This window comes from Pinus tabuliformis, chromosome 8 (assembly GCF_031772625.1).
Source record: "Pinus tabuliformis cultivar Carrire ecotype Pingquan chromosome 8, CPIR1, whole genome shotgun sequence".
In the NCBI taxonomy this organism is placed as follows: Eukaryota; Viridiplantae; Streptophyta; class Pinopsida; order Pinales; family Pinaceae; genus Pinus; species Pinus tabuliformis.
In genome coordinates, this window is record NC_142294.1 from 1,232,515,879 (window position 1) to 1,232,587,967 (window position 72,089).

Below are 72,089 nucleotides of genomic sequence, written 5' to 3' on the forward strand. Positions count from 1 at the left end.
TGTGAGGGTCTGCTTGTCAATGAAGGCCTCTCTATCAAGGTCTATGAATTTGTACAAAGGACAGGGATTCTTAGTTTGTTCAAGGCATCCACCACTATCAGTTTAATGAGGCCATGGTGGCCTAGTTGTTGGTGTTTTCCCTCTCTCACTTTTTGACTCGTGTTCATTATGGAATGTAGGAGGAAGTATGGTACACTGAGTCTTTCAGCCAAGGGAAATTCTGCATGAAACCTGAGTTCATGAAGTAATCTAAAATGGTAGCATAGACCACACTCGGCCTTCCTTCATAGGAGATGTATTTTAGGATATGGTAGGTCACTTCATTCCAAGGATAGGGTAGGATTTCCCTCCTACCTCTATTCTTTTCGTTGTTGGGTGTGTGTTATATTCTTTCCATGACTAGCCCCACACACGGGGTGATAGCTCCTCCTGTTCATTGTGTCAGGCACAACAGGGGGGTCACAGGGGGAGCAAAAGTGCCCCCTATCAGGGGGTTTGAGGGGAGAAATAGCCCCCCTCTATGGGGTCAGGGGTAGCGCCCTGAGGATTTTCTTTTGGACCCTATATTAGATGGGCGGAACTACCTATGGTTTTGTGCCTGTTTTTCGCACATGGTTTTGGGCATGATGGTTTTTTTCCCATGGTATTTTGTAGATCCGGTCGAGAGAACTATGGTTATGTTCTAATCTAGGGTTAATGGATTGGGGTTTATCAATGATTTTTCATGTATATATATGTATTGTAACATTGAAAGGAATATAATAAAAAATCAATCTGGTAGTCCTAGTTTTGGGATCTAGGGGAAAATCTCTATGTATATATATTTTATGTTTTATGATCTCGCCATTGTTTATTTTCTATTTTTAGAATTCATATGTAGGTAATTTCTGTACGGGGTTAAAATCTACATTTGGTATCAGAGATTTTTTGGCTTCAAGGGGACACCTTTCTTACTGAGGGGTTTTTCTCGGGCTTGTGGTAGACCCTGTTCAGTGGGAGATCTACAGGATCGATTCTTGTGGTGAAAGAAGATGGTGAGTACTGGAAAGATAGAGATTAAGAAATTTAATAGTTAGACTTTTGAGTTTTGGATAAAGATGAGTGGATCATGGTAGATCCGAGTACTAAACCAACGGAAACTAAAGACTGGACGAAGTTGGATTGGAAGAAAAATAGCACAATACTGTTGTGTATCTTAGATTTAGTATTGTTGAATGTATCAGGGGAAGCTTTGGTGAAGGATTTGTGGTACAAGTTAGGGACTTTGTACCAATCTAAGTCTCTAGTGAATAAATTGTTCCTATAGAAAAAGTTGTATAACCTGAGGATGAAGGATGGAGACTCGGTGACAGAGCATCTGAATGCCTTTAATACTATGGTAAGCCAGTTTTTATATGTTGATATAAAAATTTTAGATGAAGATAAGTGCATCAATTTTTTGTGTTCTCTACTAGATTCATGGGATAGTCTGGTTGTTGCAATAGGTAGCAATGCAACTACCTTGCATTTTGATGAAATAGTCTCATCCTTGTTGTCGGAGGAGATGAGACGAAAAAATATGAAGGGCCAAAATGGTGATGCCTTGTCTATATCAGGACGGTCCCAAAACAAAAACAAAAATAAATCCTCTAGTGGGAAATCTAAATCTAGAGGGAGATCTAAATCTCTAGGAAATCTTATAAAGGTGTGATGGAAATGAAGAAAGGAAGGGAACTTCAAAAAGGACTGTACATTTAAATCTCCTGAGAAAGGAAAGGGATCTGATGACGCTCCTTCTGCAGAGGCAAAAACCACCTTAAATGAAGGTGGGGATGTGTACTTGGCTTATTCTTCAAGTACACATGTAGATCATGAGGCATGGTTGATTAACTTAGGTGCATCCTTTCACTTCCTTCCCCACAAGAAGTGGTTCTACGAGTATGATAAATATGATGGTGGTGATGTCTTCTTAGGGGATGACAGGAAGTCTAGAATCATCGATCGTGGAAAATTCAAGTTGAAGTTGCAAGGTGGAAGGATTAGAACACTTCTAGGTGTTCTGCATATTCCTGCATTGGCCAGAAATCTGATTTCTGTAAGCAAGCTGGATGATGCAGGTGTAAAAATAGTGTTCGAGAAAGATACCTGCAAAATGGTTTAGGGAGCACTAGCATTGATGCAGGGAGTTTAGATTGGAACTCTGTACAAGCTTCAAGGTGGCACTATTATTGATGGGTGCAACAGTTCTATGGTTCCTGAAAGTGGAGCAGAAAATCTAGTGGTCTCTAGAGAAAAGACCATGCTATGGCATCAAAGGCTTGGAAATATTGGAGGAAGGGCCTTTGAATACTTCATGGTAATGGTGTGATAGAAGGTATGCCTAATTTCTCTCTGGATTTTGATTTCTATGAAAATTGTGTATATGGGAAGAAAAATCGGGTGAGTTTCCCCTCTGGTGCTAAGAGGGTGAAACATATATTATAGCTTGTGCATAGTGATGTGTTTGGACCTATGTTGATTCCATCACTGGGTAAGTCTGTGTACTATGTATCATTTATAGATGACTTCTCAAGGAATACATGGATATATTTCCTCGGGAAGAAATATGAAGTCTTTGACAGGTTTAAAGAATTTAAGGCTCTAGTGGAAAACCAGACATAGAAGAAGATAAAGGTATTGAGGAGAGATAATGGTGGAGAGTTTTGCAAGAAGGAGTTTGAAGACAATGAACATGAAGTTGATGGAAAAGGCAAGAAGCATGCTAAGTGGTGCCGGGTTAGGACTAAAATTCTTGGCAGAGGCGGTGGAGACTACATGTTACGTGGTCAACAAATCACCTTCATTGGTGTTGGAGGATAAGACTCCACAAGAGGTATGGAATGGTAAGAAACCCTCTCTTTAATATATGAGGGTATTTGGATGTGATGCATATGTACATGTACCAAAGGAGAAAAAACCATGTTGGATAGTAAATCTGAAAGGTGCATATTTATTTGGTATAAGGATGGTTTAAAAGTTTATAATATTTGGAACCCAAAAACAAGGAAGGTAGTGTACAACCACAATGTGGTGTTTAAAGAGGTAAAATATGTTATTAAACATGAAGTCTTACCAAACAAACTTGAGAAGATAGAGTTTGAGCTATAGGAGGAGAAATCAGACTCTACAGTAGAAGAGGAATCAGAAGATGAAGAGCCACAAAATCCAGCTATTAGAAGATCAGTTCAAGAAAGAAGGCAACAAGAAAGGTATATTCCAACTGCTTTCTATTCAAATTTTGCTTTATCTATTACTGATGATGATTCCAGAACTGTCAGGGAAGCAGTAGATTCAGAGGATGGAAAACTCTAGAAAGAGGCCATGGTTGATGAAATGACATCTTTACACAAAAATGAGGCTTGGGATCTCGTGGAGTTTCCAACTAGAAGGAAACTCATTGGCAACAAATGGGTGTTTAAGAACATATGAATGCAGAAGGCAAGGTGGAGAAATACAAAGCTTGGTTGGTAGCAAAAGGTTATTCCCAGGTGTTGGGAATTCATTTTGGTGATATTTTTCTCCTGTTGCAAAGGTAGCTTCTATTAGATTACTTTTATCTGTTGTTGCTGATTTTTATTTTGAGGTAGAACAGATGGATTTAAAGACAACATTTCTTCATGGGGATATGGAAGAAGAGATCTACATGAAGAAACTTGAAGGCTTTGCGGTGAAGGGTAAGAAAGCATTGGTATGCATGTTAAAAAAGTCTTTGTATGGGTTAAAACAGTCACCAAGGATGTGGTATTAGAAATTTGATACATATATGTAGGGACTTGGCTTCACCAGAAGCAAATTGGATCACTATTTGTATTTTAAATTAATTGGTGATCGTGTTATTTAGTTGGTCTTGTATGTGGTTGATATGTTGTTGATTGGAAATAACAAAGAAATTATCTAGGAATTGAAGACCCAATTGTCCTCCAAATTTGACATGAAATATCTTGGTGTTGCAAACTATATTTTGGGCATGGAAATTAAATGTGATTGGGCAAAATGGAAGCTCTAGTTAAACCAGAGGAAGTATGTTGAGACAATATTGTAGAGGTTTAATATGTAGGATAGTAAACCGATCAAGGTTCCTATTCTTGTAGGTGTAAATTTATCTATTGAACAATGTCCCAATACACAAGAAGAGGAATAGGACATGTCCCATGTTCCATACACAAGTGCATTCGGTAGCCTGATATATGCAATGGTTTGTATTAGACCATACATTGCACATGTAGTGGGAGTATTAAGCAAGTTTATGTCAAAACCAAGGAAAGAGCATTAGACAACAATGAAGTGGGTTTTCAGGTATTTGTGTGGCACTAGTGATTATGGTCTGTGCTTGATCGAAATCTGGATTAGGGGCAAAAATTTGCTCCAAAATCAAAGTACTTAGAATCACTCAAAACCTAAATGACAGTGTCTGTCTCGGTGATACGATCCCAATGCAACTCGTTTCACTCAAAACGGAGTTCGTATGAGGAAGTTAGAGCCTGCTGTCCGTTTTGTCAAATAGGCAAAATTTTGTGACTAGGATGCTGACTAGGCATTTGTACAGTGCAGTCAGCAAAAATAATATTCCAGGGAATATTTCTTGGAATATTCCCACAAGTGGCTCAACTAGGTTGCGACAAGTGTCAGCATGTGAATGGTCAACAACATTGGGTGGACCAATGAGAGGGTGACACGTGGCAAGCCCAGAGGCCACCACAGTGCCCTGTCAAAGGTCATTTAAAATTATAGTTTGCTGGTCGGGGAGTCGAACCTATGACCTCACCCACACAAGTGCAAAGATTTACTGTGATACCACAACACTGTTACTTAACAAATAAAGTTTTGAAGTTGTATTTAAATGTTAACGCGCCGGAGTTTGGATGTAACCACTAGCATGTGACCAACATCTCCTTAACCACTAGCATTAAGTGCTAACCATGCAGATTAATGCGCTAAGTGGGATTAACCCTTAATTAACCATATTTATCCTTAATTAAATTTCAGATTTAGTTGGCGGATCTTTTGGCAGGTCTGATAAATTCAACGCTAACTCCAAATTTGGCGGAGTTAACTGGAGTTTCTCCAGATTTAGTGGAGCTTTCCTAGGGAAAACTGAAGAGGCCATAACTTTGGCATATTTCAACCAATTTTGGCTTATAAAGAGTCATTCCTAGATGATTTGGATGCTCTGAATACAATGGAACATGTTGCAGAGGTAGAAAGACACTTCTGTACGTGATTTTTCTACGTTGAAATTTAAGGAAGCCTAGGGCCACTAGGAGAGGAGGTCAAGCCTAAATCAATTGAAGTCTAATTTGTGGTGAAGTAAAATTATAAGTGCGGACACGAACAAATTCATTTAGCTTGATAATGGGTCTAGCCACAACAAATACATTCTATGGAAGATTTCCTTAGGTTAGAACCAAATAAGAGGGCCTACCTCTTAGTCCGCTTATCCTGTTTGATGATGTCCTTGCTTTCTCACTCCAGCTATCCCTCGCTTCCTTCTTCAAGCACCTAAAACAAGTAAACAACGACAAACAACAAATGTGATAATAGACAAATTGTAATTAAACCTACTTAACAAGTCAAGAAATATTAAGCCATGAATGTATAATATGACAAAACATGTAGGAAATCTATCGATAGTTGCATATATTAATATCAAAGAGAGATTACAATCGTTTGTCTTGACGTTGCAATCCTCCTCTGACAAGACCAGGTTCCCACACACTTCCGCTAGCATTCCATGATGGCCTCAAGCAAAAATAGTTTTAAGGCTCTTCCCTTTAGGCTTCATGACAAACCAAATCACACTTCTCCCTCACACAACTAGATAGCTACAACTAGTAATAGCTTGCTATCTACTCCAAACCAAAATAGCATAAGCACACCAACCTAAACACTCTAACACTAACACTAGCTTGTGCTTGGGAAGAAGGGAGGTTTATATGGGAAATATGAATGAGAGATGTATCCTCTTCTCATGGGATAAGGACTTATCCCTTGAAGTAGTTCCATCATTATAGGGGAAAGGAGCCCAAATTGTCATCCTCAACCCCATACGGCCAAACCATGTACCAAACTTCCATTACAAAGCTTCTAGAGATGGAAGCTTCGGTTCCAAATTTAAAATTTTTTCCAAAATAGGACTAGTGCAACTGGAACAAAGGTCAGTCGTACCAGTTGGCGTGAGGGACAGTGCTAATCTGTACACATCGGCGCGGGGAAGACAAAGGTCATTAACGCCGGTCTTGTAAATTGGACAAAACAGAAGTTGAAGGGGAAATGGTGCAAAAGGGAATTGATCTGCTCATGAAGAGGGATACAATGGGAGTTTCTTCATGAAGGTAAAACATGCGGGGTTCACTGTAGATGTCCTCCAAGATCAAGGAATGGGGAGTACAGGGACTGTGACAAAACGTTGTGTAACAGATGCCCCCTAAAGCGTGAAGGTCGAGCTGGTGTGAGGGATGAAATGCTTTATGAATTAGTGCGGGAACCATAGTCTGCCGTTGAAAAATCTGTAAGCAAGTACATATACATATACATAACTGAGAATTCTGTCAAATGATACATGAATCGTGGCATGGACACAACCATCTAGGAAATGTATCCAGGTATGGGCGCAACCATCCATCGAAGAGGATCATAATGAAACCAAGGTATGGTCGCAACCATCCAATAATGAGAAGGATCACATATGATAACTGATGGTCTGATCGCAAATAGCCATCTGATAGAGACATGCATATCATCATAACCATGTCACACCACTTCGTAACCTGGACTTTTGTGATCTGAGTCAAGGGTCTTGCACTCCAACATGACCCGACCAAAGTACAAATTTTAACATGTCAATAGAGGTGTTGACATCGAACATGGTAGAAAGTCGCTTGATTACCAGTCAATGATGTAAATTGTTAACAAGTGCGAGAGAAACCACCAATAACGACAATGGTCCACAAGATACTATCAGCACAATCCACAAGATGTGAATAGAGGAACTGAAGTCGAACACCCATGAAATCACTCCATCAAAAGACAATGATGTGAACTTGTCGTCAAGTGCGAAGAACTTGCCATAAGGGCATGCAAGCTCTAAGGTATTGGAAAAGAGACTCTTAGTCAACTTCCCAAATGATGAGCTGAAGTCGATGGAAAGCGACCGTGTCGAAGGAGGGCCATAATGAATCCCACATCATCGACGCGAGACGAGAGGATGAAAAATTATTTGGGATGATACAGAGAATCAGAAGTAAGTGTAACTATAGAAGGACAACTCTTGAACATATCAGCGACACAACTAGAAGTTTGGCAGCTTTTGGATCCATAGGATCGGTGGTCATGATGATGTGGCAGAGATCAAATGGAAGGAAAAGTCAACGGCCCAAACCTAGGAAGGTCAACGATACAAAGGAGGATGTCCCATCCTGACATGAAGCAAAGAGTGTCATGTTTAAGAGTGAGCTGCCGACACAACTAATAGATTTCCAAATTTCCCCCCACCATTTCTGGTAGGTACCCCAATTATTTTTTAATCGCAAGCTTGAAGGGGATAGCATATGCTTGCACTATAAGTTCATCCTTCGGACGAATCTGACCTAGTAAGTTTAACGAGCCCTAGGAAGGAGAAGCTCATGTTCATCATGGTGACGAATCCGATGTCGTTTAATAGTTTAACGAGTCCGACAAAGGTGTAACTCGATATCTTTTTCATGTTTAGAGAGTTTGAAAAAGACACGTAAAAGAAAACTCCACATGGTCCCTTTTCGTACGTTTGTGTCTCTCGAGCCTGAAAAGGTAGAAAACAATACTTGAGAGAACTGCTTGACCATTTCAGTCAACGAGTACCTTTTTCATAAATAGTTCCTCCCAGCCTGAAAAAGGGTTAAACTTATATTGGACACACGACGTTTCACATCCGTTAGCAAGTTTTAAATGACAAGGGCTCATGCCATCTTTTCGCTTTTAAAGGGCCAGAAAAGAGCTGAAAGCAGACCCCCCATTTTTATTCTCTTTAACGAGTCAAAAAGGGAAAAATACTCAGCAATCTTTTCATATGAGTTTAATGAATCGAGAAAAGAGTTGAAACATGACTCATCATCATCACCGATCATCCATCACTTGTTGCTGCACAAGTAAGGTAAAGTGTATTATCGGGTCCTGTTGTGCTCTACAACAACCCCCCCATTTCATATCATCTTTACGTATAAATATTAATGTATGAAATGGGTCCCTTTAGAATTTAATGTGGTATCAATGCTATTATAATCCAAAAAATTCCAAAAAATGAATAAATGCACTTTATAAAACTTTCTGGGTAAACCCTTAAAATAAATCATGAATTGATTTGTCATTGCGATAAAGCGATCGCAAGATCGCATATCGCAATGACACATGAATTATAATTAAGCACCCAAAGCTTTCCGCCGATGCGCATTCGGCGCATTCGGCGATCGGCGATATTCCATGTACATGTTATAATGCCCCATGCCAAAGCTTTTCGCCGACGCGATATACATTCGGCGAATTCGGCGATCGGCGACACGCTACAACATTTGTGATGTATCCAAAGACTTGTCCCGATGTGATGCGCAATCGGGAATCAGGTATCGCGGCAATCTCATCTAAGTCTTATTGCGCTCAAAGCTTTTCGCCGATGCGATATCGCATTCGGCAATCGGTGATATCCAATACGCACCATTAAAGCACACTAATTACATCCCCGATTGCGATCCTATAAAGCGCGGTTTTCAACGAAGAGCCGTTAAGTGATGGGATGGCGCAATTCATTTGTAATAAAGGCTTGATCTTTCACGCAATCCTTCATCTACGCTCAACCGCCAAAACGTCCATTGCATGCTTAAGTGAATCGTTCACCCGAGTAACGATATAATGGGCATTTAAGGAATGACGGAGTGAAAACGGCTAATTAATAAAATCATGTCCTAAAATCTTTTCACGGATTGTATATGCGCCCATTTTAAAAGCTAAATCCTTCAGTTACGCATCTATTTCATATGTGCTGTATCACTTAAGAGTTTTTATCGCTATCTCTGTGTATTACGCCCAATTGCCTCTTTGTGCAGAATTCATTCACAGAAGCTAGGCCTGAGAAGATGGGGAAGAAGTCCAAGAAGACTGCAGGTTCTTCCGCAACACCATCTGCGGGACAAGCGGCCGCAAACAAGAAGAAGGGACTAATATCCAATACCACATGCACGGGGCTCACCAGAGTGACTTGGCAGGGCACTTATAACCTAATTGAAGCTAAGCAACCACAAAGGGTAGTGACAGAAGCTAGTGTGGACTTACTCAAGAAGTCTGATGCGACTCTCAAAGATTTGGCCGACTCTTTCCTTCACAGGATAGCAGCCAGAGATCAAATTCTCCCTTATACAGACGTTGTGCGATGGGCGATTGAAGAAATCCCCATATTAGACAGGACTTTTAATACAAGAGATGGGAGGATTTTCGGATCATTCAAGCCAGAAGACCTAAGGCAAATGTATCATTTGCCTGAACCAGAGAAAATATATAACAAAGACTTTTTGGAGAAGTTCGCAAGCGAGAATGAGATCCAGTCTGAACCTATCAAGGATTGGAGGCAAAATCCCAACAAACACAAGCACGAATCCTCCGGTAGGTACTCGGTCGATTCTTTGGCTTCTCCTTATTATTATGCGAGGATTATGATGTGTAGGCTGTGGGGATTGCATGATTCTGCCAATTTTACCATTGAAATGGTTCCTTTAATGGAGGCAGCAGTAAATAGTTGGATTATGGATTGGGCTACTATCCTTTCGGATAAATTAGCAGTAGTTGTTCGTGATTTTAGGTCTCAGTCTGTTGTTTCAGAAAGGAAAATGCCCCCGTTCTACTACAGTGCATATATCTTAGACACTCTTTTTTTCAATTCCGAATTTCCTGTTCTCGGGTGGAGGTGGACTGCACAGGACCCTTCGCCCATTCATATATATCATCAAAAATTGTGGAAGTCTTCTTATAAAGACCACCTGTATCAAATCTGTAATGGTTTCATGGTCCCCATTTACTATTCCACTTTTGATAAACCCATTTCAAAAATTTCCTATCAAGCTTCCTTTGATTTACCAGCAGTAGCAAGTTGGTTTGGAGAAGAAAATTTCACCTATATCAGAGTTTTCGGCAGCAAGGCCGACCCACATGTTCTTCCTCTTTATGTTCCAGATAAGCTGCTAGCAAGGGAGATTGCATATCAGATCATGGCTGAGAGTACTACACAGACTCTCAAAATAGAAAAGAAGAGAGGATGGCCATCTTTTCCCTTCAGATGTGGCGTTTATACTCTGCATGATCTTAAACATGCAGAAAAGGAAGCCACAAAGCTCCAATCTTTAACGCTAGCCACGATTCCAAACAGACCATACGACCCAAAAAAGACTGCTTACAATGCATTAGAGCAGGCCAAATTAACAAGGTTTGAAAATCAGAAGGATATGTTTGATGACCTGTTCATTGCCGCAGAGACAATAGGTCATGTTAAAGAACTCGCTAGGATGCGATATAACGATGAGGGATTGACTGAGTTCAATAAACTCAGAGAACAGAGGTTGCAAACTCTGCCTCTGCATTTACTGGCAACATCCCCAGCAACATCATCGAGTCGACCTGTTCAAAAACAGGAGGAGCAGCAGAAGAAGCAACAGGAGGAGCAGCAGAGAAAAGAACATGCAGAAAGTCTAGAGAAAGAACTGGCAGATAGGCAGAAAAGGGAGCAAGAAGAACAACGAAAGAAGGAACAGGAAGAAAAACAGAGGAAAGAAAAAGAGGAGCAGCAGAGGAAAAAGCAGGAGAAAGAGCAGCAGAAGCAAACCACCAATGTAGACACTACTATAGACCCCAATTTATTACAAGAATGGCAGCAATTTGACTCCATCATCAGTGGATTGGAATGTTAAAAAAATGGGGATAATTCTAAGACAAACGATACACAGGATGTTACCTCTCCTCAGGTTCTAAGTGGAACCAGCGGCCCACCAAGTTCAAAAGAAATTGAAGTTATTCCAAAAGACCCCTCTGACCAGGTTACTCTACAGATAGAATATATTTCGCCATTGGATGTTTTCTACAGCCCAAAACACAGGGCAGTTGTAAAGCGGTCAAGGAAGAGACGAAGGATTGATCAACCTTCTATCTTCCCCGAACAAACGGTCATGGGTAATGTAGTATGGAAGGAGGAATTGGATCCCTCCGATGACTTAACAAAGCTATCACAGTATGCAGACGCTTACTCAGCGGCAACAATTGACAAAGCATCAGAGGTGAGCCTTCTATTGAAGAATAAGGACCAAGAAATCCTTGCGTTACAGGCAGAATTGGTTGAAACGAGGCAAAAAGCAGCACAAGCCGAAGAATAGTTGCTGGCGCAACAACAAGAAAACAATCAGTTGACTCAGCGATTGCAAACAGAAAGACAAAGGATCGATCAGGATGCGATCCAGAAACAAAAGGAATTGTCGGAGGCATTGGAAAATTTGAGAGTGGCGAATGAGCAAATGATAAAGACCAAAGATGAGCAGATTGCTCAAATGTCATCGCAGCTGGAAAAGATGAAGGGCGCATCGCAGGTAAAAGAGTTTAAAACAGAGGCATTATTGATAAACAATGCGTTGATAGCTCAGGTCAGACTCTTATGTCAACAGATCGATCAAGCTGAGTCCCTATGTGAGCTAACTACAACGATAAATCAACAGGTAGAAAAAGCCAGGACTGAACTAGATCAAGCGGACGAGGCCATTACTGGACATCTTGACTGGCAAGATACTGATTTGGGAAAAGCAGCAAAATTGCCCAGGATTAATGAAACACAGAAAGATATTCTTTTCACAGAATGGCACACTCAAGTGATGAAAGCAGAAAGGGCGGCTTCAAGATGTAAAACAACCGCCAGCAATCTAGTGGATCTAGTCAATAACACTCTTTACCTGGCCAATATGATTTCTCAATGTACACCGGGAAAAATGACAACTACCAATACATTAGAGCAAACATGCTACCCTGAATTAGAAGAAAAAGGGAGGTTAATCGCTGGAGTTAAAAGCTTATCCTTAGATGCATATTGGCTCTTTTTAATCAAGCCACATACACAGAGATCTGCCCTAAAGTGCCTTACAGACGCAATCGGGTGTATAATTCCCGATATCCAAGATGCCACCTATGCTGCACAGCTCAGTTCGCGCCTCAACAAACCTCCGGAAGTTGAACCAATGCTTGCAATTAATCAACTCCGATTCAAAGGAAAGCAGCCGACTTAATGAGTCATTCTCCCGCTTGCCAGATCGCCAGCCAAAACAGGATCAAGAGTTATTGATACCAGCTTAGTAGGATTTCTGTTTAAATAGATATTTAAATTAGATTAGTATTTATAGACCCTTTCATTGTTTTGGAAAGGGTCGTAAAATTTTGTAACAGACTTAATAGGCTGAAGTTTGCACTACTGTGCTTCAGTCGCTATTCTTTTATGAAATTGGACCAGTTGTTCTGAATTCGACATCAATTTTTTTTATGCAATTGCGCACTATTGCCTTTGTTGAGGACAATTTCTGTGTTGAAGGAAGAACTGCTAATAGCGATTGATATTTGGGAATGCGCTGCAGCTTATATGGTACTTTTATCTATGTCTAAAGTCATTTCTTTTATATGAATTGTTATGCTATATATTCTTGCTATTATTGAATACATGCATACACTATAACAACAAATATTTATCTCAACCCACTATTGGATGTTTTGTGATTTGCATTTCTTTTAAACATGTATGTAAACAATGATATAAATGATAGTGTAGTAATTTCGCTGTTATCGCTTTGTGTAACTATTTATGCACAACAATCTTGAACAATTTAATATCTATGTTTGGAGACAGAGTCATCTATATGCCTGTCTAAAAGCCCAGATCATCAAACGCTACACTTTAGAGATCGATAAACCCCGGGGTAGATTATAGTTATTATATTCATGCCGATAGTTTTAGTTGTTTTCTTATCATCAGCATAATCTATAAGTCATTCATCCATCCCATTTTATCTATTTTGGGAAACTGGTCCCATTATCCCCAGTCGGAGCCACTATTCCAAACGGAAAAGGAGCTGTACTAAGGTCCGGACCGGGTGGTTTCCCCTATGTTGTTGCAGCGATTTTCGAGGCCTCAACATAATTGGCGCTAGAAGGAGGGCCTCAACTGTGAATGGCACATAAGTCCAAACCTATAAGCCATTCCAAGAGTAATTCTCCCTCCGAATCCCCTCGACCTTCCCATTTGCACACTGGTTCGCCGGTATCCAAACAAGGAGAAGGGGAATCAACTACCACTGCCCAAACCCATCATACCCCAGAACAGCTAAGTCTTGAATCACCTGAAGTCCAGTCTCTAATCCATAAACTTCAGAGCTTCTCGATTTCACCACAGAGATCTGAGGTATCAGAAAGCAGTGCGACTTCGCAGTTCAATCTCACTCATCCTCTCACCAGACTTCAAAGCGAAAAACTCGGTATTGAACCCACTGAGTTTCCTTTACCCAAAAGGAAAAAGGCGAAGAAAATTACTGAAGGATCTGATAGTGAAGAGCTCTCATCCACGTCCTCCATTGCATTTTCTCCTCTGCGAGGTCAACCATCCACTTCCCCATTACAAATTGTCGTTCACCAGGGATTAGAAGCCTCAACATCCCAACCTGTTCACTCCTCATCTTTGATCCCTTCCCATACATCTGGAATTCCAACAGTAGTGTCAACCACTGCAGCTTTCACAATGGCAGATCCATGGACTAGGCCAGGTGCAGTCAACATGCCTGCACCATTGCACGATCTTCCAGATGCTCCTGAAAAATGGCTGCCTAAATTTAATCCAGATGACGGGACTCAGGCTGAAGAACACATAAACAATTTTATGTTAGCAGTTAACTTAAAGGGAGTGACAGAACAAGATGTTGTTGTAAGACTCTTCCCCTACACCTTACAAGGATCAGCAGGATCCTGGTATTTTTCCTTACCTTCTGGTTCAATTACCAGTTGGAACACATGCCAAGAGCAGTTCCTTACCAAATATGGAGATGATAGGTCCTTAGCCACTTTAATAAACGACCTCTCCAATCTGAGAATAGAGCACAGGGAACCAATAAAGGAGTTTAATTCCAGATTTAATAAACTCCTGAATAAAATCCCTACCGCTTCTAAACCAAGTGAACAAATCCGAAGCGAATGGTATATTACCGCCCTACCTGCCAACATAGCTATTTTTGTAGACAGGGCTGGGAAACCTACCTTAGCTGAAAACATGAGAGAAGCACTTGCTGTTGAGAAGCGCATCAACGCTCTAGAGAAGAAAGCTGCTTTGGAAGATAGAAAAGCTAAAAAAGTCTCATTCAAAGAAGATTCCAAGAAGAAAACCCCAAAGGACCCGTACGACATGGAAGGTTTACAAAAGGTCCTTAAAACGTTGTCTAACGAAATGGTCGAAATAAAGAAGCAGGTGGCCGAAACCTCAACCAAAAGACCATTTAGAAATTTTAAGAAAACTGAAACAAAGCCGCCCAATGTTATATCAAACGCAGATTCAGAGCAAGAAGAAGAGGAAGAGGAAACAACCTCACAAACCGATGATGAAGAAGAAGTAGCTGAATGCCACAGAATGTGGGATTTTATACTCCCAAACTCTGATACCAAGAATGAAGAAGAAGCCTTTCCAGTTACTACAAGAAGTAGAAGTACTTCAGAACCTGCTCAGGCAACTTCAAAGAAGAGGAGCGCAGGTGCTGCCACAGCAAAGGAAAAAGTCCCCCAAAGAAGTCACCTGTAGTTATTCCGCAAAACCAGCCTTCAACTTCTAATTCTCCTTCAACATCCAAGACATTAGTAGTATCCGATTCAATGGAATATAACATTGTTGATGACATGAAGAAAACTAAGGCAAACATAACTATGTTTGAGCTTAGTAAATTAAAGCATCAGCAAAAATTACTTCTTAAAGAATTGAATGCTGTTCCCTCTACTCCCCTTCCCAGCGCAAGAGCTGCCAACGATTCAGGCCAGCCTCCTGCAGGTATGGTTGAAGCTACCGATTCAGTTCTAATTGGAGATAGATCGAATTCTCACACTCCACCCTTCCTGCTGACCTATGAGATTTATAACAGAAACCTGCACAACTGTTTAATTGATTCAGGGGCATCATCTAACATAATGCCAGCTTCAGTTTGCTCTAAACTGAACATTGAACCCCAAAAGTCAGCCATTCATATTGTACAGTTGGACAGGACCAAAGTGCAGGTTGTGGGAGAAATTAATTCCGTAACCATCAGGTTGTCTGCCGATCCAAGGATTGTACAACGGATTGACATCTTAATTGCCGACATACCTGAATTCTATGGTTTAATTTTGAGTAGAGATTGGTCCGAAAAACTGCATGGGTATATTTCCACAGATTGGTCACATATGTGGCTTCCCTACAAGGGGAAGCCAAATCAAATAAAGATCGATCGAGAGAAGCATATGACCCACACAGTTACCGAATTTGAGCAAGAAAACCAACCTGTGGCGTTCAACAACAACATCTTGGGGAACTATTCGTCAGAATCATTCTTTGGCAACTTTGTTGCCCAACCATCTCCTTTTTCAGTCAATCATTTTACATCTCAGATTGAAAATTTTTCACAAACTGATAAGTCCAGATGTTTTAATGGTGCTGAGGAAAATGTAAATATTTTTGTTAATACTCCTTTATTTTGGTCTTTATATTTTGATGGCTCTAAGTCCAGCGAAGGCTCAGGAGCAGGTTGCATTTTGGTTAGTCCGCAAGGAGAAAAGACAATGCTGTCTTGTAGGTTAGAATTTGAGTGCACTAATAACACTGCCGAATATGAAGCTTTAGTCCAAGGATTATATAAAGCAATCGGCCTCGAAGTGCAATATCTAAAAGTATTCGGCGATTCGGAAATCATTGTCAAATAGGTGAGGAATGCAATTCATTGTCTTTCAAGTCACCTCAAGCATTATCAATCGCTGGTACAGGATCTTACCTCACACTTTTCAGCATTTAACATTTCTTCCATTCCTAGGTCACAAAATTCGGCAGCCGACCTACTAGCCAATGTAGCTTCTAAGCTTCTACCTTCTGAAGACTACAGCCTTGATAGATTTTCTGTAGAATTACTTTTTAGGCCTTCAATTCCTGACAATGTCACTAATTGGAGAGTATTTAACCATGACGAAGATATCTTGCAGTTTCTAACTTCGGAAAAATCCTATGACAATCAAGTTATTGAGGAAGATGATCATGATCTACAGATGAAAGAAACGCCTCAAGAAAATTCGATTCCTAAACCAGTGGTGAAGCTTGAAGACCTTTATGATATCAAAGACAGGTTTAAACCTGTAATTAATGCAAAGCTTCAAAGTTCTACCCTTAAGTTTGAATTGATAAATCTAGGCACTGACGATGCTCCTCAAAACATCAACTTAGGATTAGGACTTTCCCAGGAAGAAAAGGAAGCATTTATTAAATTGTTAAGAAAAAACAAACAGGTCTTTGCTTGGAAGTATGATGATTTAAAGACGTATGATACATCTATTATCCAGCATATCATTCCCATGCTTCCTGATCAGAAACCGATTCAGCAAAAGTTAAGAAAAATACATCCAAATTTGGAGAGCCAGATAAAGTCGGAACTTAACAAGCTCTTGAAAGCCAAAATTATTTTTCCGGTCCGACATTCAAATTGGGTCTCTAATATGGTGCCAGTCAGAAAGAAAAATGGCGACATTCGAATCTGTATTGATTTCAGGAACCTGAACAAAGCGAGCTTGAAAGATAACTTCCCATTACCTACTATGGAGCAAATCCTCCAATCAGTAGCGGGCTCTGAATTGATGTCCTTTCTTGATGGATTCTCAGGTTATAACCAAGTTCTGGTTCATCCTGATGACCAACTTAAAACCACATTCAGAACAAAATGGGGAACATATGCATATCAGAAAATGCCTTTTGGACTCATAAATGCAGGAGCGACATTCCAGAGAGCCATGGATATAGCCTTTAAAGGGTTGATTAATCGATCAGTAGTCGTCTATCTAGACGATATTACTGTATATTCTAAGAAGAGATATAATCATTTGCATGACTTAAATCAAATCTTTCAGCGATGCAAAAGATATGGTATTTCTCTGAACCCAAAGCAGTCTTTCTTTGCTCTTGATCAAGGAAAACTCTTAGGTTTTATAGTATCTAAAGATGGGATTTATATTGATCCTGATCGGATCAAGGAAATTTCTGAAATCCCTTTCCCACACAATAAAAAGTCGATGCAGTCATTTTTGGGCCAGATTAATTTTGTTAAACGATTTGTTCCAGATTTTTCTCAAATTGTGTTACCACTTCAGACAATGATCAAGAAGAATTCAGTCTTCAAGTGGGGATCAGAAGAAAAGCAAGCTTTTGATGTTATCAAGCAATCAATAATCAATGCCCCAGCCTTGAATACTCCAAATTTTTCTAATCATTTTACATTATATACCATTGCGTCCGATGTATCTTATGCTGCAGTTCTCACGCAGCCAAATGCTCACAATTTAGAAGCACCCATATCATTCTTCAGTTCAAATCTTCAGGGTGCCGAATTAAATTATTCCGATGTAGAAAAACAAGCCTTTGCTGTATTTAAAGCGGTCAAACATTATCGACCCTTTCTTTTGAAAACCCATACAAAAATAATAGTTCCTTTCCCAGCAGTTAGGCAACTATTAATCCAGAAAGAGCTGGGTGAAAAAAGGGCAAATTGGGTCACAGCACTTCAAGAATATGACCTAGAAATTAAGCCAGCAAAGATTGTTAGGGGCCAAGGTTTTTGCAGGATATTGGCAGGAGCATCCAACATTCCAGAATCAAGCGACACAGATCAAGCTCAAGAAATTAATCAGATAAGTGTTACCGATTCTGGATCTCAATATGCAGATTTGATTTTTTATCTAAAGAATGGTTATGCACCTCCGAATTTGTCTTACAAAAACAAAAGGGCCATTAGATTAAAAGCAAAGAATTTTACCATTATTGATGACGTGCTTTTTAGACAGAATTACGATTCTATCTTGTTAAGATGTCTCGAAAAACCTGAAGCCCAAAAGGTTTTGCAGGAGCTACATGACGGACCAGCAGGAGGACATTTCGGAGCTGACACAACAGCTCACAAAATTATTCATGCTGGTTACTATTGGCCTACTTTGTTTAAAGATGCTCACGAATACGTAAGGAAATGCCTAAATTGTCAAACTGCTAGCGGAAGACAACGTAAATCAGCTTTCCCCCTGCAACCAATCAACATTGAACAGCCATTTGAGCAATGGGGATTGGATATCATTGGGGATATTACTCCAGCATCTTCCAAACAGCATAAGTATATCCTTACTGCTACTGATTACTTTACAAAGTGGGTTGAGGCAATCCCTTTAAAGACAGCAAACTCTGAAGCAATCATTGAATTCATAGACCAATTCATCATTACCAGGTTTGGTGTCCCAAATGCTCTTGTTTTTGATAATGCATCTTACTTTTCAGGCAATGCTATGTTTGATTTTGCTATTAAAAGAGGATTTAAGTTAAAATATTCTGCTAATTATTATCCCCAAGGAAATGGTTTAGCATAATCTACTAATAAGAATCTGATTAAAATCATTAAGCGAACTATCGAACAAAATCAGAGGAATTGGCACAAATCCTTAGTGTTCGCATTATGGGCTGATAGGATAACACAGAAAGCTTCTATTGGAACTTCTCCATTTAATCTTGTCTATGGAAGAGAAGCAATCTTACCCACAAATCTTATTCTTCCTTCTTTAGCCCTAGTGCAGTTTATTGAGGAAACTCCTTCCTCTTCTATTCAATTTAGACATGACCAGATCCTAAAATTAGAAGAGGAAAGAGAAAAAGCCAAGGTTACTCATGCCAAACACCAGCAAGTCATCAAAGCAGCTTTTGATTCAGCCTCATCCGGTTCAAAGCAGTTCCAAGTCGGGGATTTAGTTCTGAAATGGGACAAAGCCCATGAGGACAAGGGTAAGCACTCTAAGTTCCAGAAGTTGTGGCTTGGACCATTTCAGATCTGTGAGAAGATAGGCCATTCAACCTTTATATTGCAAGATTTATCAGGTTTGAGAGATTCTCTCCCTGTTAATGGCCTTGTCTTAAAGAAATTCTTTCACTGAGGAGGTAATCCCTTCTCTTTTCATTTCAGTAGGATTTTAATAGTTTGTAGGATTTTAGGAAATAAGGTTGTGAGATGTTTCCAATTGACCTTTTGCTGTATTTAAAAAGTTGTCACATAGAATGAATATGAACATCTGCTTTTAAAATGATAGAACTTTTAACCAAAAAGGATAAATTCTAGGAAATTAGATGTCTTTGTATTCTGAAATCACAATTCAAATTTTTGTCAGCTCCTCTCAAATCATATAAATATTGTAAACCATTTTCTGTTTTTCAAATTGGTCTCTAAAAGGTTATCTATACTAAGATAGGAATCAATCCAAGCTCAGCATCTTCAACTCTTACTCTGTCATCCATTACTCTTAAGAAGAAGATTGTTCACCCCATTCACTAAAGTTTATGATTTTTCAGAGTGTAATTCTAAAATATAAGATATTTAAGATAAGAGGTCTTATTACAAGCCTGCTTACCATGTTCATAGAGAAATAGTTTATCTGACATTACCAATACTGCAAACCAAAACAGGGTAATGGCTTGAAATTTCAAGACAAGGGGTCTCATCACGAGCCAGCTTGTTCAGTTAAACTACTATCAGTGAGTGGCATTGTCAAACAGCTGGCCACCAAACCAGGACAATGGCTTTTTATCTTATCAATGACAAAGAAGAAAGGAAATGAAATACAAAATATTAAAAAATATTTTGAATTCATTCTGTTAATCACACTCTTAATTGGATGGGACAATGGACAATCACATGGTTAAAAGGTATCCCTATCGAAACTATAGATGTTTGCTGGCAGCAGAGGCTCTACCTATGACAGATGAGTTTACTATAAAAGGCTGATTTGGAAAGGTATTCTATTTTATCATTACAAACCAATAAAGACCTATTTCAAAGCTTAGAATGTTTTTATTTTCATAGAAAAGAGGGAGTTAATGAAATAGTTTCATTTTTCTCAGAATATATTGAAATCTAGTTATATTAGAAATTTCCCGATTGATTGAAACTCTATTTTTTGAAAAGGCTTAAATGTTCTATTTCTTGAAAGAGATAACTGGTTCTTCCAGCGAATCGCCAATTGTTGTGCTCTACAACAACCCCCCATTTCATATCATCTTTACGTATAAATATTAATGTATGAAATGGGTCCCTTTAGAATTTAATGTGGTATCAATGCTATTATAATCCAAAAAAGTCCAAAAAATGAATAAATGCACTTTATAAAACTTTCTGGGTAAACCCTTAAAAGAAATCATGAATTGATTTGTCATTGCGATAAAGCGATCGCAAGATCGCATATCGCAATGACACATGAATTATAATTAAGCACCCAAAGCTTTCCGCCGATGCGCATTCGGCGATCGGCGATATTCCATGTACATGTTATAATGCCCCATGCCAAAGCTTTTCGCCGACGCGATATACATTCGGCGAATTCGGCGATCGGCGACACGCTACAACATTTGTGATGTATCCAAAGACTTGTCCCGATGCGATGCGCAATCGGGAATCAGGTATCGCGGCAATCTCATCTAAGTCTTATTGCGCTCAAAGCTTTTTGCCGATGCGATATCGCATTCGGCGATCGGTGATATCCAATACGCACCATTAAAGCACACTAATTACATCCTCGATTGCGATCCGATAAAGCGTGGTTTTCAACGAAGAGCCGTTAAGTGATGGGATGGCGCAATTCATTTGTAATAAAGGTTTGATCTTTCACGCAATCCTTCATCTACGCTCAACCGCCAAAACGTCCATTGCATGCTTAAGTGAATCGTTGACCCGAGTAACAATATAATGGGCATTTAAGGAATGACGGAGTGAAAACGGCTAATTAATAAAATCATGTCCTAAAATCTTTTCACGGATTGTATACGCGCCCATTTTAAAAGCTAAATCCTTCAGTTACGCATCTATTTCATATGTGTTGTATCACTTAAGAGTTTTTATCGCTATCTCTGTGTATTACGCCCAATTGCCTCTTTGTGCAGAATTCATTCACAGAAGCTAGGCCTGAGAAGATGGGGAAGAAGTCCAAGAAGACTGCAGGTGCTTCCGCAACACCATCTGCGGGACAAGCGGCCGCAAACAAGAAGAAGGGACTAATATCCGATACCACATGCACGGGGCTCACCAGAGTGACTTGGCAGGGCACTTATAACCTAATTGAAGCTGAGCAACCACAAAGGGTAGTGACAGAAGCTAGTGTGGACTTACTCAAGAAGTCTGATGCGACTCTCAAAGATTTGGCCGACTCTTTCCTTCACAGGATAGCAGCCAGAGATCAAATTCTCCCTTATACAGACATTGTGCGATGGGCGATTGAAGAAATCCCCATATTGGACAGGACTTTTAATACAAGAGATGGGAGGATTTTCGGATCATTCAAGCTAGAAGACCTAAGGCAAATGTATCATTTGCTTGAACCATAGAAAATATATAACAAAGACTTTTTGGAGAAGTTCGCAAGCGAGAATGAGATCCAGTCTGAACCTATCAAGGATTGGAGGCAAAATCCCAACAAACACAAGCACGAATCCTCCGGTAGGTACTCGGTCGATTCTTTGGCTTCTCCTTATTGTTATGCGGGGATTATGATGTGTAGGCTGTGGGGATTGCATGATTCTGCCAATTTTACTATTGAAATGGTTCCTTTAATGGAGGCAGCAGTAAATAGTTGGATTATGGATTGGGCTACTATCCTTTCGGATAAATTAGCAGTAGCTGTTCGTGATTTTAGGTCTCAGTCTGTTGTTTCAGAAAGGAAAATGCCCCCGTTCTACTACAGTGCATATATCTTAGACACTCTTTGTTTCAATTCTGAATTTCCTGTTCTCGGGTGGAGGTGGACTGCACAGGACCCTTCGCCCATTCATATATATCATCAAAAATTGTGGAAGTCTTCTTATAAAGACCACCTGTATCAAATCTGTAATGGTTTCATGGTCCCCATTTACTATTCCATTTTTGATAAACCCATTTCAAAAATTTCCTATCAAGCTTCCTTTGATTTACCAGCAGTAGCAAGTTGGTTTGGAGAAGAAAATTTCACCTATATCAGAGTTTTCGGCAGCAAGGCCGACCCACATGTTCTTCCTCTTTATGTTCCAGATAAGTTGCTAGCAAGGGAGATTGCATATCCGATCATGGCTGAGAGTACTACACAAACTCTCAAAATAGAAAAGAAGAGAGGATGGCCATCTTTTCCCTTCAGATGTGGCGTTTATACTCTGCATGATCTTAAACATGCAGAAAAGGAAGCCACAAAGCTCCAGTCTTTAACGCTGGCCACGATTCCAAACAGACCATACGACCCAAAAAAGACTGCTTACAATGCATTAGAGCAGGCCAAATTAACAAGGTTTGAACATCAGAAGGATATGTTTGATGACCTGTTCATTGCCGCAGAGACAATAGGTCATGTTAAAGAACTCGCTAGGATGCGATATAACGATGAGGCATTGACTGAGTTCAATAAACTCAGAGAACAGAGGTTGAAAACTATGCCTCTGCATTTACTGGCAACATCCCCAGCAACATCATCGAGCCGACCTGTTCAAAAACAGGAGGAGCAGCAGAGAAAAGAACAGGCAGAAAGGCTAGAGAAAGAACTGGCAGATAGGCAGAAAAGGGAGCAAGAAGAACAGCGAAAGAAGGAACAGGAAGAAAAACAGAGGAAAGAAAAAGAGGAGCAGCAGAGGAAAAAGCAGGAGAAAGAGCAGCAGAAGCAAACCACCAATGTAGACACTACTATAGACCCCAATTTATTACAAGAATGGCAGCAATTTGACTCCATCATCAGTGGATTGGAATGTTCAAAAAATGGGGATAATTCTAAGACAAACGATACACAGGATGTTACCTCTCCTCAGGTTCTAAGTGGAACCAGCGGCCCACCAAGTTCAAAAGAAATTGAAGTTATTCCAAAAGACCCCTCTGACCAGGTTACTCTACAAATAGAAGATATTCCGCCATTGGATGTTTTCTACAGCCCAAAACACAGGGCAGTTGTAAAGCGGTCAAGGAAGAGACGAAGAATTGATCAACCTTCTATCTTCCCCGAACAAACGGTCACGGGTAATGTAGTATGGAAGGAGGAATTGGATCCCTCCGATGACTTAACAAAGCTATCACAGTATGCAGGCGCTTACTCAGCAGCAACAATTGACAAAGTATCGGAGGTGAGCCTTCTATTGAAGAATAAGGACCAAGAAATCCTTGTGTTACAGGCAGAATTGGTTGAAACGAGGCAAAAAGCAGCACAAGCCGAAGAATAGTTGCTGGCGCAACAGCAAGAAAACAATCAGTTGACTCAGCGATTGCAAACAGAAAGACAAAGGATCGATCAGGATGCGATCTAGAAACAAAAGGAATTGTCGGAGGCATTGGAAAATTTGAGAGTGGCGAATGAGCAAATGATCAAGACCAAAGATGAGCAGACTGCTCAAATGTCATCGCAGCTGGAAAAGATGAAGGGCGCATCGCAGGTAAAAGAGTTTAAAACAGAGGCATTATTGATAAACAATGCGTTGATAGCTCATGTCAGACTCTTATGTCAACAGATCGATCAAGCTGAGTCCCTATGTGAGCTAACTACAGCGATAAATCAACAGGTAGAAAAAGCCAGGACTGAACTAGATCAAGTGGACGAGGCCATTACTGGACATCTTGACTGGCAAGATACTGATTTGGGAAAAGCAGCAAAATTGCCCAGGATTAATGAAACACAGAAAGATATTCTTTTCACAGAATGGCACACTCAAGTGATGAAAGCAGAAAGGGCGGCTTCAAGATGTAAAACAACCGCCAGCAATCTAGTGGATCTAGTCAATAACACTCTTTACCTGGCCAATATGATTTCTCAATGTACACCGGGAAAAATGACAACTACCAATACATTAGAGCAAACATGCTACCCTGAATTAGAAGAAAAAGGGAGGTTAATCGCTGGAGTTAAAAGCTTATCCTTAGATGCATATTGGCTCTTTTTAATCAAGCCACATACAAAGAGATCTGCCCTAAAGTGCCTTACAGACGCAATCGGGTGTATAATTCTCGATATCCAAGATGCCACCTGTGCTGCACAGCTCAGTTCGCGCCTCAAAAAACCTCCGGAAGTTGAGCCAATGCTTGCAATTATTCAACTCAGATTCAAAGGAAAGCAGCCGACTTAATGAGTCATTCTCCCGCTTGCCAGATCGCCAGCCAAAACAGGATCAAGAGTTATTGATACCAGCTTAGTAGGATTTCTGTTTAAATAGATATTTAAATTAGATTAGTATTTATAGACCCTTTCATTGTTTTGGAAAGGGTCGTAAAATTTTGTAACAGACTTAATAGGCTGAAGTTTGCACTACTGTGCTTCAGTCGCTATTCTTTTATGAAATTGGACCAGTTGTTCTGAATTCGACATCAAATTTGTTTATGCAATTGCGCACTATTGCCTTTATTGAGGACAATTTCAGTGTTGAAGGAAGAACTGCTAATAGCGATTGATATTTGGGAATGCGCTGCAGCTCATATGGTACTTTTATCTATGTCTAAAGTCATTTCTTTTATATGAATTGTTATGCTATATATTCTTGCTATTATTGAATACATGCATACGCTATAACAGCAAATCTTTATCTCAGCCCACTATTGGATGTTTTGTGATTTGCATTTCTTTTAAACATGTATGTAAACAATGATATAAATGATAGTGTAGTAATTTCGCTGTTATCGCTTTGTGTAACTATTTATGCACAACAATCTTGAACAATTTAATATCTATGTTTGGAGACAGAGTCATCTATATGCCTGTCTAAAAGCCCAGATCATCAAACGCTACACTTTAGAGATCGATAAACCCCGGGGTAGTTTATAGTTATTATATTGATGCCGATAGTTTTAGTTGTTTGCTTATCATCAGCATAATCTATAAGTCATTCATCCATCCCATTTTATCTATTTTGGAAACTGGTCCCATTATCCCCAGTCGGAGCCACTATTCCAAACGGAAAAGGAGCTGTACTAAGGTCCGGACCGGGTGGTTTCCCCTATGTTGTTGCAGCGATTTTCGAGGCCTCAACAGGTCCTTGAGGAAAAATAGGTCAAAATATTTACAAAACCTGATATTTTCATGAAAAAATGAATAAAAGGGGAAAAGTAAATATATTTTTACCATTTACCATTTTACATTTAGTGTGAAGACTTTTTTCTCATTTTTGCCCTAATTGTTCCGGAGAAGATTATGGGAGATCCGGGAGGTCAATCGACGAGTCTCCAGTTCTAGGTAACAGCCGAAGCCTTGAGCTCCATTTTTATGCTCTCTATTTCTGCTTTTAGTCATTTTTTAGATTTTTTGAGGAGGTTTTTAAAAATACTTTTTTCCCTTGGTCGGCGCGATTTCCGGGCATGGAATCGTGCTGGCCGAGAGTGATTAACAAAACCATCCGCACTGATCGACACAACTATTTTAAAATAGTTGCACCAACACCGTGGATAGGGGAAAACCCTATTTTCTAAAAAACTGACTGTTTAAACTTGATTTTTATGTGCCAAGGATGATTATTGACTCAAATTAATGGCTTTTGTAGGAGAGAATCGCTGAAAATGGTGGACTGGAAAGAATGGGAACATGAAGATGTTGACACCCAGGAAATGAATGACCCAAATTGCCTACAGGCTTTGAGGGGTTGTGGGCTCCTTAAATTCTTTCTTAGCTAGGGATGCGGGCCTAGCCCGAATTACTTCAGTACTTGATTAGTCTTTGGGACATTAATCGAGAGATCATTTTCATCGAGGACCAGAAGCTGGAGTTGGAAACATCGGATATATACATCATCACTGGTATGTGCCATAGAGGGGAACCAGTGAACTTGTATGGTTCACGTCCGATTGGGGCGAGCATATATTCCTTTCTTGCCGAACACTGCCTTGAGGCCCTGAAATCTAGAAGCGGAAAGATAGAGATCTCCAGTGTGCTCGATCTGACACTGAGGGTGCTTCTGTTGACCATCAATAAAGTGGTGGGGTCCTAGGCAGAACATGAGACTAACAAGTTGATGTTCCTTTATGTCATTGACTTCACAACTCCTATGATCTTGAATCAACTGGGTAGAGGCCATGAAGATGAACATCAAGCGCCACCTGTCCAAAGCTAAGGCGGGGAATCTGAAGAAATTTTGCTTCAGATCAGTACTTGTAACCTTTTTCCTGGAATGAGTACCACTGTTCCAGTATCATCTGAATGAGGTGGATCCTCCTATGCCACACGATCTGCAGATGGCCCACTGGAGCCATTTGATACCCAGGATCACTTGGGGTCATCACATGTCATACCGACCTGCATTCTTTTCATGGCTACAACGACAAAAGATCGTCATGGAGGACTGGCCATACAGCAACATTGATTTCTGAGGAGATCCAAACATTCCCTTACCAGATGGAGAGGAATTTGATGATGAAGGTAAAAACCAAAATTTTTAGTTTTGAGGTTTTTAATTGTTTTCAGTATATATGTGCTTATAACATTTCTATTGTTAATGCAGATGTTGGACCAGAGCACCCTATTGGGATGTCCCCAATTGCCAGGCGCGTCCCCTGCCCTATTGATGCAGTTACCCCTTATCAGGAAGGGAGTGACAATGAGGAGGAGATCGCGAGGAACCTTGAGAGTTTGACTCGTGATATCTCAGAGTATGCTCGGGTAGGAGACATTCCTTGTTAGTACCAGAGACACATAATGGGAGTCTTAGATCGGATCCACCGATTGCTGACTCATGTTGCATGAGCCGTATCATGCTACCATGATCACCATGCTGATTAGTTCCCAGGTCTAGCACTTACATTTTTTTTAGACCTGTGTGTCACAGATATATGAGGCCTGCAAGCTGCTGATGTTATTTTAAACACACATATTATTTTTTGGGGTTCTGATGTATCAAACATTATCACCATATATATATATATGTTGTATTTTACTGTCTACTATGGCACAAATGGTTTTTTTTATCTTTCGCATGTTTCGTAAATGTCTGTCCAACACATGCTTAGCTAATGCATTTGCTAATGTATTCATGCGTCTAGAAATATGATGATATGTAATATAATCAAAATGCCTTTCCAATAGATGAATACAGAGATACATTCTCAATCTTTTAGGGTTTCTGACGGAATATTTCCCGTTGAGTTGAAGGACGACAAGCTGTGAATCCAGGTTGACAACTATTTATCTGATTTCCAGAGTGATGGCTTCTGACAACAGTTCGATGACCGCACTGTATTCAACAATGTTGTTGGTTGTGGACCTAGACAAATACCTTGAAGGTCAATCAACTCACCATTGGGGTCATAGATAGCCCATGCCGTGGATGATAGGTTCTGGGGACTACGGCAAGCACCATCAGTGAAACCAACGTGGGGAGTCGCAGACATCTGCAAAGCAATAAAATCATAGTAAACAGGAAAGTTGTTTGAAAACTATCACACAAAACCACACTGTACAAAAATGAATCACACACTAATGTACACAAGTACCCATGAAAGATGACCTAAGCATAGTACTTTTTGAAGTAAATCCCGTTTCAGGGCTTATCGAGAGGATTTCCTTGATAATCAATAAGCTCATATGCTCCTTTATACAAAATGTGTTTGATAATGTAGGACCCATGCCACATAGGTTCGAACTTGCCTGCCCCCAGCTTATCGTTAGCTTGGTCATATAGAAAGACCAAATAACCCTTAGATAACACGCGATGAGAGACCGACTAATTGAAATGGGATTTGACCCATTTATTCTATGTTTCGATGACCAAGGCAGCGAGACGATGAGTCTTATCCAATCGTTCTAGATATAAGACTCGTTCCTCTTGAGGTGATGTTTCAGAGAGGAGTTGAACAACTAACTTGAGTGAAGGAATCTCGCATTTGATCAGCAATGTTGCTTCTAGACCATAGACCAGCTGGAATGGTGTAAAACCAGTTTCGTCTTTGGCTAAGGTTCAGTAGGCCCACAAAGCTGAAAAGAGCGTGAGATGCCAATTTGACTTGTGCATCCCAATAGTACACTGAAGCATTGTCACTAAGACCTTGTTCACGGCTTCAACTTGGCCATTAGCCTGAGGGTAATATGGGGTTGAGCCATTGTGGCACAAGCCTAATGCAGATGTTAGCTCGACCATCATGTAATATCTAAAATGGGAGCCATGGTCTGTGACAATGGTTTGGGGTACGTCGAATTTGGGGAATTGAGCCATCGTCTTACCATCTGCATAATATGTAGGCATTGCTTCAGTCCATTTGGTGAAATAATCCACAAAGACGATAATATAGCCAAGCCCCCTGGCCAAACGAGGGTTACATGTCTTATAATCGATGCCCCATTTGGCAAAGGGACCAATGGTAATGACGGGGTGTAGGTGAACGGGTGGGGCGTGCATCTTGCATTGGTAAATTTGGCATTCATGGCACTTGCGAACATCAAGAATGCAGTCCTTGAAGATAGACGACCAGAAATAACCAGCGCAAAGGATTTTTTGAGCTGTAGCATAACCAGACATACGACCACCACCTACCCCCGAGTGGCATTCATTGAGAACTCTTTTAGCTTCCTCGATTGTAAGACATTAGTGAAGAATTGAATCGACGCTAGCATGGTATAAAGTATCGCCAATAATACTGTAGGGTTGAGAGTGATGCAGATCCTTTGGCGATCATCCTTAGTCAATGAGAACTATAACATGGACATATATAGATACACGATGATATCACCATACCATGGATCAAGGGTGCTAATCAGGAATTGGGTCTCATCTAGAAGCTGTTCATCTGCACCAGCAGGAAGAGCCTTGGAGGGAAGGGAACAAATCAATTCGGTGAAAACAAGTGACTTCTTAGATTTGGTTGTAGTGAAGATGAAAACAAATTCTTGCAGGACTATGATCCATTTAGAATGCTTTCCACCTATCAATTGACGAGTCAGGATATAGGTCATAGGGTTGCATTCATAAATCATTGTAGTCGTGTGTAATAGGATATAGTGCCGAAAGCATTGAACAGCCTGAACGGTAGTCAAAGCCAACTTCTCGACATGTGCATAACGTGTTTTAGTGTCGAGGAGATTCCAACTAAGGTAGTAGCTTACATTTCCATTGCCTTCGTCATCATCTTGAACCAAAACCATAGCAATGGTGTTGTGGGCTGCGACTAGGTAAAGGAAGTAATCTCGATAATAGTCTGGTGGATGTAACAAAGGAGCATTTGTGAGGATGACTTTGAGATCATCAAAATATTTTTGGGCCACCTCGTCCCATACAAAGGGCATTCTGTGTTTGAGCAACCGAGTAAATCATGTGGCTAGCCCGGCATAGTTGGGTATAAAACGACGGAGAAGGTGGGCCTTTCCTTGTAGGCTCTGGAGTTGGTGCAGTGAGGATGGAGGGGGTAAATTTACAATGGCCTCGACTTTTAGGGGATTAGGTGAATACCATCCTTGGAAACGATGAATCCAAGGACTCATCTTGATTCTATGCAGAAAACACATTTGTGCAGGTTTAACTGAATGTTATAGTTCCTGTAGCATAGAAAAATCTGCCGAAGATGGTCTGGGTGCTCTCGGTGCTTACGAGAATGAGCGGGAAGGTCATCCAAGTAAGGTTGGACAATGTTGCAAATGGCATGAAACGCATAGTACATTTCCCATTAAAACATAGCTCCAACATTTTTGAGACCGAAAGGGAGCTTCTTATACACGAACATACCCCATGGATAGATAAAGGTTGTCTTTTCTTGATTGGCTGACGCAATGTTGATTTGGTTATAACCAAAAAAACTGCCCATAAAGGAGAATATCTCGCTCTCGGCACATTAGTAAATGATTTGATCAATGAAGGGAGTAGGATAGTTGTCTTTAGGACAGGAACGATTGAGATCTCGATAATCCACGCAAATGGGGATCGTGCCTTGTTTTTTAGTCACCAGGACAATATTGGACACCTAGTCTATGAGGTGGTTGGGATAGATGAACCCAGCCTTGAGAAGCTTTTCAACTTCACCCTTAATAGCAACGACCTTCTTAGGGTGCACCGAGTGAAGCCGTTAGCGAACAAGCTTTGCCTTCGGATACGTTGGTATTTCATGCACCACAATGCTAGGATCAATGCCATGCATTTCGTCGTAGGACCACGCAAACACATCACATAATTCCCAAAATAGACGAGTATATGTCTTGATCTCATCCGGAGAACAAGATACCCCAATATGAACGTGTTCAATGATATTGGGTTTGATAGAGATGTCAATCGACATCTTTTGGGTAATATTACCCAGATTTCCTTCCGACCATACTTCATGAGTAACAATCGGTGGCGGAAATGGAGTAGAGGACCTTTCAAAAGCGGTAGACATGATTGTTGGGTGAGGTAGGAACGAGGAGTGATGATGAGTATCGATCCATGGGGGTTCCTTGAGAAACATGATTTCCATGATACCTTCATCAGCAAGGAAGGTCTCAGCTAAGGGATCTGGTGATTCCAATGTGCCAAGCCACAGGGATTGAGAGTACTTATCGAAAGAGGTCTTCAACATATGAGAATCAAGAGGATGTAGAGTTCGAAGCCGAAATAATTTCCACGTAATTGACTTTGGCGGGACTAAGCGACATAACCTCGCCCCAAGTATCAACAAGATCTAGTGCAGGTATGACCCAGGGATTAGATTTGATCGAGATCATGTTGACAAAGGCAAAATGAGGAGGCGGGAGTGGAAAAATTCCCATTAAGGAAAAATATTTGAAGAGACCTACCCCCACACTCTCATAGGGATCACCAAAGTGCTTGACGTATGGAACATTGCCATCTGAGGAGGAAGAGGCAGAGAAAGACAACTGATCGACAGTGACAATCTTTCCTTGATGGGGAAAATGAATCACGTGAAATAAAGAGGAGGCCACGACATGCATGGCATGAGTCTAACTTCAGCTAAGTAGAAGATTATAATTGAGATTGGCATCAACAATCTCTAGTTCAACTTGCACTGTCTTGCCTTTCAGGGTGATGGCAAGGTTAGGTAAGACACTGAAGGATCACAAATCGTGCCCATCAAATGCTTCCAAAGTGTTTGGAGATTGGTTCAGTGCAGGAGAACCAATAGCCTTCCAACATGTGGTTGACATGATGTAAGTGGAAGCACCTTCATCGATGACACTTTGGTGGATGGTATTCTCGTTGATGATTACCTGAATAACAAAGGCAATCTGATGAGGGAGCCACAAAACATGGTTCTCTAGATCGAAACATATCAAATTGGAATCGGTGGGATCGATGCCCCTGATAGCTGATAGCAAAGACTTCTGCTGTGATGGGCAGCTTTGGAGTACCTCGAGAACCGACATGGCTAACGGTGCCTGAGCCAAATCCACAACAATATTTTAGTAATCAGTAGTTCAGGCGTTGGGATTATACGAGGATTTCCATAGTACACTTAAAGAGGGTGGCCGCATAGCGGAATCAGGGTTAGGGTGCTCAATACGCAGAGGGCTAGAAATTGGGGTAGAAGAAGAAGGTGCAACTTCTTTATCTTTCCCAGTTGCCAGGGTAGGAGTTTGATAGTATTTTGACCTAGTAGCCACATTAATACGAGTACTCATCATGAACACTTGAGAACCGGATGAAGTAGATTGGGGTTGGTCTACCATTTGGTTCTGCTGAGATGGAAATGGCTCTTTGAGGACAGTAGGGGTCCCTTTGAGCAGGTGACTAACTTCGGATCATTGGGGACAATCCTTAGTGTAGTAATCTTCCTCGCAAATGAGGCAGGGATACTTATGTTTCCATTGCAAATATTCGTAAGCAGACAATTTGGGAGGACCCTGTTTAAGGGCATCAGCTTTAGCTTTTCCTTTTCCTTTCTTTTTTCCTTTTGAGGATTTTTTTACGTAGACTGGACAACGTGTACCTATCAGGTTTTACCAAGGCCAAGTGGATTTTGAGATGAGCTATTATGGACATCATTCAAGACCGACTTCTGTTTAAAAGATTTTTTAGGAAGGGCCTGGGATATTGAACCAATAACTCCATCGACAGGAGGAACAACTAGTGACTTTGATGCTGCAGGATTGGATGATGGCCACAGAGCATTGGGTAATAACTCATATAAAGTGTTAGATTGAGAGTAAACGAGATCCAAGTATTGGGCACAAGAAATGGCCTGCTCTTCAGTGACGCATCCACCTATAGCTATATCACGAGAAATTGGGGCTACGAATGATTTGGTAAACCATTTAATGAGAAACTAATCCGAAATATCGAATTTGATCAGGCGATTCCTATGCCTCCATTCATGGAAGTGATCAGAGATGTGTCCCAGTATCTTGCTTAAGCAATGTGAGAAAATAGGTGCCAGTTTCATAGCAAACCGACAGCTAAAAATGCATGAGGAAATCCATGGTTAAAGAGTTAAAGTCATGGTAAGTACTTCAAGGTAGCTCGATGTACCACGTTGCTGTATCACCCATGAGGGTTCACTGGAAAAGACGGAGACAAATAGAATTGTCTACGTACGAGTTCGATGAGCACCAAAGGTGATATGTCATCACATGGGCCTGAGGATCTTCTTTAGCTTTCCTATCAAACTTTGGGCAATCACTTAGTATCTTATATGACACTGGAGGCAGGTACGGTGAATGAAGGATTAGATCATTCGTAAGGCGATTTACATCTGGTAACTCGAGCGTACCCAAGAAAGGCAATTGAGTGTTAAAAGGCATAGGAGGTCGATAAGAGGGCGCATAGGGAGGAGCCCATCCCTGCTGGTAAGGATTTTGGCCATATGGCATCTGAGGCTGCCCCCATTGTGGATTACCTTGACCATAGGGAGGATTTTGACCTTGAATACCTTGGAACTATCTAGCCATAGGTTGCTGATAAGAAATGTATGGGTTAAAAGGCTGTTGAGCTTGTTGACCTTGGACATATGGATATGGGACCTGTTGTCCTTGAACATATGGATGATGAACCTGTTGTCCTTGAACAAGAGGGTTTTGGACCTGTAGTTCTTGGGCATAAGGTTGATACACTTGTTTCCCTTGGACATAGAGATTATGTACTTGATGCCCTTGACCGGTAAGGATTTTGACCCTGTTGACCTAGGACATGAGGATTTTGAGCCTGCTGCTGCAGGACTTGACCTTGACCTTGTTGATAGTTATACAAGGGTTGCTACTACCCTCGTTGTTTTTGTTGTTGTGAGGGTTGACCTTGCGGTTGAAAAATTTGTCCCTGGGGTTGCAAATGTTGGCTCTACGAGGACATGGGTTGAGAAGTGTGCGAAGTACATTGCATCTACTGCTACACAGCTTGCTATAAGTGTTGCAAGAGTTGACCTTGCTGCGGGATCATTTGCCCTTGCTCTTATGCAGAGAGCCCTTGCTTCAACAAAGGTTGCCCTTGTGGTAACAAAGGCTTCCCTTGTGGTTACAGAGGCTATCCTTGCTATTGCAAGGGTACTTGAACAGTGCCCAAGAAATTACCAAACTGAATTTGGCCATAGCCAGGCTGGATGTACTACCCAGATTGGAAGGCGTAAGGTTGATTAACCATTCCTTGAGAACCATATGGAATGTAAGGATTTTGGTATTGGACCTGAGCCCCATAGGGTTGATGATATTGAATATTTCTCGATCCAGACGGACCAACGAGATTCTGAACCTGTTGGTACTGGACATTGCTTGACCTAGTAGTATCAGCGGGGTTATAAATAATACCAGAAGAAGGTTGGTTTATACCAAACATGTGAGCTTGTGAGATGCTCACATTAGTGGCACCTAACACCATAGAAACATTCAAGTTCTGCCCCCCAGGCGGTGGCACAACCTAGCCACTGACTAGCGGGATGGAGGAACTGACAGAGACAATCTTTGAAACTACCGGTTGTGCCTGACGGGTAACTGGGATTGATGATACAAGGGTATTCAGAATGGTGGGTTGCACCGAGACTGAAGTAACAACCTGTTGGGAAGTCATGTTCGTAATGAATGGACCTAACGTAGGCTTGGTGCCTGGCGCTCATATAGGATTATGGTAAAGTGATGAGGCACTAGGTGTACTTGAAGCCAAATGTGCCAAAGACACATAGTTGGGTGGAAAACTGGTGGGAATACCTTCTAAAAAAGGGAAACCCTTGGGATGAAACTGCAATTGCAATTCTTCTCCCTCAACAGTGTGTGGAGTAGAAAATTTGGACTCATCCGGAGATGTGACTAGAGCATTGCCTTCAGGTTCCATGTCTGAAAACAAACGACGACGAATGGCCGAACGAGTACAAAGGGATATTTCTGAAGGAACACCCGGCTATTTGTACAGACTTTAAGGACACTGCGGTGATATCACAAAAAGGTCAAATAGAGGGTTCGGAGGGTAGATAACTAGTCCAAGCTGACCGTTAGTGGTCGACGATTTCTCTAGAGTTTGAACGAGATTGTCTGGAGATTATAGGCCAAGATTAGTAGACGACCTAGTATCGAAAGTAGGCAGAGGACGAGATGACAAGGGTTGAATGCTCAAGACAATTGTGAGTTCAACATCTTGGTCCTCAAGTGACTCTGGTAACTCAGGAAATGACTCCTCAAACAATCTTTCATATGGAGGAGAGGAAGAGGAATTGGGTGAACTAGATGGTTCAACCACGATGAACTTGTCTTAGTCGATGGAAGAATTAACTTCAAGGCTTTAAAATTTTCTTTTAAGGGAAACTCATGATTTGGTCTCAAAAAAGACTAACAAGGTGTTTTATATCGTGGGAAAATCAATTATTAATATGCATAAAAGACTCGTGCTCTTTCATTTTTTAAGATTCGAGAAAGAAACAAAGATGACTCTATGGCTTTCAATAGTAAACGAGCTCGAAAGGACAATTGCTCAAATGATATTTTAAATTTAATGAGTCAAAAATATCAAATGACTGCTCTTGATGATCTAGGTAAACAGGGTTACTAGGCAACCATGAACTACATAATACCTCCTGGTGAACCAAGAAGTACGAGCAGGAAATTTCCTCGAATGTTGTGTTCAGTGTATCACGTTTGCAAGGTGGCTAACTCGACTTCCTAAGGATAAAAGGATTGCATCATAGTGGGGTATCCCTATATATACTCGATGGTATGGGGAGCACAAATCCATACTAGTGTTTTCTAATGCAAAATTTAACGACAACTGCTAGGTTTAAAGACGCTGGAACACGTCTCTAGCCTAGACCTTGTAGATGTGATCATTAATGTCAAATGCGCCTTAGGTTAATTGAGTTCATTTTAAAGTTGATCTTGAGTTATGTTTCAATTTTGAGATATTAATGATGCGACTCGAAAAACCTTAAATGCAACTAAATGAGACAAGACCCTTTCAATTCGATGAAATGCCTACACTAGATAGGGTAGAAACTACTCAATCAAATGCAAACAATCAAGCAACTGAAAACGAAATGATATTTCACTACCTTACTTTTTCAAAAAATAAACTAATGAAAAATACATTCCAATTCCTAATTTCCTGATAAGAACTTAGTCCTTCGAAAAGAAAACAAGTTCTCTTCCTTTTTCAAATGCCGATGCAATTCTAGTCTTTCAATGATGCAAGTTATCATAACGTAATAATGCAACAAACTAGAATTTCATACTTTTTCATGAAACAACGAAACAAACTTTTCGCATACAATATTTTAGTGAAATTTTTTTTGAGACAATAAGCTCTTCAAGCAAATGAACACGTGAAAAGAGAAGCTCATTCAGACTAATGAAACACCGACTTTACCAATCACAAGACCAAAAATGTAATCTATGCTGAAAAAGAAACGTTTAGGCAAGCAAACAAAAACTTTTCAAACTTGTGTAAAGGAGGTCAAAGTCGTAAAAGGACCAAAAACAAAATGCAAAGAGTAAATACACCTACAACCCGACTTACTGAGTTCGCAAATAGCTGAATGGATGACTGACTAGATTCCCTAATGTCGCTGGCCACTCAATGACTCAATCAATCAAGTAGAAAGATGATAAGCCAACAAGCAATCAAAACCAAATGAAAAAGTAGCTTTCTAATCAGGGAGAAAACAATCTAAAGGCTTATGGGGTCAAAATTACAAGAGCAGAATACACTGGCCAAGATTGGGGTCAAGCCCTCACTTACAAGCATCAACGTCACTGCTTAACTGACAACAAGCGCCAGAGGCTGGTCAACGCGACTATTTCTCAGCAACTCGCGCTGCTCAGCGCGACTGTCAATGGATTAAGCGCACTGACTGAGGGAGCTAAAGAAAAATAAAAAAGTTTTGAAACAAGGGCGAGATCTGCTATTATAAATTTTAGACTCAGACCAATAAGAATGAGAAAATAAACATAACCAAAGGGAAAAAGTGAAACTAGCAAAGTTCTCACAAAATCATGAAATCCAAAACAAACAAAAGGATGGGGATCCCTAGCGGAGTCACCAACTTGTGGTGAAGTAAAATGATAAGTGCGCACATGAACAAATTCCTCTAGCCCAATAATGGGTCTAGCCACAACAAATACATTCTATGGAAGATTTCCTTAGGTTAGAACCAAATAAGAGGGCCTACCTCTTACTCCACTTATCTTGTTTGATGATGTCCTTGCTTGCTCACTCCAACTATCTCTCGCTTCCTTCTTCAAGCACCTGAAACAAGTAAACAACAACAAAAAAAAACATGATAATAGAGAAATTGTAATTCAACCTACTTAACAAGTCAAGAAACATTAAGCCATGAATGCATAATATGACAAAACATGTAGGAAATCTATCAATAGTTGCATATATTAATATCAAAGAGAGATTACAACCATTTGTCTTGACGTTGCAATCCTCCTCTGACAAGACCAGGTTCCCACACACTTCCGCTAACATTCCATGATGGCCTCAAGAAATAATAGTTTTAAGGCTCTTCCCTTTAGGCTTCACTCCAAACCAAATCACACTTCTCCCTCACACAACTAGATAGCTACAACTAGTAATAGCTTGTTGTCTACTCCAAACCAAAATAGCATAAGCACACCAACCTCAACACTCTAACACTAACACTAGCTTGTGCTTGAGAAGAAGGGAGGTTTATATAGGAAAGATGGATGGGAGAAGGGCTTATCCCTTGAAGTAGTTCCATCATTATAGGGGAGAGGAGCCCAAACTGTCATCCTCGACCCCATCCGACCAAACCATTTACCAAACTTCTGTTACGAAGCTTCTAGACCTGGAATCTTCGGCTCCAAATTTAAAAAACTTTCCAAAATAGGACCGGTGTGATTAGAACACAGCTCAGTCGCACCGGTCGGTGCGAGGGATAGTGCTAATCTCTGCACATTGGCCCTCAAACCCCCTGTGACCTCCCCACCTCTAACCCCCGGTTAACTACATGGGCTAGTCATGGAAAGAATATTACACAACCCAACATTCTCCCACTTATTGTTTTCTTTCCACAAGGGTCCACAAGAGAGCTTAGTCATTTTTCTAGCCCTGAAACGCCCATTGTTTCTCTACACCAAAAGAACTTCTCAGAGCTCATAGATTTTGTCAATGCATCTGCAGTATTCTTTAAAGTGTCCACCTTTACCAGCAACACCTTTTTGTCTTCTATCATATCCCTCACAAAGTGATACTGAACATCAATGTGCTTTGTCTTTGAATGATATGTAGGGTTCTTTGCCAAGAAAATTGCACTTTGGCTGTCACAGTCTATCCTTATAGCTTCCTGTACTAACCCCATACTTGAACACAATCTCTGCAACCAAACTGCTTCCTTGCTTGCATGAGTGGCTGCCATGTATTCTGCCTCTGTAATTGATAGTGCCACTACAGATTGTTTCTTACTCATCCAACTAACTGCACCTCCAAATAGGTTAAACACATACCCACTTGTAGATCTTCTCTGATCCAGATCTCCAGCCCAGTCTGCATCAACAAAACCATGAATATCCAACACTCTATCCAATCTTGGTCTTCCTTGGTAGCAAAAACCATAATCACTAGTGCCACGCAAATACGTGAAAACCCGCGTCACTGTTGTCCAGTGCTCCTTCCCTGGTTTTGACATAAACCTAATCAGTACTCCCACTGCATGTGCAATGTCTGGTCTAGTACAAACCATTGCATACATTAGGCTACTGACTGCACTTGCATATGGAACACAAGACATGTCCTCTTCCTTTTCTTGTGTCTTGGGACATTGTTCAGCAGATAACCTCACACCTACAGGAATAGGAAAGTTCACTGGTTTACTATCCTGCATATTAAACCTCTGTAGTATTGTATCGACATACTTCCTCTGGTTTAACCATAGCTTCCTCTTTGCCAGATCTCTTTTAATTTCCATGCCCAAAATATAGTTCGCAGCACCAAGATCTTTCATGTCGAATTTGGAGGACAATTGGGTCTTCAAATCCCGGATAATTTCTTTGTCATTTCCAACCGGCAACATATCATCCACATACAAGACCAGATAAATAACACGATCACCAATTAATTTAAAATACACACAGTGATCTGCTTTGCTTTTGGTGAATCCAAGTCCCTGTATAAATGTATCAAATTTTTGGTACCACATCCTTGGTGATTGTTTTAACCCATACAGAGACTTCTTTAACTTGCATACCAGTTCTTCCTTACCCTTCACCGTAAAGCCTTCAGGTTACTTCATGTAGATTTCCTCTTCCAGATCCCCATGATGAAATGCTATCTTTACATCCATCTGTTCTACCTCAAAATAAAAAGCAGCAGCAATAGAAAAAGTAATCTAATAGAAATTACCTTGGAAACAGGAGAAAAAATATCACCAAAATCAATTCCCGGCACCTGGGAATAACCTTTTTCTACCAACCAAGCTTTGTATTTCTCCACTTTTCCTTCTGCATTTGTCTTCCTTTTGAACACCCATTTGCTGCCAATGGGTTTCCTTCCAGCCATCAATTCCACCAGATCCCAAGCCTCATTTTTGTGCAAAAATGCCATTTCATCAACCATGGCCTCTTTCTCGAGTTTTCCATCCTCTGAATCCACTGCTTGCTTCACAGTTTTGGGATCATCATCAGTAAAAAACAAAGAAAATTTTGAACAGAAAGCAGATGGACTATACCTTTCTGGCTACCTTCTTTCTCGAACTGATCTTCTCATAGCTAGAGTTTGTGGCTCTTCATCTTCTGATTCATCCTCTATTGTAGAGTCTGATTCTTCCTCCTTTAGCTCAAACTCTATCTTCTCAGGTTCCTTTGGTTGGACTTCATGTTTAATAGCATCTTTTACCTCTCTAAACAACACATCTCCGCTGTACACAACCTTCCATGTGACTGGGTTCCAAAGCTTATAACCCTTTAAACCATCCTTATAGCCAATAAAGATGCACTTTTCAGATTTACTATCCAACTTGGTTCGTTTCTCCTTTGGAACATGTACATATACGTCACATCCAAATACCCTCAAATGTGAAAGAGAGGGTTTCTTACCAATCCATACCTCTTGTGGAGTCTTATCCTCCAACGCTAATGAAGGTGACCTGTTGACCAGGGAACATGCAATATCCATCGCCTCTGCCCATAATTCCTATCCTAACCTAGCACCACTGAGCATGCTTCTTGCCCTTTCCATCAACGTCTTGTTCATTCTTTCTGCAACTCCATTTTGCTGAGGTGTATATGGAGTAGTGTTTTGCTGTGCTATACCACACTTCTTGCAGAATTCTTCAAATTCCTTACTGCAAAACTCTCCACCATTATTTGTCCTCAGCACCTTTATCTTCTTCTCCGTCTAGTTTTCCACTAGAGCCTTAAATTCTTTAAACCTGTCAAAGACTTCAGATTCCTTCTTAAGGAAATATATCCATGTATTCCTTAAGAAGTCATCTATAAATGATACATAGTACACATACTTACCCAGTGATGGAACCTTCACAGGTCCAAACACATCACTGTGCATAAGCTTTAATATATGTTTTGCCCTCTTACCACCAGAGGGGAAACTCACCCGATTCTGCTTCTACCATACCTTTACCATGAAGTATTCGAAGGCCCTTCTCTCCAATATGTCCAAGCCTTTGGTGCCACAACATGGTCTTTTCTCCAGAGACCACTAGATTTTCTACTCCACTTTCAGGAACCACGGAACTGTTGCACCCATCAACAACAATGCTACCTTGCAACTTGTACAGAGTTCCAATCCAAACTCCCCGCATCAAAACCAGTGCTCCCTGAACCATCTTGCAGGTATCCTTCTCGAACACTGTTTTTACACCTGCATCATCCAGCTTTCTAATAGAAATCAGATTTCTGGCTAATGCAGGAATATGCAGAACACCCAGAAGTGTTCTAACCCTTCCACCTTGCAGCTTCAACTTTAATTTTCCACGACCAATGATTCTAGCCTTCCCGTCATCCCCCAAGAAGACATCACCACCATCATATTTCTCATACTCACAGGACCACTCTATATGGGGAGTGAAGTGAAAGGATGCACCTGAGTCAATCAACCATGCCTCATGATCTACATGTGTACTTGAAGAAGCCAAGCACACATCCCCACCTTCATCTGAGGTGGTTTTCGCCTCTGCAGAAGGAGCATCATCAGATCCCTTTCTTTTATCAAGAGCTCTAGATTTATAGTCCCTTTTGTAGTGCCCTTCCTTTCCACATTTCCAGCACACCACCTTTACCGGTTTTCCTGGAGATTTAGATCTCCCTCTAGATTTAGGTCTCCCACTTAATGACTTATTTTTGTTTCTGTTCTGGGACCGTCCTCGTACAGACAAGGCATCACCATTTTGGCTCTCCATATTTTTCCGTCTCATCTCCTCCGTTAGCAAGGCTGAGACTATTTCATCAAACTGCAAGGCAATTTCATTGCTACCTATTGCAATAACCAGACTATCCCACGAATCTGGAAGAGAACACAACAAACTGATGCACTTATCTTCATCTGAAATTTTAATATCAACATATGCTAACCGACTTACCACAATATTAAATGCATTCAGATGCTCTGTCACCGAGTCTCCATCTTTCAACCTCAGGTTATACAACTTTTTCCGCAGGAAAAGTTTATTCACCATAGACTTAGATTGGTACAAAGTCCCTAACTTGTCCCACAAAGCCTTTGTCGTAGCTTCCTCTGATACATTCAGCAATACTAAATCTAAGATACACAATCGTATTGTGCTCTTTGCCTTCCGATCCAACTTCTTCCATTCTTCATCGGACACTCACGTTGGTTTTGTACTCGGATCTACCATGATCCACTGATCTTTATCCACCAACAGATCCTCCATCTTGAGTTTCCAAAACTCAAAATTCTGACCATTAAATTTCTCAATCTCTATCTTTCCACTGCTTGCCATCTTCTTTCACCACCAGAATCGATCTCGTAGATCTCCCACTGAATAGGGTCTACCACAGGCCCGAGCAAAACCACTCAACAAAAAAGGCATCCCCTTGAAGCCAAAACAACTCTAATACCAAATATAGGTTTTAAACCCGTACAGAAATTACCTGCATATGAATTCTAAAACACAGAAAATAAACAATGCGAGAGCATAACACATAAAACACATATACACAGACATTTTCCCCTGGATCCCAAAACCGGGACTACCAGCTTGATTTTTCATTATTTTCCTTTCAATGTTATAATACATGTTTATACATGCCAAAGCATCCAATACCATGGACCAAAAACCATCGCGTCCAATACCATGGACAGAAAACCATCATGTCCAAAAAACATGTGCAAAAATCATGCAAAAAACCATAGGTGGGTCCACCCAACCTAACATAGGGTCCAAAACCAAAATTTTCTGGGGTGCTGCCCTAGACCCCATAAAGTGGGGTTAGGGGTGCCCCTCAAACCCCTTTGTTATAGACATTTTTGTGCCTTACAGCATTGAGCATGAAATTTCCATAATCTAAGGGATCCAAAGTCCCTAAACATGTTGTTCCTACCCCTAGAGGAACAAGGCTAACAAACCACAGTAATTCACAGAAGTTCTCCACCTGAAACTGCTCAAAAACAAGTCAATTCAGGATCATTTCAGTGGCTATACTAGCTGTTTGCGCTGAATGTCAAAGCCAACACTGGCTACCTGCGTTGAATGTCAACTGGAACACTAGCTACCTACGCTGAACGAGAATGGACAAGTGACAGGCTCATTTCTCAAGGTGTCAAAACCCAGGAAGCTTCCAAAATGACACTTGCCTCAGGGAATTCGACTGGTGATGAGTAAGAGGTTCCAAATCTCCAAGTGGAAGCAAGAACCTCCAAGTGGACTCAAGAACTGACAGAGGGAGAGGACACTAGTCAGATCTCAAGCTGACTCATCCTCTCTCCAAAAATCTATATATGGATCTCTCCTCCATGAGATCTAGAGGCTGGAATTTTGTTATTGCAAAGAATTGTTGTTGGTTTGAGACTGGAATCATTGGGTGCTTAATGCTTTGAAAGGGGTGAAGATAGGAATTCCATTTGCTGGGAAGGAGATGCTGGATTGGAGCCCTCTGGGTTGTATCTCTTCCTGAACCTTGTTATTCATCAATAAAGCTATCTTGGTTTCTCCTATATGCTGATGTATTTTGATGTATGAATGTATTAGTGTATGTTGGAAATAATACTGAGAGGGGGGGGTGAATCAGTATTATCAGATCAATAAAACCTTTTCAATTTCATACTCAGAAACATATACGCGACTTCAGTTAAGTGAATCCGCGTGTACACGCGACTGTGTCTAAAGCAACTAGCGTATATGCAGATATCTTATGATTCAGTTAATCTTATCTTCAGTAAATGCATCAGAACATTATTAAGCAATTTAACAGTAAACAGGTGCAGTATAACAGAACAGAACATCACACAAGAGCCACACACATGAACACCATGATATAAGGTGGAAACCCAATGTGGGTGAAAACCACCTGCTGCAATTCGTCTCTTTCTTCTTTAATGAGAAACTTCTTTTACAATATACTGGTGCAGTCCTTTACCAGTATGCAGGCTACAACCTGCAGAGGGCTACAACCCTCTCTTTCGTTTTCCAACTACTTCTGGAAGGGAGCTACAACCCCCTCAGCTCTTGTACTAGCTGATCCATTTACTAGTACGTAGGTGCTGACCCTACAACCTTCAGGGACCACGTTTCATCAATTTTCAGACTGGATCCAAGAGTACAAAGCAAACATTACCGCAATACAATCATCAACTTATACTTGCATCATAATTCATTAAACAACCCAATACCGAATCACTGAAACCCTGTCATCAAGAACACAGAACCCAAACCAGAATCTAGAACTCTGCAACAACCACCAGAATCAGCAACAACCTGAAATATCAACCCTTATCATGCATACGCTACTTCACTGTACCAAAACCACGTGTATACGCGCTTTCTCCAAAGGCAACCCGCGTGCAGATCTAGAAATGATTACTTCTGCCTTTGCTGTCAGATCCGACCCTTGCCAAGCGTCCCGAACAGATAACCAGCAATACCAGATCCTCTCACTGCGTCAGACACCCACACACCTATCTTTGCCTAGTGATCTTCTCCTTATATAGCCTTAGGCCTTGTTCAATACCAAGAGCCAAAACCATAGAAACACAATACCATCAACTTCAAAACTAGGGATCGACACGCCCGTCGAGACACAATGGTCCGAAACCATAGGCACAACTTCCAAGGACTAACCGCCATGGACCAAAGGTACTTTTCCACATACACGCGCTTTTTCTGAAGCCAACCTGCGTGTACACGCGACTTGGGCTTAACAAACCTGCGTGTATGAACTTCCTTGGTAAGCTGTACTAGGATCTGTCTTCTGATGTACCAACTTCTGAGCATCTGTACCAACCTCTGAGTGAGTTGCCATCAAGGACAACACTTGAATCATAATGCCAACAATCTCCCCCTTTGGACTTGATGGCAACCACTACACCAAGTCACTCTCCCCCTTTGACATCAAGGGCAAAGGGCGGACCAAGATATTCTCTTCTTTGGTATACTTTCTGCTGTCCATACTCCCCCTGAGTACTTGCTGAAATCTCCAACTGTGCTCCCCCTTTGTGTATGCCAAAGTGTACCAATCTATCCATCCTGCTCTTGCTGAATTGTGCTGTTCATGCTCCCCTTGACTGTAGGCAAGATCTGCAAAAGATGTTCTTCAAGAAGAACAAGGACTTATACATCATAGAAGACCTTCCTATCACCAAAAGACTCAACATACATTCATCATTCATCCCAGGCATAGTGGGGAAACCAACATAGGCCGTTACATGACCTTGACACCATAAAAAGAGATATCACAAGAGATACATGACATAGAGACGAAATATCTAGACCAAGACTTATGAAAGCCACCAACAGCATCATGATCTGTACCATAAGCATCAGCCTGCAATCCCATTCCTAAACAGTAAGATGTATCATTTAGCTTCATAGACTTTATCAACAACTTCTAACCATAATGCCAACAATGCATTATTTGAAGAATATTCTCCCCCTGAGTGTGAGCCAACCATGTCTGAACCATTTCCTGAGTCTGTTCTGCTCCCCTTGAGCCTGAGCCAACCATGACTGAACCTGGGTCTGTTCTGCTGCCCTTTCTCCATATACGCGACTTTGCAGCCTGTAACTCGCGTATATACGCGACTTGTCTTCATTATATAAGCGTATGCAGGATGGAATACTGAATTTCATCACTTTCAGATTCCCCTGTGTCTGTTATGTCAGCTGACTGAGTTATCCCACACCTTTCTGTCTCTGTCTTCTTCAATTCCTGCAACTGTGATGATGTATGGTCCTCTTGTCTTGAATTTTGAAATCTGCTCCTGCATTCCCTTGCTTTATGCCCATAGTTGTTGCATGTATAGCACCTTATATTTTTCATGTTCCTTCTATCACAATCAATTGCTTTGTGTCCATATGCATTGCAGGCAAAGCAATACCCTCTGAAGTACCTGGGATGCGATGATCTTTCTTGAACCATTCTACTTCTGCATCTGGCTGCAACATGTCCAAGATTATGACATACATAACATTCAACATTATTCAGCGGAGGAAATAATCGTCTATCACGTCCATAGTTAGGAGTAAAGGATCTTCCTTGAGGAATTTCTTTCCTTGGTTGTTCCTTGAGCATTTCAGATTTCTCATTAGAGTTTCTTGTCTCACCTTGTGAACTAGATTCACCTTCAACATATTCATGAAAACCAAGACCAGTCTTGATAGCAGGAGATCTTTGACTATTAAGAATATCATCCAAGACTTTAGAACTATCTTGAAATCGTAAAAGCTTATCCTTTTCTTCTAGTTTACCTTTCAAGATATTTACCTCAACTTGATGTTGTTCTTCCTTTTTCAGATACTGCTTCCTTAGGTCTTCTTCAACTTTTCTCTCTTCTTCCACTTGTCGCTTTAGTTTGATCACTTCATGTTCTTGATCTTCAAGATCTTCTTTTAGAGAGAGGATCTTTGATTCAAGTCTCTGAATAGTTGTGCTCTGATCTTTTGCTATATCCTGCAATCTCTCCCTTACCCTGGTTTCTGTTTCCAATAGTTCTTTTAATTTGGCAGCTTCTTCAGTTTCTGCATTCTTCTCTTCATGTGCCATGAGACTTTTAATATCCTCGCTATTATTGGATGAAGCATTCTTCTTCTTGTGCGCCATGAGACTTCTAATATCTTCACTATCATTTAATGAACTTTTAATATGGGAATAATAGCTTCTACCATCTTCTTCATATATCCTTTCTTTGTTATGAGGACATCTAGCAGCATAGTGACCAACTCTACCACATAGAAAACATTTGAAAGGCAGCTTATCTTTGAACCGTCCAGTTCCCCGTTCAAGATTCTTGACAAAATTTACCTCATCTTCTTCCTCTGACACTTCGAATGCGGCCTCTGGTGGTACCTCTTGTCGCATTTCAAAAGCAGTTAAGATCCCGTGAAGCTGTGACATGGTAATTTTCCGCACATTCTCCTTTTCTTCTATGGCAGATACTTTAGAATCAAATTTAGTAGACAGAGATCTCAAAACCTTTTGAACTAAGACAACTTCCTCAAATTCTTCACCCAGATCCCTCATACAATTCACAATCTCATCCATACGCAGGAAATAATTAGCTACGCTTTCATTACTTCGCATCTTAAGAGTTTCATACCGGATTCTGAGAGTTTGAAGCTTCGCTATTTTTACCTGATCATCTCCTTCGTAGCTTGTAACGATTTTGTCCCATATTTCCTTAGCTGATTTGAGATGCATGATCTTCATAAATTCTGATTGAGTCAAAGTACTCAATAGGACATTAACTACTTTGGCATTGAGCTCATATTGCTTTTTCTCTGCTGGATCTGTAGGAGTTGCTGATGGGAATTTGTATCCTCCTTCTACGAGTCCCCAAACTTCTGCTCCAAGAGACTGTAGATATGCAGTGGTTCTTATCTTCCAGTGAGTAAAATTGTTCCCGTCAAAGACTGGTGGCCTGATGTGTGCCTCTCTTTCTGGATTAGCCATTTTGATGGATCTTTTCCTTCAAGCGATCAAGCTTCCTCTGAAGGACCTGCTCCGATACCAATTGTTGGAAATAATACTGAGAGGGGGGGGTGAATCAGTATTATCAGATCAATAAAACCTTTTCAATTTCATACTCAGAAACATATACGCGACTTCAGTTAAGTGAATCCGCGTGCACACGCGACTGTGTCTAAAGCAACTAGCGTATATGCAGATATCTTATGATTCAGTTAATCTTATCTTCAGTAAATGCATCAGAACATTATTAAGCAATTTAACAGTAAACAGGTGCAGTATAACAGAACAGAACATCACACAAGAGCCACACACATGAACACCATGATATAAGGTGGAAACCCAATGTGGGTGAAAACCACCTGCTGCAATTCGTCTCTTTCTTCTTTAATGAGAAACTTCTTTTACAATATACTGGTGCAGTCCTTTACCAGTATGCAGGCTACAACCTGCAGAGGGCTACAACCCTCTCTTTCGTTTTCCAACTACTTCTGGAAGGGAGCTACAACCCCCTCAGCTCTTGTACTAGCTGATCCATTTACTAGTACGTAGGTGCTGACCCTACAACCTTCAGGGACCACGTTTCATCAATTTTCAGACTGGATCCAAGAGTACAAAGCAAACATTACCGCAATACAATCATCAACTTATACTTGCATCATAATTCATTAAACAACCCAATACCGAATCACTGAAACCCTGTCATCAAGAACACAGAACCCAAACCAGAATCTAGAACTCTGCAACAACCACCAGAATCAGCAACAACCTGAAATATCAACCCTTATCATGCATACGCTACTTCATTGTACCAAAACCGCGTGTATACGCGCTTTCTCCAAAGGCAACCCACGTGCAGATCTAGAAATGATTACTTCTGCCTTTGCTGTCAGATCCGACCCTTGCCAAGCGTCCCGAACAGATAACCAGCAATACCAGATCCTCTCACTGCGTCAGACACCCACACACCTATCTTTGCCTAGTGATCTTCTCCTTATATAGCCTTAGGCCTTGTTCAATACCAAGAGCCAAAACCATAGAAACACAATACCATCAACTTCAAAACTAGGGATCGACACGCCCGTCGAGACACAATGGTCCGAAACCATAGGCACAACTTCCAAGGACTAACCGCCATGGACCAAAGGTACTTTTCCACATACACGCGCTTTTTCTGAAGCCAACCTGCGTGTACACGCGACTTGGGCTTAACAAACCTGCGTGTATGAACTTCCTTGGTAAGCTGTACTAGGATCTGTCTTCTGATGTACCAACTTCTGAGCATCTGTACCAACCTCTGAGTGAGTTGCCATCAAGGACAACACTTGAATCATAATGCCAACAGTGTATTTAGTTTATTTCTAATCCTAAACTAGTTATGAATGTGAATATCTGTCTTTGTGTAGTGTTCTTCTCTTGTCGCAAGTAGCTGTTCTCTTGTCGCAAGTAGCTGTTCTCTTGTGATCTTGCAGGTTGAAGCTGGATAAGCAAGAAGGCAAGTAGCTGTGAACACCCAAAGAGAAGAGAGACCGGATCGAGGGACAAACGGAAGACACCGGTAAGTCTATTGATCTCTCTTCTTTCACATTTCATAAAGGAAGTAACCAGAATAGCTGTACTCGTTTGTTGCTAAGGCACTGTCACACCTTAGGTGGATAGGATCGTACTGCATAGGCATTTTTCCCCACAACAAATTGGCGACTCCGCTGGGGAGATTTGTTTAGTCATTTTATTTGTGTTTCTATCATTGTTTGTTTCATAGACTTGACAGCAATAATCGAACTGCATCTTTCCGGGATGCAAAGTAGACAGTTGCTGCTTTGATCCAATTGTTGGACTTGTCTATGATCTGAACAATGGATTCACAAATGATTTGATGATCCTTGTGATAGATCTTAGTAGCCCTTCAAAGCATCCCTTTGATTACACCTTGCTTGTTGCTTTTATTTGGCCTAAAACAGTGAATTAAATAGCAATCTGTGACCCAGAACCTGAGGGAAACGAGAGTTTCTCCTTCAGCGCAGACCCAGTGAAGGGATTCTGCATTTCAACGCAGGTCCTGTGAAGGTTACCTGCGCTGAATGTCAAAACCCCTGTGTTGAGGTTGCGCTGAACCAGTTTGTCCTTGTGCAGCTGGGGTTCTCTGCTCTGTTTTGCCTTGTTTTGATCTCTGATTTTTGCAGCCTGTAACCAGCATAGGTACCAGTCTGATAACTCCTTTTCTCTGCTTAGATTCCGCCTCCTTTTGTACAAAAAGACTGTGAGTGTTTTTATGTGTTTGTGGCGTCATTTACAGTTTTCCTTTGCATGAGTGAAATAGTCATCCTGTAGCCCTTGATTCAGATCTGTTTATTGTGATCTTAGAAGAGAGTTCATTGGCTGTTTGCAGATTGATTATACATTTACTTTTGCTTATTGGTTTGAATTTTTCTCTTTTAAGTGTCGAAACAAGTCTTTATTTCGAAAATCATTAAGTTTTGTAATCTCTTCTACCCTCTCTGATTTCGAAAAGTAAACTTGTTTGTATTGATCATTTAAAAGCAAATTCAAAGTTGTGCAAAAAGCTTTCTTTGTAGGCATCAATACTAAGAAAGCGGAAAACAAACACCTGCATTGTGCATTTTCATTTGATAGTTTGCATGATTGGATTTAGGAAAAGTGCATTAGAGTGTGCTGATTGCTCTTTGAGAAAAGATGGTGTCTTTCTTTTCCCTTAGTAGCTAGGATTTTCAAAGTTGAAAAGATATAAAGCTTGCTTATCATCTTTAGACTGCATTTAGGAATTTGTATCATACATCTCGTGGTGAACCTTGAAAGGCAAACTTTAAAAAGATCAACCTAAAATAAATTGAATGAACTTAACAACGCTTTGCAACATAACGCACAACATAGAGGTCTAGGCTAGAGACGTGTTCCGGCGTCGTTAAGCCTGGTGACTGTCGATCTCGTGGATGGTGGGTGATTCCTCCTGAGGGACGATAGCGCCAGTACGGATTGTGCTCCCACGTACCGTCGCATATATATTGGGAGACCCCTATAGGCATAAAACCTTTATCCTTAGGAAGCCGTGTCGGTAGCCCTACTGATCGCAATGCACTGAACACAGCATTCAGGAAGATCGACCGCCCGTACCCTAAAAAGTATTGTGCGGTTTTGCGAAAAGTTTGGCACACCCTCTGCCTAGAACTCCAGAGCAGTTTCTTTTGGCCTTTTTCAGACTCTATAACAGAAAAAGTCCATCCGAGCATTTGTCACTTCGGGCTCGTTAAAACATCGAAGGAGACTAGAGTCATCTTTAGCTTTTTCTCGACTCTTTAAAATTGAAAAAGCAAGTTGTGTCCAAGCGTCGTTAAAATTTATTTTAAACGGAATAATCATCACCTTTCCCTCGTTGATCTTCGAAGTTAGTCTACCTTCATCACAAAGTTCTTGTAGAATCGCTAGAAAATATTTTGGATAGACTAAATATGTCTGAACAACCGTCGACATCCAGGACTGTGTCATCCGACACAACAGCGACAGAGCCTCCTGCCGCTACTCCAACGATGTTCGCTGGTATACCATCTGTCCCGGCAAATTGTCAACAACAAGCTGGAGTCCAATCAGAGACTGTTTCGACGACATGGTTAGTTCCTATTTCTTCATCTGGATTATCATCTGGTATTTCTTATGTTGAAACTCAACAAATTGATCCAATGTGTCTTCAAAGGCCAATCTACCCTTTAAGTACTGGATTGCTACCATATGGAGGGCAGTATGCCTTTTCATTGTTCCCCCCCGGAGAACAACCATATGGGAGTTTACAACAAAGTTCAGGTCAAACTGGAATTACATCCAGCGGATGGGTACCGATACTGCCTCAGCAACCAAGGGTTGCATATTCAATGCAACCAGTCCACCCTGTGTGGAATGTTGCCACTATACCTGGTATGGTGATTGCGTCGCAAGTACAAGCGCTACCTGTTGTATGTCAACCCCAAGTTTCTCAGGTTGCCATACAACAGCCTCTTGTCTCGACAACTCAATCACAACCTCCGGTTAGTGCCTCCTTATCTGGAGCGACTCAGGCTCAAACAAGTACTATGACTCCTCATCTTGGTCAATCATCCAGTATTGGACAACAGCAACTGGTCCAACAACCAGAGCTGGTTCAAACTCATCAACCCCCATTCCAGCAATCATATCGAGGACCTGAGCAACAAGTCTTTGTAAGTAATGGGCAATCGCATTTACAAAGCGGTTACCAACAACCATATTATAATGGTTATGCCCATCAACCTTGTCAAAGTTGCCAGCATCAAATACATTATGCTGGTATGCAAAGACCCACTGCTCAGGCGATTCCATCTTATCCTGGGTATGCTTCGCCTAACCTGACTCAACAGTTTCCCTTTGTAGAAACTCTAGAATTACCAGATCTAAACCGGCTGACGAATGATCCAATTGCTTATGCCCCTTGGTGGCCAGCGATTCCGCATAAACTTCCATCAGATATTCCTAAATTTAATGGAAATCCGGGTGAAGATCCGTCGAATCATGTGATGACCTTTCATCTGTGGTGTTCATCAAACACCCTAAATGATGATTTGATTAGGCTTCGCCTTTTTCAGAGGACGTTAACTGGTCCGGCAGCAAAATGGTATATCGAATTGCCTAGAGCTTCATTCGACAACTTCAGTACCCTAGCCACGACTTTCTTAACCCATTTTCAATTACCCATAAGGTATGAAACGGAAACGGAACTCTTAACCAACTTCAAACAGACAACGGCCACTCACATATCTGATCATATACATGAATGGCGACGTCGTCGTAGGATGGTAAAAACGTACGTTCCCGATCAGCTATTAGCTGAATGGTTTATCAAGTCATTACTTCCTGCCATCACGGAAGATGTGGCAAAGGGGGGAGTCGTAACGGAAGAGCAAGTCATCGCTCGTGCGCAATATCTGGACTTGGTTTACACTCAGTCCGGCACGCTCTACGACAAAATACCTGATGCCCCTAGACCAGAATTCTCAATTCCTCCTCCTCCTAAATCAAACAATGACTCTCATGCCGGCGATGGCATGATTGGCGCAACAGACATGAAATCGACAAAGGCTATATCTAAAAAGGCCCGTAAGATTTCCGGTCAAAATGCAAATGAGGAACTTCTTGCCTCGGAAGTAAATGCCGTGTTGGACGACAAGGGCAAACAACTGAAGCAACCAGGGGGCAAGAAGAAAAAGAAAGGGAGAAAAAGGAAACCCCCTGCGGGGTGTCATATATGCGATGAGGATCATTGGACAGCAGATTGTCCATACAAAGCTGAGCTTAAAAGATTCTTTAAGAGTTCGAAAACCTCAGCTGTGTTGACTGATCCGTTTCCAAGCCCGGGAACCGAACTGGTTGCTAATCAAAATGCTTCCCGATCCCAAGTGCTTATGTTGTCTGTATCAAAGCAGCAAAATGATGCTTTGACGAGGAATAAAGATTACAGGAATCCAAAGCTGTCGAACAACAAGGCTAATGAACAACCTAGTAGTTCGACAACAACTTTGACCGAAGTTGTGCCACCCATCGTTCCTGAGCCAATGATAAAGTCGCAAAAGGGAGCAGTACACAAATCGACATTTAATCCTTGTGCGAAAATAGCACAGATAGAGGACCTGGCCCAATCGCCGTCCGCTATGTCGACACTTGAGGTACCGCAAAATTGCTTCTCCCAAGAGCAAGCTTTATTATCAGCAATAGGTGGGATTGACCCAATGGATTCCAATCTTGTGGCCTTTGATCATAAAGGATATGACCCTCAGTTACCAGCTCAACTAGCTTTCCTTATTCAAGTGAAAGCCCTCAACAAAACTGTTCATCGAACAATTATTGATGAGGGGGCATCTACATGCATTATGTCGATGAGTTGCTGGAAAACTTTAGGATCTCCAACCTTGTCGCGATCTTCGACGACATTAAAAGCATTCGACGGAAGGACATATACCCCATATGGTATCCTAAGTAACTTGAAAGTTGAACTAGGAGGGAAAACAATAGAAATAGATGTTGAAGTCATCGATGGGAATCTTGATTACAACATCCTACTAGGAAGACCGTGGATCTATGCCATGGCCGCAGTTGTGTCGACCTACTTCAGGAAGATTGCATTTCCCTTCCAAGGAGGAATTACAATCGTCGACCAACAAACTTTTCTCCCCAACAGTTCACAAGTTACGGGAAGCATTCCAATGATCCATGGAAGCAATCATTCGCTCCAAAATATCGGAGTAGGTCTCCTAAAAGACCCTGCTTTAATGGGTACTTTTGCCCTACCGTCTCCAAGTAATCTGGCGGAAGTGGCCACAGTGGAATATGAAACCTTCTACATCTAATGGATTTGGACTCTGAGGACGGTTCTAATCTTGTGTCAACCTCATTAAAAAATGAAACAATCTCCTTTCCAAATCTCAAAGGTAAACCTTCATTCCAATCACCAAGTTGAATGCAATGAAGCTTGGGGGGCATGCACCTTGATTTGCGTTATTGTGCTGGGGGCATGCAAACTTATCATCGAGCAGTTTTAGCACACAGTTCATGCTCGTTAAAAAATAAACGCAAGATTCAAGCAGTTTTAGCACACAGTTCATGCTCGTTAAAAAATAAACGCAAGATCCGAGCAGTTTTAACGCGGACTTCATGCTCGTTAAAAAATAAACATAAGCAATGAGCAAGTGTTTCCACCAGCGTTTAAGCTCATTTTAAAATAAAAAATGAACCGCTACCCGGTAAATAACCACTGTGAATTTAACCTTATCAGCCATTAAAGCCTTGGTCGTGTTTGTACCGTCACCTCCACTTTTCATTTGGCCGATCGTTCACCTCCATATGTTTGTTTACCCATTTTGAGGAATAGCTGCGAAGAGTGATTTCACCTAGCCATCCTTGTGACACTACCGTGATTGGAAAATTCCAACCTGTACCTGGAATCAGCTGCTAACCCTGTTTATCACTCGTTCCTCAAAAGACGAGTCTTCTTTAAGCTCTTTTCAACTGACTCGTAAAATATGAAAAGATTGCCGAGTTTTGGCCTTCCAGCTCGTTAAAGCGACCGGAAGAGCTATCCCTCCTCTAGATTTTAATCTTTTTGGACCTGAGGGATTATTGCACAAAAATATCGAGCGCTTGTTTTGTTCGGCTCGTTAAAACTATCAAAAACTCATCCCTTCTGTATTGTTTTATACTTTTTCGGACTTAAGGGATTAGATGACGAAAAAGGATTGTTGGAGTTAACTTTACGTACCTTTTCAGACTCTCTAAAAATGAAAAGGACCGAGTTATCCTTGTCGTTAGACTCGTTAAAATCATTAAATAGCGACAAACTTGTCTTTAGACGAGAACGAGTTTCACTATCGCTAGGCTCGTTAAAACATAGCGATGGGCTTGCCCGAAGGGCAGGTTATAGAACAAGCATATGTTATCCTCCTCAAGCTTGACAAAAATAAAGAGGTACTGGTCAGCAATGACTGGGGAAAAATTGGGAGAAACTAAAGAAAACTTTGATGGTAGCAAGTCGCTCTTGAACATGACACTTTTCCTTCGTACCATAATCGGGTTGGGTTGTTTCATTCACCGGTCACATCCATGGTCTCGCCATACCATCCATATTTGGGGTAATGCTACCGATCCATCGCATCAGTGTCGCCACATGTTCAAGAGAAGTCGTTCAGAAAAGTCAACCGTGTCCCATCCACTGCCATACATTATCCTTCATCCTTTCATGACCGCCACCCTGAATCATATGTCACAGATCGTTTTCACCTCCATTAAAATCATTAGCTCCGTTTCGTGTCACTGATGTGGGATTCATTAAGGCCCTCCTTTGACGGATCGCTTCTTGTCGACATCAGCTCATTATCCAAGAAGTTGATCTAGGAACAACCCCTTCAGTACTTTGAAGCTTGCATACCACAATGGCAAGTTTCTCACTTCCGGCGACAGGTATACATCAATGACCTTCGACCGAAAGATTTTGCGTGGTGTTCGACGCCAAGTCCTTTATTCACACCACGTGAATTGTACTACAGTACCTTGAGGGTCATTATCATTATCGGTGATTCCTCTCGCGCTTGTTAACGGTTTACATCATTGACCGGTAATCAAGCGATGTCTTTCCATGTTCGACTTCAGAACAATTCTCACATGGATCGACTTGTACTTAGAGTGAAGATCGAACGAGTTTGAAGACCCCGGATCTAGTTTCATCCATCCGGGATGCAATATATATTCAGGAAAGATAAAGACATTGACATGTACATCATTGCAGCAGATAATCATCCTACTCAAAGGATGATAATTTCATCAAAATTATCAGTCTACCATCAGACGATTGTATGTTCTATGTACAGAAAAATGAATTTATAAAGCTGAGCATGGGAATGCCTGCCTCAGCTAAGATCATGAAAGCAGTATAAAAAATAATGTATTGTATTGTATCTTATTACAGGTCTCCTCTCAGCATCGGATGAACTTCGGATCCCCCTGATAAAGCATTTCGCCCGATAAACAGCCTCATACTTTAGGGGGCAACTGTTATAGACATTTTTGTGCCTTACAGCATTGAGCATGAAATGTCCATAATCTAAGGGATCCAAAGTCCCTAAACATGTTGTTCCTACCCCTAGAGGAACAAGGCTAACAAACCACATCAATTCACAGAAGTTCTCCACCTGAAACTGCTCAAAAACAAGTCAATTCAGGATCATTTCAATGGCTATACTAGCTGTTTGCGCTGAATGTCAAAGCCAACACTGGCTACCTGCGTTGAATGTCAACTGGAACACTAGCTACCTGCGCTGAACGAGAAAGGACAAGTGGCAGGCTCATTTCTCAAGGTGTCAAAACCCAGGAAGCTTCCAAAATGACACTTGCCTCAGGGAATTCGACTAATGATGAGTAAGAGGTTCCAAATCTCCAAGTGGAAGCAAGAACCTCCAAGTGGACTCAAGAACTGACAGAGGGAGAGGACACTAGTCAGATCTCAAGCTGACTCATCCTCTCTCCAAACATCTATATATGGATCTCTCCTCCATGAGATCTAGAGGCTGGAATTTTGTTATTGCAAAGAATTGTTGTTGGTTTGAGACTGGAATCATTGGGTGCTTAATGCTTTATCAGGGGGATCCGAAGTTCATCCGATGCTGAGAGGAGACCTGTAATAAGATACAATACAATACACTATTTTTTATACTGCTTTCATGATCTTAGCTGAGGCGGGCATTCCCATGCTCAGCTTTATAAATTCATTTTTCTGTACATAGAACAGACAATCGTCTGATGGTAGACTGATAATTTTGATGAAATTATCATCCTTTGAGTAGGATGATTATCTACTACAATGATGTACATGTCATTGTCTTTATCTTTCCTGAATATATATCGCAGCCCGGATGGATGAAACTAGATCCGGGGTCTTCAAACTCGTTCGATCTTCACTCTAAGTACAAGTCGATCCATGTGAGAATTGTTCTGAAGTCGAACATGGAAAGACATCGCTTGATTACCGGTCAATGATGTAAACCGTTAACAAGCGCGAGAGGAATCATCGATAATGATAATGACCCTCAAGGTACTGCAGTACAATTCACGTGGTGTGAATAAAGGACTTGGCGTCGAACACCACGCAAAATCTTTCGGTCGAAGGTCATTGATGTATACCTGTCGCCGGAAGTGAGAAACTTGCCATTGTGGTATGCAAGCTTCAAAGTACTGAAGGGGTTGTTCCTAGATCAACTTCTTGGATAATGAGCTGATGTCGACAAGAAGCAATCCGTCAAAGGAGGGCCTTAATGAATCCCGCATCAGTGACACGGAAAGGAGCTAATGATTTTAATGGAGGTGAAAACGATCTGTGACATATGATTCAGGGTGGCGGTCATGAAAGGATGAAGGATAATGTATGGCAGTGGATGGGACACGGTTGACTTTTCTGAACGACTTCTCTTGAACATGTGGCGACACTGATGCGATGGATCGGTAGCATTACCCCAAATATGGATGGTATGGCGAGACCATGGATGTGACCGGTGAATGAAACAACCCAACCCGATTGTGGTACGGAGGAAAAGTGTCATGTTCAAGAGCAACTTGCTACCATCAAAGTTTTCTTTAGTTTCTCGTAATTTTTCCCCAGTCATTGCTGACCAGTACCTCTTTATTTTTGTCAAGCTTGAGGAGGATAACATATGCTTGTTCTATAACCTGCCCTTCGGGCAAACCCATCGCTATGTTTTAACGAGCCTAGCGATAGTGAAACTCGTTCTCGTCTAAAGACAAGTTTGTCGTTATTTAATGATTTTAACGAGTCTAACGACAAGGATAACTCGGTCCTTTTCATTTTTAGAGAGTCTGAAAAGGTACGTAAAGTTAACTCCAACAGTCCTTTTTCGTCATCTAATCCCTTAAGTCCGAAAAAGTATAAAACAATACAGAAGGGATGAGTTTTCGATAGTTTTAACGAGTCGAACAAAACAAGCGCTCGATCTTTTTGTGCAATAATCCCTCAGGTCCAAAAAGATTAAAATCTAGAGGAGGGATAGCTCTTCCGGTCGCTTTAACGAGCTGGAAGGCCAAAACTCGGCAATCTTTTCATATTTTACGAGTCAGTTGAAAAGAGCTTAAAGAAGACTTGTCTTTTGAGGAACGAGTGATAAACAGGGTTAGCAGCTGATTCCAGGTACAGGTTGGAATTTTCCAATCACGGCAGTGTCACAAGGATGGCTAGGTGAAATCACTCTTCGCAACTATTCCTCAAAATGGGTAAACAAACATATGGAGGTGAACGATCGGCCAAATGAAAAGTGGAGGTGACGGTGCAAACACGACCAAGGCTTTAATGGCTGATAAGGTTAAATTCACAGTGGTTATTTGCCGGGTAGTGGTTCATTTTTTATTTTAAAATGAGCTTAAACGCTGGTGGAAACACTTGCTCATTGCTTATGTTTATTTTTTAACGAGCATGAAGTCCGCGTTAAAACTGCTCGGATCTTGCGTTTATTTTTTAACGAGCATGAACTGTGTGGTAAAACTGCTCGAATCTTGCGTTTATTTTTTAACGAGCATGAACTATGTGCTAAAACTGCTCGATGATAAGTTTGCATGCCCCCAGCACAATAACGCAAATCAAGGTGCAATCCTCTCTCCAAACATCTATATATGTATCTCTCCTCCATGAGATCTAGAGGCTGGAATTTTGTTATTGCAAAGAATTGCTGTTGGTTTGAGACTGGAATCATTGGGTGCTTAATGCTTTGAAAGGGGTGAAGATAGGAATTCCATTTGCTGGGAAGGAGATGCTGGATTGGAGCCCTCTGGGTTGTATCTCTTCCTGAACCTTGTTATTCATCAATAAAGCTATCTTGGTTTCTCCTATATGCTGATGTATTTTGATGTATGAATGTATTAGTGTATTTAGTTTATTTCTAATCCTAAACTAGTTATGAATGTGAATATCTGTCTTTGTGTAGTGTTCTTCTCTTGTCGCAAGTAGCTGTTCTCTTGTCGCAAGTAGCTGTTCTCTTGTGATCTTGCAGGTTGAAGCTGGATAAGCAAGAAGGCAAGTAGCTGTGAACACCCAAAGAGAAGAGAGACCGGATCGAGGGACAAACGGAAGACACCGGTAAGTCTATTGATCTCTCTTCTTTCACATTTCATAAAGGAAGTAACCAGAATAGCTGTACTCGTTTGTTGCTAAGGCACTGTCACACCTTAGGTGGATAGGATCGTCCTGCATAGGCATTTTTCCCCACAACACCCCTGTGACCTCCCCCCCTCTAACCCCCGGTTAACTACGTGGGCTAGTCGTGGAAAGAATATAACACAACCCAACAAAACAAAAGCTGAAGGGGAAATGGTACAAAAGGGAATTGATCTGCTCATGAAGAGGGACACAATGGGAGTTTTTTCATGAAGGCAAACATGTGGGGTTCACTGTAGAGGTCCTCCGGGATTAAGGAACAAGGAGTACAGGGACAGTGACAAAATGATGTGTAACACAATTGTAGAGCTTGGAAAGTCATTTTTGGGGTTTTTTGGTCTTCTGAATCTAACGGAGTAGGTTGCAAAGCCATTGGAGCACTGAAAGTTCACGTAATTAGATAATTGACCATTAATCCAAAGAGGGCCTAGTCATTGAGGTAGGTCCAAGGAGATGTATCCCACGAGGGGTGAACTCCTTTATTAGCTTTGTGTTATGAGTTTTCTGTGTTTTACTTTTCTACATTTTACTTGTTGAATATGTGTTTTAAACAACTAATTAATCTCATAAATTGCTCATAAAAGACACTCAATACTTAACACATAATCCTTCACATTTTGGTTAATTTGATATGATCCTATTTTTTTTTTAATACTGATGAGGGAAATTGCATAGCATTAACAAGTTTTCCCAACATTTCATATCAAGTTGGTATCAGAGGATTGTTATCTCATTTTAACCCTGAGATGGTTTGCCAAGGTTAGCTATAAAATTAGCTATTGGTTTTGTATTTGTGTAAGGAGAATTTAATTGTGTGCAAGTTTATGTGTGTAAGCTGAAGCAGGAAGATGGTCTGAGATGCTTGTTTGTTGAGAAATATTTTGAAGCTTTGTGAAGATTTTTGATGCATTACAAGTGTGATGGAAGCTTCAAAAAGTGATGTTTCTAATTCATCTTCCTTAACAATACTCTTTGATTTAGAGATGTTGCAAGATCTTATCATCATGAGAGATATGGTGCAATAGATGAATGAATATAGGAAGGAAAACACTATACTTCAAGAGAAGTTGATGGACATGAAGGAGGAGAAGCAAGAGCTTCCTGAAAAGATGCATGAGATGGAGATTCAACTCCACGATACCAAGGAAACCCTAGCCAAGTATATGCATGAAAATAAGGTATGCAATTCAAATTTATATTCAATTTTCTCTCAAAATGAATGTTTTGGTGCTTTTGAAAAACACACTAGAGGAATAGGGTCAAAATTATTGATGAAGATGGGCTATGAAGGTAAAGGGTTAGGAAAACATGCACAAGGCATAATATAGCCAATTGTTGTTGAGGAAAGGCCTAGGTATTTGGGTCTTGGTTATGGACAACATGATGGAGAATGCTCCAAAGCCAAGGAGGCACATGAAGGTGTTCCAAGAAGGAATTTAATTACATGTTCATTGCCTCAAGCTTGTGAAGTTTGTGTTCATGAGGAATGCAAAATTTTTATACCCACTTTGCAAGAAGATTCTCATAAGCATGCAAATAGTGGAAATGGAAAACAAGAGGACGTTGAAAGCTCTAAGGTCATTGAACCATTGTTGGTATTTAGAAGAGAGCCACTACCTCATCAAATTCACCTCTTCAAGAAGGTGACAAAGGTGAATGTTCAAGGTATAAATCCACCTTTAATCAAGCTTCTTTTGATTATGATAAACATGGTAAATCTTCACATAAGATTTGGAGAAAAATTACATGTTCCTTTTGTGGTTTGAATAACCATATTGTTTTGAGGTGTTGGAAGAGGATAGCCATACACATGAAACTTTCAAAACAAAAGAGACAGAAAGCCAAAGGTCCATTGGAAAGTCCAACAAGTCATCCATGACAGCTGAAGAAGGCAGAGAGAAATTTTGGCAAGAAAGGAAAACATGATTCTATAATTGATGTGGGTTAGGATGATACACATGATGAAGTGCAGCTGAAAGAAGCACCATTGAAATGGTTTGGAAAGAGATGGTTAGATTTCTTAACTGATTAAGGCCTTGAATTTCTTTTGATAATTGATGCAAATCTTGCCTTATTGATGCATTTCCTTGTTATTTGGATGCATTTATTTTCTCTTGAAAGTATGCTCCATATTGCATGAAGCAAGATGTTGGAAAATTAGAGTTATGTTGACTCACTTAGATGTAGAAAAGATGGCAATTTGCAAGCGAGGAAGGTGTTCGAAAGTGGAGTATGTTGACTCACTTTATTTCAACAAATTTGGTCATTTCAGCTCTTTAAGTACTCGTACATACCGATGGGATTCTTGTACTTGTGATTGTACATGTGAGAGAGTTGAGACTTGTTATACATGCATGAGAGTTTGTGTGTATGAACAATGGAATTATTAATAGTTTCATTGTGCTTGAGCATGCATGAGTGATTGCCTTGTATTGGTTGATTGCTTTGTTAACATGTATGTTGTCAACTTGAGGATGTTGATCATTTGCGCATGCATGAGTGTCAGCTTGTGTGGTAGATTGATTGTTACATGTATGTTATATTGACTTGGAAGAGTTGATTTTGTCTCCAAAGATGAAAGATAGATGTGACAAATTGTTTTATGAGAATGTGGAATTCTTGTTGTAAATCATCAAGTTGTTGTACATGCTTTTGCTTGACTTGAAAGTAAGTTGTTTGAAGAAGCATGTTTTGTTGACTTGTGTTGGTTTATACACCAAGATGTAAGAGCACATGGCAATGTTCACATGATGTGACATTTGTTGCTTTAAATAAGCAAAATGAAGAGGTCATAAAGCTATATTCTTGCATGAGTGTTTTTCAAGGTTAATGGTGTTTCTTGTGACAAGATGTCATAGGATTTTGGAAGGTCCACGCTTGAGCAAGAGGCTCATGATTAGCCTTCATTCTCAAATCATGACATGAGAAGCATGTTAATATTAGAGAATGTTGCAATCAAGAAACGAAAGTGGAGAAAAATTCCAAAACAAAATTGCAGCCATTGTAGACTATTTGATGTGTTGACGCCAAGAAGCGAAAGAGATGGCGAATGCATTCTTCCAGATGTAGAATTTGAAACCATGGAGGTATAATAATGGTCATTTATTTTCTTGTTATTACTCATATTGGAACTCATTTCTATATTTCACTCAGATGGGTTTAACTTGGAAAAGTGGTTTCCAAGGAGAAGCTTGCATTGAATTCATGTGTTGCAAAGGAGGAACATGATTCTCAGTGGGAAGGCTATTAGTTGGCTTTCCAAGCACCGAGGGATTGCTTTGGTACAATAGGTTGTTTAATTAGCAAGCATCAAGCAAGTGTTGGATTGGGTCAGCAGCAAAAGGAGAACATAGTTTGAAGTGCCAAGCCATTTGCAAAGCAAGGCATGTTAATGAACCCAAGTGGTTTTCATGGAGATTTTTCCAAGTAGAAGAAGAGTATTCAGCTCTGATCATATAACCAGCTTTTGCAGGTCCAAAATCCTATTAGTGGGAAGGAGTGATTGGAATCTGGGTTAGGGGCAAAAATTTGCTCAAAAATCAAAGTGCTTGGAATTGCTCAAGAACTAAACGACCACATCCGTCTCGGTGATGCAATCCCAATGCAACTCTTTTCACTCAAAATAGAGTTCGTATGAGGAAGTTAGAGCCTGTTGTTCATTTTGTCAAACATACAAAATTTTATGACTGAGATGTTGACTAGGCATCCGTATATCCTAGTCAACAAAAAGAATATTCCATGGAATATTCCCAAAATATTCCCATAGGTGGCTCAACCAGGTTGTGACAAGTCTCGGCATGTGAATGGTCAATGAAATTCGGTGGACCAATGAGAGGGTGCAACGTGGCAACACCAGAGGCCACCACGTGCCCTCTCAAAGGTCATTTAAAATTATAGTTGGCTGGCCGGGGAGTCAAAACTATGACCTCACCCACATAGGTGCCAAGATTTATCGTAATACCACGACACTGTTACTTAACAAATAAAGTTTTGAAGTTGTATTTAAATTTTAACATGTCGGAGTTTGGATGTAACCGCTAGCATTAAGTGCTAACTGCATGGATTAATGCGCTAAGTGGGATTAACCCTTAATTAACCATATTTATCCTTAATTAAATTTCAGATTTAGTTGGCAGATATTTTGGTGGGTCCGGTAAATTTAGCGCTTAACTCCACATTTGGCAGAGTTAACTGGAGTTTCTCCATATTTAGTGGAGCTTTCCTAGGGAAAATTGAAGAGACCATAAATTTGGCATAATTTGACCAATTGTGGCTCAGAAAGAGTCATTCCTAGATGATTTGAATGCTCTAAACACAATGGAACATGTTGCAGAGGCAGAAAGACACTTTTGTATGTGATTTTTCTACATTGAAGTTTAAGGAAGCCTAGGGCCACTAGGAGAGGAGGTCAAGCCTAAATTAACTGAAGTCCAATTGCAGAGCTTGGAAAGTCATTTTTGGGGTTTTTAGGTCTTTTAAATCTAATGGAGTAGGTTGCAAAGCCATTGGAGCATTGCAGGTGCATGGAATTAGAGAATTGACAATTAATCCAAAGAGGGCCTAGTCATTGAAGCAAGTCCAAGGAGATGTAGCCCAGGAGGGGTGAACTCCTTTATTAGCTTTGTGTTATGAGTTTGTCATGTTTTTCTTCTCTGCATTTTACTTGCTGAATATGCGTTTTAAACAACAAATTAATCTCATAACTTGCTCATAAAAGACACTCAATACTTGACACATAATCCTTCACATTTTGGTTAATTTGAGACGATCATAAACATATTTTTAATACTGATGAGGGAACTTGCATAGCATTAACAAGTTTTCCCAACATTTCATATCAAGTTGGTATTAGAGGACTGTTATCTCATTTTAACCTTGAGATGGTTTGCCAAGGTTAGCTATAAAATTAGCTATTGGTTTTGTATCTATGTAAGGAGAATTTAGTTGTGTGTAAGATGAAGCAAGAAGATGGTCTGAGATTCTTCTTTGTTGAGAAAATTTTTGAAGCTTTGTGAAGATTTTTGATGCATTACAAGTGTGATGGCAACTTCAAAAAGTGATGTTTCTAATTCATCTTCCTTAACAAGACTCTTCGATTTAGAGATGTTGCAAGAGCTTATCATCATGAGAGATATGGTGCAAGAGATGAATGAAGATAGAAAGGAGAACACTATACTTCAAGAGGAGTTGATGGCCATGAAGGAGGAGAAGCAAGAGCTTCTTGAAAATATGTATGAGATGGAGATTCAACTCCATGATACCAAGGAAACCCTAGCCAAGTATATGCATGAAAATGAGGTATTCAATTCAAATTTATCTTCAATTTCCTCTCAAAATGAATGTTTTGGTGCTTTTGATAGACACACTAGAGGAATAGGGTCAAAATTATTGATGAAGATGGGCTATGAAGGTAAACGGTTAGGCAAACATGCACAAGGAATAATAGAGTCAATTGTTGTTGAGGAAAGCCCTAGGTATTTGGGTCTTTGGTTATGGACAACATGATGGAGAATGCCCCAAAGCCAAGGAGGCACATGAAGGTGTTCCAAGAAGGAATTTCATTACATGTTCATTACCTCAGGCTTGTGAAGTTTGAGTTCATGAGGAATGCAAAAGTTTTATACCCACTTTGCAATAAGATGCTCATAAGCATGCAAATAGTGGAAATGTCAAACAAGAGGATGTTGAAAGCTCTAGGGTCATTGAAACCATTGTTGTCATTCTGAAGAGAGCCACTACCTCATCAAATTCACCTCCTCAAGAAGGTGACAAAGGTGAATGTGAAAGGTATAAATCTACCTTTAATCAAGCTTCTTTTGATTATGATAAACATAGTAAATCTTCACATAAGATTTGGAGAAAATTTATATGTTCCTTTTGTGGTTTGAATAACCATACTGTTTCGAGGTATTGGAAGAGGATATCCATACAAAGGAAACTTTTAAAACAAAAGAGACATAAAGCAAAGGTCCATTGGATAATGGAAAACATGTTGAAAAGAAGATGCAATTACTTTACACTCATTGATGTAAGTAGGGTCCTCTTGTAGACAAGTGTTGGACTTTGCATCCAACAAGTCATCCATGACATTTGAAGAAGGTGGAGAGAGATTTTGTCAAGAATGGAAAAGATGATTCCATAATTGATGTGGGTCAAGATGATACACATGATGAAGTGAAACTGAAAGAAGCGCCATTGAAATGGTTCGGAAAGAGATGGTTAGATTTCTTAACCGATTAAGGCCTTGCATTTCTTTTGATAATTGATCCAAATCTTGCCTTATTGATGCATTTCCTTGTTATTTGGATGCATTTCTTTTCTCTTGAAAGTATGTTGCATATTGCATGAAGCAAGATGTTTGAAAAGTAGAGTTATGTTGACTCACTTAGATGCAACAAAGATGGAAATTTGCAACTTCAAATTTTCATGCATGTTGCATTGTTGAACTTGCATGTTTACACCAGGAAGGTGTTTGAAAGTGGAGTATAGTGACTCACTTTATTGCAGCAAATTTGGTCATTTCAGCTCTTTAAGTACTCGTACATACCGATGGGATTCTTCTACTTGTGATTATACTTGTGAGATATTTGAGAATTGTTATACATGCATGAGATTTTATGTGTGTGAACAATGGAATTTTTAATAGTTTCATTGTCACTCTTGAACATGCATGAGGGATTGCCTTGTGTTGGTTGATTGCTTTGTTAACATGTATGTTGTAGACTTGAGAATGTTGATCATTTGCACATGCATGAGTGTCGGCTTGTGTGTTCGATTGATTGTTACATCTATGTTATATCGAATTGGAAGAGTTGATTTTGTCTCCAAAGATGAAAGGCAAATGTGACGAATTGTTTCATGAGAATGTGGAATTCTTGTTGTAAATTGTCAAGTTATTGTACATGCTTTTGCTTGACTTGAAAGTCAATTGTTTGAAGAAGCATGTTTTGTCGACTTGTGTTTAGTCGATGGTTTATACACCAAGTTGTAAGAGTACATGGAAATTTTCACATGATGTGACATTTGTTGCTTTAAAGAAGCAAAAGGAAGAGGTCGTCAAGTTATATTCTTGCGTGAGTGTTTTTCAAGGTTAATGGTGTTTCTTGTGACAAGATGTCATAGGATTTTGGAAGGTACACGCTTGAGAAAGAGGATCATGTTTAGCCTTCATTCTCAAATCATGACATGAGAAGCATGTTAGTATTAGAGGATGATGGAATCAAGAAGCGAAAGTGAACAAAAATGCCAAAAAACATTGCAGCCATTGTAGACCATTTGATGTGTTGACGCTAAGAAGTGAAAGAGATGACAAATGCATTATTCTAGATGTGGAATTTGGAACCATGGAGGTAAAACAATGGTCATTTACTTTCTTGTTATTACTAATATTGGAACTCATTGATATAGTTCACTTAGATGGGATTAACTTGGAAAAGTGGTTTCCAAGGAGAAACTTACATCGAATGCATGTGTTGCAAAGGAGGAACATGATTCTCAGTGGGAAGGCTATCAGTTAGCTTTCCAAGCACCGAGCAATCACTTTGATATAGTAGGGTGTTTAATCAACAAGCATCGAGCAAGTGTTGGATTGGGTCAGCAACAAAAGGAGAACAATGGTTGAAGTGCCAAGCCATTTGCAAGGCAAGGCATGTCAATGAACCCTAGTGGTTTTCATGGATATTTTTCTAAGTAGAATCAATTGATATAACTTGGGAAGGAGAAGAGTATTTAGCTCTCATCAGATAACTAGCTTTTGTGGGTCTAAAATCCTGTCAGTGGGATGGAGTGTTCGTAATCTGGATTAGGGATAAAAATTTGCTCAAAAATCAAAGTGCTCGGAATTGCTCAAGAATTGAACGACTACGTCTATCTCATTGATACGATCCCAATGCAACTATTTTCACTCAAAATGGAGTTCGTATGAGGAAGTTAGAGCATGCTGCCCATGTTGTCAAACATACAAAATTTTATGACTGAGATGCTGACTAGGCATCCGTATAGCCCAATCAGCAAAAATAATATTCTAGGCAATATTCCCAAAATATTTCCACAGGTGGCTCAACTGGGTTGCGACAAGTGTCGGCATGTGAATGGTCAACGACATTAGGTGGACCAATGAGAGGGTGACATGTGGCTAGCCTAGAGGCTGCTATGTGCCCTCTAAAAGGTCATTTAAAATTGTAGTTGGCTAGCTAGGGAGTCGAACATGTGACCTCGCCCACACAAGTGCCAAGATTTACCATGATACCATGACACTATTACTTAACAAATAAAGTTTTGAAGTTGTATTTAAATGTTAACGTGTTGGAGTTTGGAGGTAACTGCTAACGGTAACTGCGAGCATGTGACCGACAAATCCTTAACTGCTAGCATTAAGTGCTAACCACACAGATTAATGCGCTTAGTGGGATTAACCCTTAATTAACCATACTTATCCTTAATTAAATTTTGGATTTAGTTGGTGGATCTTTTGGCGGGTCCGATAAATTCGTGCTAACTCCAAATTTGGCAGAGTTAATTGGAGTTTCTCCACATTTAATGGAGCTCTCTTAGGGAAAACTGAAGAGGCCATAACTTTGGGATATTTCGACCAATTTTGGCTCAGAAATAGTCATTCCTAGATGATTTGGATGCTCTGAACACAATGGAATAAGTTCAGAGGCAGAAAGACACTTATGTGCATGATTTTGCTACATTGAAGTTTAAGGAAGCCTAGGGCCACCAGGAGAGGAGGTCTTAGATCAACTCAAGTCCAATTGCAGAGCTTGGAAAGTCATTTTTTGGGGTTTTTGGGTCTTCTGAATCTAATGGATCAGGTTGCAAATCCATTGGAGCACTGTAGGTGAATGTAAGCAGATAATTGACCATTAATCCAAAGAGGGCCTGGCCATTGAAGTAGGTCCAAGGAGATGTAGCCCGGGAGGGGTGAACTCCTTTATCAGCTTTGTGTTATGAGTTTGTTGTGTTTTAATTCTCTACATTTTATTTGTTGAATATGTGTTTTAAACAACTAATTAATCTCATAACTTGCTCATATAAGAGACTCAATACTTGACACATAATCCTTCACATTTTGGTTAATTTGAGACGATCCTAAACAAATAAAAATATAGATGAGGGAGCTTGCATAACATTAACAAGTTTTCCCTTCATTTCAGATTAGTGCTACCATGGAAGACCAAGTTTGATTAGACTATGGATATCGGTGGATTTGTTGATGCAGAATGGGTTAGAGATTTGGATCATACAAGATCCACAAGTGGGTATATATTTAACCTATTTGGAGGTGAAATTAGTTGGATGAGCAAGAGACAGCCTGTAGTGGCACTTTCAACTACAGAGGCAGAATACATGGTAGCCACTCATGCAAGTAAGGAAGAAATTTGGTTCCAAAGAATTTGTTCAAGTATGGGATTGTTACAGTGAGATATGAGGATATACTATGACAACCAGAGTGCAATTTACTTTCCAAAGAACCTTGATTATCATTCAAATACAAAGCACATTGATGTTCAGTATCACTTTGTAAGGGATATTGTTGAGGAAAAAAATGTGTTGTTGGTAAAGGTGAACACTTTGAAGAATAATGTAGATTCATTGACAAAGTCTGTGAGCACTGAGAATTTCTCTTGGTGTAGTGAAACAATGGGCATTGTAGGGCTAAACCAATGACTAAGCTCTCCTGTGGCCCCTTGTGGAAAGAAAAAAACAAGTGGGATAATGTTTGGTGTGTGTTATATTCTTTCCACGACTAGCCCCATGTGCGGAGGGGTCACAACGGGGGTGATAACCTCCCCTATTTGTTGTGTTGGGCATAGCAGGGGTTCACAAGAGGGGCGGAAGGCCCCCCTGTCGGGGGGTTTGAGGGGGGCGGTAGCCCCCCTCTACGGGGTCCAGGGCAACACCTCATGGAATTCTTTTGGTACCCTATATTAGGTGGCCAGACCTACCTATGGTTTTGTGTGTGATTTTTGCACAATGTTTTAGGCATGATGGTTTTCTGCCCATGGTATTTTGTAGATCCGGTCAAGGGAACTACGATTATGTTCTAATCCAGGGTTAATGGATTGGGGATTATGGATGCTTCAACATGTATATATATGTATTGTAAGATTGAAAGGAATATAATGAAAAATCAATCTGGTAGTCCTAGTTTAGGATCCAGGGGAAAAGCTTTGTGTATATATGTTTTATGTTTTATGCTCTCACCATTGTTTATTTTCTGTTTTTAGAATTCGTATGCAAGTAATTTTTGCACAGGGTTAAAACCTATAGTATTCGATAGTTTTTTCATTGCAAATGAAGAATTTATTTTTAGCAGTGGCACTGGTGGTTTTGTCTTCTCTACCCCATTTGATTGATAGGGGTAGGGTTATCACTCTACTAATTAGCTCAGGGATGAGTGAAATGACTAATCCCCTCACTAGAGTGGTGGCACTAACTTCTGTTTGTGAGTTCAAGGCCATGAAAAATTCAAATGAAATGTCATCATCATATCCCTTCAATAGTTTAAAGAATCCTAGCCATTGGTGTCTTCTAAATATGTCTACCACAGGAGGTTGGAGATGTATTCTTCTAGTGTCTAAGGGCTATCTTCTGTTAAATCCTTGTCACATCTCTTCTCTACTTTTTTACCTAATTGAAGTAGAGATACTTACTGTAATAGCTTTGATGTATAATTTAGTGGTAGCAGTGGGTTGAAATATCTGGTTTATGACAATTGCCTACATTCCCGCTAATCTACAGCCCGAAAAGATATTTCAATCTCACAATTTGGCTGATATTTCCTGTAGAATTTAAAGTACACCAGCATACAAGTTATGGATGGATGAAGGAGAGGGTGCACTTACTTTTTATCACATGGCCTAGGATAAAGATGATAAATTGGATACCAATTCAACCCTTTGTAGCATTCCTTCACCCTTTTAGTCTTCATGTAGCAGGCTTTCGGACTTCATGTAGCAGTTTCAGGCTTTCTAGTAGCTCCATCTTGTAGAAATGGAAGAACAAGGTTAGAAACTCCTTGATGGCACCCTGAGCTCGTCCTATCCTTAAGTATTTTTGAAATGAGTGTTAATGCAAAAGAATTCAAGCCCCATTAAATAATATGCCATTTTTGGCTTAGGCTTGGAGTGCTATGATGACCTAGTAGTCACATGAGGTTTCCACTTTTGGACTGTTGTCCCCACTCAAAGTAATTATTCCCTCATTCCTTGTCATCACCACCAACTCTTTGTGATCCCAACTCGGCTGGTGTGACACCACAACATTGCATGAGTGCTTACCATCACTTTTGTTTTACTAGACAAGGGTGGCCAAGTTAACTGGCCACCTCCGGCTTATTAAAACACCTCCTCTCGACATTTACAATTTTTTTGTTATTTACACATATGGAGGAAATGAGAGTTTTCCATACCTGTGCCTACCTCATCATCAATTTGATGTAAGGATGTGCATGCTAAGTATGGACCTTATTATTGTCATCAAGGGAGTTGACTTGCTGTGTTTTTTCTTTCTTGTATATATCTTCTTTGCTCCTCATGATATTTGACTGTTGTTTTTGTTGTGTGTGCAGGTATCTTGTTGATGTCCAAGCTGATACTACTAATGGAGAGCCCTACTGGGAGTGATATGACTACTTAAGGGTGCCTCATAAGTTGTTATCACCCCCTACTAATGAAAAAATCCAATATACTTTCTTTCTGTGGTGTGTGCACAGGCTATTACAAGAGGAGGTTCTCTTCATGTAGCAGTCCTTTTCTTTTCTTCTAGGGCATTCAATATGGATGGGGGTGATGAGAGAGTGTGTAAAAGGTCTAGAGGGTTATGCTAGGAATCTAAAGGAGTGGCGTAGATTTTTGGAAATTAAGAGGAGGTTCTTTGTGTGTTTCATAAGAAATTCTTAATAGGGGTAAGACGAAGTGGGGGGATTTTAGTGAAAACATATTTTTCTTTTATGAACTAGGATGGACGAGTAATGGATGGATGATGTAATATGGTGGGGGATCCCTATCCATCCTTTTCAAGGTCATATTGGGTGGTCCTTTCATTCAGGTCTCCCTCCTGTAGCTTTTCCGAGCCCTCCTGTAGAACGATATGACCTTACTATAGCAATTACAGGTCCTTCCTGTAGCAATCCAGAGAGGGGGTGAAACTTGAATTTTGAGCTAATGGGATGATGGAGAGGGGTGATCACATGATTTTGGATGGTGGATATGAAGTGGATGGAGGGAGGAGTGAAGATAATCTTGAGGATGTTGGCCTTGTAGCTATGGAATCTGCCATTGTCTTCAATCCTGCAAAATGACAAAAAAAATAACAGACATGTTGTAGATCCATTTCCTGTGCTTTTTCATTCTTTTTCTTTATTATATATATATATATATTAGACACACAAGCTACCTTAGGAGAGGTTTTCAACCTGTATGCCTACCCTAGGCGCCTCAAGGGAGGTTTTCACCCAAGGATCTTTATTATTTTTATTCTCTTTTTATTTACTCCTGGGTTGCCTCAGAGAGGTTTTCAACCCAAGAGTTGGCCTCATATGCCTCATAAAGTTTTTCATCCAAGCCTTTTATTTTCTTTTTTCTCTTTTTTCAAAAAAAGTATCTAGAAATGTTGTGGACTGGAAGCTATGACACTTCAAATCAAATTGATCTATCTCCTGGTTGTGCTGATGAATTCTTCCTTAGACATAGGTTTTATGTATACCTTCAGCCTGTAGCCATTTAAAAGCAATGAAATCCCTTCCTCATCAATGGTCTTGATTTGAACAACTCCATTATCATGACATTTCTCTATCAGGTATGGGCCTAACCATCTTGTCATCAATTTTCCTTTGAAATCCTTGAACCTAGAGTCATATAATAATTCCCAATCCCCTTCGTGAAATTTTTTTTCCTTGATATGCTTATCATGCCAAACGTTCCTTTGTAATTGTATAACTTCAGTGTGTATGAGGACCTGCATTCTAAACTCATCCAAGCCATTCAACTGGAGCAACCTCTCCTTTTTTACTTTGGTGACATCCAAGTCCAATTGAGCTACCATTCTAAAAGTATTATACTCAAACAAAATAGAGAGAAAAGCTTTCCTTCCATACACAGGATCATGTGGAGTGAACCCAATAGTTTTTTTCGAAGTTGTACTATATGCCCAAGTGGTCTCCACTAATCTATCTGCCCAATCTCTCTGGAAAAGGAGGTGGATTTACTTGAGGTCTACTCTCATCCTTTTCTTCTTCAACCTCTTCAGGTGGACATGGAGGTTTGTTACCTGGATGCACTCTTCCAGAACTGAGGTGGATTTATTGAATATCCACAACATAGGCAGGGTAAGATGTCTCTCCACTATAGACCTATTGCTTTCATATTATTCAGGTTCAGATTGTGTTGAGCACGCATATGAAGTTGCTTGGGTGGAGAAGGATGAGTGGGTTTTGGTTGACATGGAGGTGGGGGCAGTAAAGCAGGAGGTTGTTTGATTTGAGGCCTCCACCCTTAGCATGGGTTATTCCATTGAGGATCTTGAGAAGCATATGGCTAAAATGGGTGATTGACAGGTTGGGGAGGATATCGAGGAG